Source organism: Macrobrachium rosenbergii, chromosome 30, assembly GCF_040412425.1.
Source record: "Macrobrachium rosenbergii isolate ZJJX-2024 chromosome 30, ASM4041242v1, whole genome shotgun sequence".
NCBI lineage: Eukaryota > Metazoa > Arthropoda > Malacostraca > Decapoda > Palaemonidae > Macrobrachium > Macrobrachium rosenbergii.
In genome coordinates this window covers 3353695-3425783 of record NC_089770.1, presented here as the reverse complement: position 1 = coordinate 3425783, position 72089 = coordinate 3353695, and the positions used below count along the sequence as shown (strand labels likewise).

At 36.3% G+C, this 72089-nt stretch overlaps 1 protein-coding gene across 1 annotated transcript; it reads right to left on the bottom strand.

The window, feature by feature from the left end:
• Nucleotides 1-13861: 13861 nt before the first annotated feature.
• Nucleotides 13862-48718, bottom strand: LOC136854721 (nephrin-like). Its single transcript, XM_067131308.1, is given in 26 exon segments — nucleotides 13862-15852; nucleotides 16057-16184; nucleotides 16594-16748; nucleotides 17027-17042; nucleotides 17467-17611; nucleotides 17881-17994; nucleotides 18138-18302; nucleotides 19099-19286; nucleotides 19764-19909; nucleotides 20069-20198; nucleotides 20830-20993; nucleotides 21251-21353; nucleotides 21904-22016; nucleotides 24223-24409; nucleotides 25691-25827; nucleotides 25829-25867; nucleotides 26591-26702; nucleotides 29103-29288; nucleotides 30476-30595; nucleotides 33641-33752; nucleotides 33755-33948; nucleotides 35295-35474; nucleotides 36453-36605; nucleotides 39655-39834; nucleotides 41012-41152; nucleotides 48506-48718. Coding segments are annotated over 26 exon segments (4920 nt in total). The 5' UTR covers nucleotides 48591-48718; the 3' UTR covers nucleotides 13862-14325.
• Between the last annotated feature and the right edge of the window lie 23371 nt (nucleotides 48719-72089).

The following is a 72089-nucleotide window of genomic DNA, read 5'->3' as shown; positions in this document are numbered from 1 at the left end:
GTCATCTATCGTGAAAAAATGTGCAACGAAGCCAGTTTTTCGTAAAAGAACGAAAATGCTTAAAGAACGGTCTAAAAGAACAATAAACATAAACATTCGCTCTCAGAGGCTCCCACACAAGTACGCCAAACGCGCCTTCCGATAACTCTCCAACCCAGAAACCAAGAGCATAATAATAATCCCAGTATATCCTCGCTTCTCATCAGCCATATAAACAGAGGAGAATAAGATCCCATCTTAGGCCAGAGTTAAGACGCGTCTGATCGTTCCCGAGCCCTGAAAAAATACCCTTCTCAAAATCCCGCCTTGGGGAAAAAGATGAGGTTGCAGAATTCCTTTTGGGTCGTGACGTGATACCCAGAGGTTAATAAGAGTGGGTTTGCTGAGAGGGAAGAACGATTTAGGTTAAGAGTTGCAGAATGGTTTTCCGGAAAAAGATGGGTTATTTGCATATGGTTGAGCAATGGTGATTCTTCACAATATTACGCATAGAGTATTACTATCGTTTTCTTGAATGGGCCTCATTATTTCAGCGTTATTTGTGTCACTGATGTGAGACAAATAACGCCTTGGAAATTGATACGAAGGATGACAAAGGAAGCGTTATTATCCTTCTTAGGAATGCAGCGGCAGAGAATAAAATGATCACAATTAAGTATATCTATGAAAATATAAATAACAAAATTCTAAGACTATTAAGAACAATAAGAACAGTGACAAGAATATAAAATATTTTATAAAGAAAATTTATAAAATTTATTTGTGCAAACAGAAAATGAATAACTATTCATTTAATAATAATCATTAAAATGAAAAATCAAAATAACAGATTACTAAATTTGTTCTTCATTTTGCACAAAGGATTTGGATTTTTTTTTACGAAATATTGAAAAACGGACAACTCAGGTAAAAATTGAGAGAATCTTCGGTTAAGAACGAAAATCTAAATTACTCAAATGATTTTTCGGCAGCTTCGAATTTCGTGGGAGAAACAAAACGTCATTTTGGGGGTTTCGTGTGCAGGAGAATTATAAGGGTTATATTCCCTTTAATGGAGCGTCAGTCTCTCTCTCCTCCTCTCCTTCCCCCAACCCCCTTCTCTGTCTGTCTCGCTCTCTATATCTATCTGTCTCTCTCTCTCTCTCTCCTTCCATCCATCCATCTCTCTCTCTCTCTCTCTGTCTCTCTGTCTGTGTCTGTCGGTTCGTTCCTCCTTTCCCCCATCCCTCTCTCTCTCTCTCTCTCTCTCTCTCTCTCTCTCTCTCTCTCTCTCTCTCTCTCATTCCAAAAGAAAAACTGACAAAGTCGCCGGATTAGAGGGAAACGACCCTCAGGTGAGGGTGCGAAAATATATCTGTTTTGTTCTCATTCAGTTTTCCCAAGTTAATTTTCAATTTTAATTTTTTTACTCTTGGTTATAAAAGTCTTTTTTATTTTTTTTTTTTTTGCCATAAACTTCCCCTAGTGGAATTTCTTCTCGTTAAAGATTGAAGGTGGATGGAATAAAATGCCCATGTCTGTCCTTTGTTGGAATTTTCTGATGTAGATTATCTGGTAACTATGCGGGTGCTTTTTATCTAGCTTTTGAATATTCAGACGTATGCATTTTGTTTTTGGTGTGGGCAGAGGGATTCTAGATGTATGTATATATATATATATATATATATATATATATATATATATATATGTATATATATATATATATATATATATATATATATATATATATATATATATATATATATATATATATATATATATATATATATATATATATATATATATATGTATGTATGTATGTATGTACAGTATGTATGCATATATAAACACACATCCATATATGTATATATATTTTCATAATACATGTACATACATATACATACATACATAAATATATTTATAACCAAACATAGGAATAATAAAAAATAAAGACAAAAATATAAAAAAACATAAAATTTCTAAAAACAAAATTAGGAAAAACAAAATGTATGAAAATTATAAAAATATCTAAAAAATGGCAAAAATGGCAGTCTCAATGTCTCAGATACTGCAAGTTACTCACTGAAGAATCATTCTGAAACTGCAGTAACTTGTGTAGATACTGCATATCTTTCATTTTCCAGATACCATTTTTTCATTTTAGGCCAGTGTACATTACACAAAAGCTTCCTACACCCGTATTCGCTATACTACATTTGACATTTCTTCTCCGCGGAAAGCGTTCGTTATTACAGTCTACGACGCAACATAAAGCCTCCGTGTATAAGAAGATTAGCAAAAACATTATTTTCCGTCTGAATTCAAACATCATTTATTCCCCCAGTTTTAATTGAACTCGGGAATTATGCGGCGGACGCCGAGAGATTATCTCCCAGTTCTCCTGAAACGGACGCCAGGATATTCCTTCTTTTCCTTCGTTCGTAATGAAGGTATTATCCTGAGAGGGTCAGCGAGATATTATCTGGTGTGTGTTGTTTTAATTGTCATGATCGTTTTGGCTTTGTTTTTTTTTTATTGTTGGCGTTGTTTTTTGTGCTGTTAGTTTGTTATGGTGGTGGTGAAGTTGTATTTGTATTTGTTATAGTGGTATATGTATATGTTAAGTATGGAAACACATAAAACACATATACATATATATACTAAATATATATTTTATAATATATATATATAGATATATATATATATATATATATATAAATATATATATATTATATATATATATATATATATATATATATATATATACATTACACACGGGTACTTTCCTATCTTCACTAACATTAAACCACAAATATCCTTTAATATCCAATCCACTATACCTCTGTCATAACTTACAAGAGAGGGAAATTATAAAATTCACTATACCTTCATAACAACTCACAACAAAGGGAAATTACAACCGATAAGTGCTTCGTCCCCGGAAGGATTCGAACCGTTGCCTGGTTTTAGAGGCGCTAGTACTAAACATGGCGGACGCTCCTTGGGACGCCGTGTTCAGTACTAGCCCCTCTGGGATCAAAGTATTATATACACCCATTTCTATATTGTGTGAACTGAACTGAACTCAGTATAGAATTTAGGCAAAGACCAAGCACTGGGACCTATGAGGTCATTCAGCGCTGAAATGGAAACTTACAGTAAAAAGGTTTGAAAGGTGTAACAGGAGGAAAACCTCAAAGCAGTTGCACTATGAATCAATTGTTAGGAGAGGGTTGAGGAAAGTAAGATGGAAGAAAGAGAATATGAAAGGGGGTACAGTAAAAGGAATGAAAGGGGTCGCAGCTAGGGACCGAGGGCACGCTGCAAAGAACCTTAAGTAATGCCTACAGTGCACCGCATGAGGTGCACTAACGGCATTACCCGCCTATATTAATAAACATCTTCGTGTGGCGGTCTACCTAACATCTACCATACGGTGTATAGTACTAGCACCTCGGAGTGGACGACGCGTAGATAACGGCAAGCCAGCACCGTACATTCTCACTATTTAAAAACAAACTTGTCAGTCCTCCTTTACTCACCAGCTGAAGAGCATAAACAGCGTGGTATCGTATTTTCATTCAAAAGAAGACACTGAAAATATCTCACGTCATCTAGAGCTATCACCGTCCACTGACCCGACGCCGGTCTCTTAAGCCCCGGCTTTAATGTAAACAAACCGGGCTCTTCTTCTTCCCTGTCAGATCCTCTTAAACCCCTGGTCATCAGGTGGAACACCTCCGGAGAAATTTTAAGTTTTTTGCCCCTCTCTCACCTGCTGCGAGCCTTCTAGGATGGAAAGTTGGAAACACCGTGAAACTGCGTGTTTCCCTACGGGGAAATGACGAAGAACAAACAGCCTCGTTTCCTGGGAGACGCCTGAGATAACAAGGTCGTTTGGTATCGTCAGATAGTCGGTGAGATGGCTCGCAAGAGACACCTGGCAATAGTGTGACGTTCGTAGCCCCTCGTAAGTTGCGTTTTCAGAAAAGCGTTGTTTTGTCTTTCGTGATTATTTCCAAAAATAGATTGGTGCAGAAATATGTTATAAAATATTCTCTATTCTCTTCTTATAATTTGAAATGAATACCTGTTGTTTTATTGAATGAATTTCCATTAATACCAAAAATCAAATAAACACTTTTGAAGATAAACTTTCCCTTGACGCATCAAAGTGTATAAGAAACCCAAACCTTCATTGCTTCTTGTTCAAAATGATCCCTTGTAATGTATATACCAACGTATATAATCTTTCAAATTCCCTCTTCCAACCTACTTAAAGCAAAAATCAACTCTTACGAGTTTCATAAGTATATAAAAACCCCAAATCTTCATAGCATACTTTTCAAAATAATCCCTTGTAATATATTTGCTAAGATACTTATCATAATCTTGAAAATTCCCTCTTCCAACCTACGTAAAGTAAAAATCAACTCTTATGAGTTTTTTTATATCTAAGTATATATAAGAAAACCAAATCTCCATAGCATACTTTTCAAAATAATCCCACGTAATTTATTTGCCAAGATACTTGTTATTAATCTTTTAAATTCCCTCTTCCAGCCTACTTAAAGTACGGATTGTGGTAGAAGACAGATGCACACTGGTAATTAGCTCCCATGAAAAAAGAGAGACCTTTTTCATCTCTACAGAGAAAAGTTTTTATCTCGGGAAGTAATCTGTTTCCTCCTTGAATGGGAATACAGAGGGATTTAGATGTTTATCTGAACATTAAGCTGGCTCGTTATGTTTTATCGGCAAAGGCTAGGAAAGGCAAGGAGTTTATATATGTGTATGTATATGTTATACGTACATATAGCTATATTTATATATATGTATAATACTTTATATTTATATACAAACATACATACATATACGTATAAAATATTTTATATATACGTATGCAATACTGAATATAAACATAGACATACATATATGTATATATACATATATTTGTGTGTATTCATATAAAAGACCCCATTTCACTTCAAAAGTTTTTTTTCCTTCCCTCGTCGAGGCGCGGCGTGTGACGTAAGAGCATTACTTAAGCCCTTTGGTGTAAAAATATATAGTTGGGTGTTTGCCGGAGCTAAAAGCATTACTTTGACATAATCCTCCTGAGTTTAGTTTTTTTGGGGGGAACTTTTTTTTTCTTCCTCTTCTGAGGTATGTGAGTGACGTTGGGGTGTTTGTCACCTAGGTTTTTTTCTTTCTTATTCTTCCTCTTCTTCTTCTCATTCCTCTGTGTCTTCTTCTCCTCCTGCTTCTTCTTCTTCTTCTTCCTCTTCTTATTCTCCTTCTTCCTCTTCTTATTCTTCTTCCCCCTCCTCCTTCTTCTTCTTCTTTTACCTACCTATCCAAGGAGAGTGTGGTATCAACCTATAGACAGCTACGTTATGCTCTCTCTCTCTCTCTCTCTCTCTCACTCTCTCTCTCTCTCTCACTCTCCACTCACTCCTCAACCAAAGCTATAAAAATTAACAAATACAAACCAAGACTTATAAATAAAACCAACACCCACTCACAATCTCCCTCAGCTTTCTGTCCCAACACCCCTGGGGACCTCATTACGAGAGACAGAGGGCCTCTCCCAAAGAATTCGGTAATGAGCCTACTTTTGGGGATCTACTTTCGCGGTTAATGTTCCTCGTAATTTCGCTTAGGTGGTTAAATGCGGTAAATTAGGCCTAGGCGAGGAGGAGGAGGAGGAGGAGGAGGAGGAGGACGAGGAAGAGAGGAGGAGAGGAGGAGGAGGAGTAGGAGTTGGTGGTAGGAGCAGGAGGAGGAGGAGGAGGGGGAGGAGGAGGAGGGGAAAGAGGAGGGAGTTGGAGGAGGAGACGAGAGGAGAGGAGGAGGAGGAGGGGGAGGGAGGGAGTCAGATGAGGAAGAGGCGGAGGAGATGAGGAGTTGGAGGAGGAGGAGGAGGAGGAGGAGGAGGAGAGAAGAGGAGAGGAGAGGAAGGGAGGTGGAAGAGGAGAAGATGAGGAGGAGTTGGAGGAGGAGGAAGAGGCATTCATGTTACACCAACATAGGGTTTATTTATTTAATTTTGTGAAGGTCCTTTCTTGTGGAAGTGGTCTGGTTAGGCAGCTCGAAGGGAGGGAATGTTTAGAGCGAGGTGAATATTTTAATGAATACATGAAGAGTTTACAAAGAATTATGTATGTATGTATGTATGTATGCAGTTAAACAGCTGGAGAAGGTGAGTACACTTTGATAGGGATAAAAATAAGAAAGAAATAATTAATAAATTAACACGAAGTTACGTTCATATATCTGTCTATCTATCTATCTATCTATCTATCTATCTATATATATATATATATATATATATATATATATATATATATATATATATATATATATATATATATATATATATATACCATATAATATATATATATATGTCACGGGCTCTTGCTCCAAGACAAGTGGTCACAACTTGTTAACAGAATTTTGTTAAAGATGTCCTAATTAATCAGGAAAAAGAGCGATTCTTCTTGTAAAATTTTTAAGAATTTGCGATTATTTAGTCGTGATTCAGTTTAATCATCAACATCTATGAAGGAAGGAATCATATTCTTTATTTGTTGAATTAAATACCTAAATTCATTTCTCTTTCTAAGCTCGGTAAACAAAAATAAAAAAAAGCAAAAAATGCGCCGAAGTTTCTTCGGCGCAATCGAGTTTTCTGTACAGCCACTACAGCGTTAAATCAAGGCCACCAAAAATAGATCTATATTTCGGTGGTCTCTGTATAACGCTGTATGAGACGTGGTCCATGAAACTTTAACCACGGCCCGGTGGTGACCTATCCTATATCATGTCAGAAGCATGATTATGGCTAACTTTAACCTTAAATAAAAATAAAAACTACTGAGGCTAGAGGGCTGCAATTTGGTATGTTTGAAGACTGGAGGGTGGATGACCAACATACCAATTTACAGCCCTCTAGCCTCAGTAGCTTTTAAGAAATGATGGCGGACAGAAAAAAAAGTGCGGACGGACAGACAAAGCCGGCGCAATAGTTTTCTTTCACAGAAAACTAAAACTATTCTTTTTGACCTGTTGCGAAGAAATATTATTCTCTGCTAGACTTTACAGAGAGAGAACTTTTTTTCCCCTTCAGTGACTTCTGCAGGAGACTTTCCGATCCCCTGGTCAAGTCGGGCTGGATTCTCGTCTTCCTCGACGTCACTCTGACTACGGAAGGTTCTTTTCCCTTTACCATTTTCCTCGTCAGGAATTTATTACGTCTGTGCATCGCCAGTGACCGGAACACAGACATTGATTGAAACTGACGGTGATTTAAAAGCAACAAGAATCGAACATTTTTTTAAGGGGTTAGTTTTCGTTAAGCTTTTCAGAAGTTCAAGCGAAAATGCAGTGGATTGGTACCCTAATGATATTCTTCTTGCAGTTTATTACATTTTCATCTGTTTATTAATTTATTTTTTTCTTTTTTGGTAAGTGGGATCTCTTCTTTCTGTATTTCCCTTTACTTCCTCTTACTTCTTCCTAATGAACACCATAATAATCTTTGGAAGCTTGAATTTCAAGTCAGTGGACCCTTGTGCACACGGTTGCACGCAAATCCACACACACACACATGCATAGGTTACACACACAGATGTACACATAAAGACACCATTTTATGAAGCCTCCGAGCTCGGAAGTTTATTGCCTACTTGAAAATGCAGCAAAAAGAGAACAAACAATTATAAAAAAAAAAAAAGAGGGTTTTGTATTGTCGTTTACAGTTTACACTGAAAAAAATATTAAAAAAACTGTAAAATAAATGATTTTGTCGTTGACGTACACTCAAAAGTAGTAAAAAAACTAAAATAAATGATTTTGTCGTTGACAGTTTGCACTGAAAAGAAAAAAAATTATTGAAAAAACTGAAATAAATGATTTTGTCATTGACAGTTTACACTGAGAAGAAAAATAAATAAAATTTAGAAAAAAATTGTAAAATAAATGATTTTGTCGTTGACAGTTCACACTGAAAAGAAAAATATAAGAACTAAAATAAAAAAAATTTGTAGTTTTAATAAAACACTGCACAATATCAACACTGCCTTCTCAACCCCCCCCCCACAACCCCCCAAACCTAAAAAAGAACTGTGGGCCGTTTTTCAAAAGCGCAGGTATAAAAGAATAGTTAATTCTCGCGTATGAGTCAACATTAATAGAAACGGGACTTTTCCCAGAGGCGTATTGTTGACACAAAGTTTCACGAATAATAATCCCGCGGGTAAACCTACCTGTACAGAAAGTGGTCCTCTTGTTTGCTAATTAAGAAACCGGAGTCTTGTTCCTGGGAATTTAAGAATTTGCCTGAGTGAATAGGACATTGTATTTTTTTTTCTTTTCTTTCTTTGGTAAATAAAGCTTGAAGGGTGCCTTCACAAAGATTTTTTTGCTGAATTGAAGTTAGTGGAGGAATGGGGAAGAGTTTGAAAGGCAGTGGTGGTTATATTTAAGAGAAGTTATGATGAATGATAATAATAATAATAATAATAATAATAATAATAATAATAATAATAATAATAATTAAATCAAGTTTAGTGACTCATTATTTTATCTTTATAAATGATTCTTTATAAATAATAATAATAATAATAATAATAATAATAATAATAATAATAATAATGTAAATTTTTTAATACTTTTAGTGACTCATGCCACTAAAATGATTTTTATAAATAATAAAAATAATAAGATCTGACCTTAAAATACTATTATTATCATTACTATTATATTATTATTATTATTATTATCACCATCATATAAGTCAAAGCATCGACGCGAAACACAGGTACGAAAACTCTCATCGGGAACTTTAAGTTTTTTTTTTTTTTCAATATTAATATCCACTCCTTCCCAAAAAAAAAAAAAAAAAAAGCTTTTCAAAGCAGATTCTTCACATTCGAAAGAGTGTGCGAGTTTTGTTACCGAAGTCTCCGGAAGTTATCTGAAGGCAAAGGAATATTTAATATTAATTAATATTCCGAGAGGCGATGCCTATTACTTCCCACGTTGTTCGGAAGTGTTGAAGATTTATTTTTATAAGGTTTTTCTCTTTTTTTTTTTTTAATGTTATTAAGTTGGGGGATATTTTTCTTTTATTGTTGGGGCTTTGGTTACTTCGTTTCTGCTTGGGAGATGAGGTTTAATTATTTTTTGTGATTTGTTTTTTTTTTTAATATGTCATTTGAAATTGTAATTGAAAATGTGTTTATGTGAAATGATATGTAGATAAACATTCCCACACACACGTATACATACAAGCACGTACATTATATATATATATATATATATATATATATATATATATATATATATATATATATATATATATATATATATATATATATATATATATATATATATATTATACGCATGTACTGTATATATACAATATATATATTTATTTACTTATATATTCGTATATATACATATATATGTATATATAACATAAATATATACTGTATATATATGTGTATATATATATATATATATATATATATATAAATATATATATATATATATATATATATATATATACATATATACATACGTACATATAAATATATATAGAAGTAATCAACTCTTTCATTCAGTATCTAGCAAAAGGAATAAAATAAAACCTGTTATTTTCACCATTCGCTGTTGCCACACAACAACAGCTCGCTAAACCGACCGATTCGAACAAGGGGCTTTGTAACGGCTCATCTCTCAAGCGCCAAGATTGATTCCCTCTTCTTTAAAATCATCGCTAATAGATAATTCACCCGCCTCCTCTTGGGTCGGGGTGTCGGCGCCCTCCGGCTTGACATACCTGGAGGGGGGACAGGTACTCGACTCGTCTCCTCCAGGGAATTACAGGTTTTATTTATGTTTGGCGAAGGGTTACAGCCAGAGTATTGGAGGCTTTGATATATAGATATATATATATATATACATTCATACATGCATTATACACACACACACACATATATATAATGTAAAAGCCTTTGACATTTACTACTGGTCACCACACCAAGTACTGACCGCATCCACAATTGCAGAACTTGGCGTCGCGTCTATGTGTGGAACAAAAAATGCACGAGAGAGAGAGAGAGAGAGAGAGAGAGAGAGAGAGAGAGAGAGAGAGGAATGATAAAATCCTTCGCAAAATAAAGAATATTTACCACTTCACGAAACAGGTTACCTCCCACGTGCCTGAGGTTAAAAACGACCTCGCAAAAACCTCATTGTTTTCGACATGACCTTTCTTGACCTCGGTTAATGAGGGTCACGGGTTGGCGGAGCGGAGAGAATTTCCTTCAGTCATTGGCTGATTATTTTTCATACCTCAAGTTATTTCTGGCGTTTTCCTGGAAAATTGAAAGACATTTTAGATTTTGAACTGAATATACGATTGAATATAGAATTTAGGCCAGAGGCCAATCACTGGGACCTACGAGGTCATTCAGCGCTGAAACGGAAATTGAGAGGAAAAGGTTTGAAAGGTGTAACAGGAGGAAAACCTCAAAGCAGTTGCACTATGAATCAATTGTTAGGAGAGGGTTGAGGAAAGTAAGATGGAAGGAAGAGAATATGAAAGGAGGTACAGTAAAAGGAACGAAAGGGGTCTCAGCAGCAGGCTGGAAAGAACCTTAAGTAATGCCTACAGTGCACCGCATGAGGTACACTGTCGGCAATACTTACGGAAGAAATTTTAGATTTTAGTTACTGTAAATGATGTTTTATACTAAAAGAGCGCAAAGTTCGTATCTATGTTTTATAATATACAAGTGATTATTACCGTGATGTCTGATGCGTATAAGTGACAGAAGGACTGACAGACATCACATCGAGACAGAGGACGAAAGCCAAAATGATTCTGTCCATTTTATTTACCAGATAACTGACGGGCTGTCATGTGAGAGTATAACAAGTTTTAAAATTTCAACACAAAGTAGCAAAGTCTTGACACTTTTACCGGAAAAATATTGTAAAACACTTATATTAATTCAGAGACAACTTCACGTCAAAATATAATAAGCTTTAAAAAAAAAAAATATATGCCGAAGTTTCTTCGGTGCAGTCGAGTTTTCTGTACAGCTTATAATCAAGGCCACCGAGAACAGATCTATTTCTAGTTGGTCTCGGTATAATGCTGTAAGAGCCGCGACCCATGAAACTTTAACCACGGCCCAGTGGTGGCGTGTCCTATTTCGTTCCCAGACGCACGATTATGGCAAACTTTAACCTTAAATAAAATAAAAACTACTGAGGCTAGAGGGCTGTAATTTGGTATGTTTGATGATTGGAGGGTGGGTGATCAACATACCAATTTGCAGCCCTCTAGCCTCAGTAGTTTTTCAGATCTGAGGGCGGAAAGAAAAAGTGCGGACGGACAGACAAAGCTTATATTAATTCAGAGACACTTTCCCAAACGGGACTTCAGGTGGGGGAATTAATTCTCGTCTCTGTATTTTTGGTCACATCAAACGAAACTAAAGTTGTTAGTTGAAAGAAAAGTGAATGCAAAGTGTCAGGGCGCGTGTTCAAGTGTTGCTTCAGCCTAATGACCAACTTTATAGCTTGAGAGAGAGAGAGAGAGAGAGAGAGAGAGAGAGAGAGAGAGAGAGAGAGAGAGAGATTAAAAAAGGAAGACTAAGGGAAAAGAAGTATGTGAACTAATTGTTAAAATTCCATAATTTATCCATTAATTAAATGGAGAGAGAGAGAGAGAGAGAGAGAGAGAGAGAGATGAGAAAATGATTAAGAGAAAAGAATTAATCAAAGAAATGGTGAAAATGATTGTAAATATACTGAAATGTATCTTTAATCCAAAAAGAAGAGATTCAAAGAGAGAGAGAGAGAGAGAGAGAGAGAGAGAGAGAGAGAGAGAGAATTTATTAATGGCTGTTCTTAAGCTTCTTTGTCTGTCTGTCTGTGTGTCTGTGCGTCTGCCAGTCCGTTCATCAGCGAGGACATAACCCATAAATTTTTCCTCTGTTTCTCCGACTGGAATTATCGGATCTGTCGACATTCGTTTCCGCCGCCGGACGTGACGTTGGTGCTAAGCTCATCTGGTTTGCTGGGAATGCGTCTAGAAATGGGAATTCTCTCTCTCTCTCTCTCACTGTAGTGGTTCTCTCTTTTCCATTCCCTCTCTCTCACTGACTCTCTTTACATTTTTTCTCTGAAAGTTTTCTCTTTCTCTCTCTAATGTTTTTTCTTTTCCTTTCTCTCTCTCTCTCTCTAATGGTAGTGGTTCTCTCTTTTCCTTTCTCTCTCACCCACTCTTTCTAATAATAGTGGCTTTTTTCCTCTCTCTCTCTATAATGGTAGTGGTTCTCTCTTTTTCTTTCTCTCTTTCTAACAGTAGTGGTTTTCTCGTTCTCTCTTTAATGGTACTGGTTCTATCTTTTCCTTTCTCTCTCTCTCTCACAGTAGTGATTTTCTCTCTGACGGTAGCGGTTCTCTCTCTCTCTTTCTAACAGTAGTAGTTCTCTTCTCTCTCTCTCTCTCTTTCTTTCCCTCTCTCTAACAGGTTCGGTAGTTTTCTCTTCTCTCTTTCTAACAGTAGGTTCTCTCTCTCTCTCTCTCTCACACACACACACAGTGGTAACTTTCTCTCTCTAACTGTAAAGTTTCTCTCTCTCTAACAGTAGTGGCTCTCTTTCTCTCTACCAATAGTGGTTGTCTGTATGTGTAACAGTAGTGGCTTTCACTCATTCTCTCTCTCTCTCTTTTAAATACACTGTTTCCATCTCGCCCTTCTCCCAGCCGCCGCCCGCTGCATAAATGAAAACTTTCCCATTCTTTCGGACCTCGATTCCATTCATAAGTCAGTTTTACACCGACAGAGAATTCCTGGAACGAATATCTCTTCCGTAAGAATGTTTGGGAACTCGAGAATCAGACAGGTGAGAGATATTATTGCGAGGAGAGGAAATGAACGCTTTGGGAAGGGTCCCTTTCTTTTCATTCCAGGTGATTTTTTTTTTTTTTTTTTACCTTCCCTATGTTTTCGTTCTTCTTCTTCTTCTTCCTCAGGGTTATGCAGGAATTCTGACAATGTTCTCTCATTTCGATTGAATGGAATCAATGAATGAGGTGTAGTTATAAATATATATATATGTATATAAATATATATATATATATATATATATATATATATATATATATATATATATATATATATATCTGAATCATCGAAAATATGGAACGTGATGAATATATATATAAAGACTAAATCCATGAAGGAAAGAGAAACAATGGAGTGTTTAAGGCCTTTCGACTGTCGTCCTTTACTTAGCAGTGTATATATATATATATATATATATATATATATATATATATATATATATATATCATTTGAAAGGAGAGTGACATAACTCAAAAATTGCTATTTTTCAGAAGAAGCAATTTAAAGTTTAAAACTCTCTATACTGTAATAGTGGCATGTCATGACCTCTAGCCTGCAGTTAGTATTACATACAAATAAGACATTTTTACCACAATATGGAACAAAGAACGGGCTATCTGTTGGTATTAGTAACTAAAAACACAATTTTTGAGTTGTCACTCTTCAGGCAAATGAGCATATATATATATATATATATATATATATATATATATATATATATATATATATATATATATATATATATATATATATATATATATATATATATATATATATATTATATATATATATATGTATATATATATAACTGATAACTGTATCATGGAATTTTTGTTCTTTATTACGAAATCATATCATCACTCAACTTATATTACTAATATGCCTACTGAACATCTAGGTAATAAATACAATTTTCATTTACTGAATCGGAGGGAATGAAAACAACAACGCTTAAAATAGAATCATATATTTCATCCATACGAACACACACACAGTGTAGTTAAAACTATTATCTTCAGTAAAATCTATGTTGGTACTTTTATGATGCGGTACAAAAATGAGAAAGAAGTCATTAAGCTACTGAGGATTTTTCCTATTTTACAGATTCTTACCATCAACTTGACCCGTGACACATCTGATCAAAAATATGGATAAATCATTATTCAGTTTTAGTGTTTTTTTTAGAACAAATGTGTCAGATTACCTGTACGTATGTGAATGAATTGTTGAAAATTTCATTCACAAAAACTGTCTGATAATTTCAATCGGACAATAAAACACCCCATTTTGTCCCACTCATGGAAAGCTTACTTCAAACCGTATACCCCTTATATCTAATTCACTTTAATGTCTATTTGTGAAAGGTAACCATCAAATCTTTCATGCCCCATCTGTATTTCTTTCTAATTTAACTGATCTCAAGATTCTGACTTACCTTGAGAAGTTTGGTCATGCGCATTTCTCCCTTCTACATTACAGGCGGTTTCTACCGTACAGGATTTAGCATCTAATCCAGCGGGATCACTGCTTGGCTCCTCCCTAATGCACTGCAATTGGTGTTGCTCCGCCGAAGAGTGCTGTGGGTATCCTCCGCGCCAGCCCTCTTCTGTGAAGGGTATTGTGTACTGGTACTCCCTCTGGGTATTGGGAACGGGGCTGTTTCTTGTGTTAGGAAGAGGAGGATCACTTCCAACTTTTGCAGGGTGTTCTAAATGCGGTGACTCCTCTACAGGCTGATGGTAATGATGCTGGCCTGGTAAGCGGTACTCTGGAGATGGGTACCCATACGACGGGTTTGTCAGAGGGGCGTTCTGGACGCCGTTCCGCTGTGGGTAAGATCTCCCTTGGCACCCTTGAAAGTTCATTTGATTCGAAGCTATTTGTTGATTTTGTTGATGGTTTCCGTAGTGCCCCTGGTGGCAGTACGGACCTGCTTCATGAACTTGGTGAAACTCTCTGGGCTCTGACTCACAGTACTGTGTGGTCCCTCTCTCTGTCTCCTGTACTGGCAGACCTTGGTGAAACTCCAAGTGTCCCTGCTGTTCTAGACTTTGGTGATGGTGCTCCTGTTGCGGTTTTTCGAAGCCATGGTGATGATGATGATGTTGATGGTATCCGCGATGGTGTAAGCACCCTGGAACCCCAGGATGCAAATGTCCCTGATGCATAGCGCGCGGGGACGTTTTATTAGGGCAGAATGTCGATGGAGAAGGAACGTGTGGTTCCTGAGAATGGTCAGGAATGGAATTCCTGTGGATATTCGGAGATGAAGGAATGGGAGGCAAAGAAGGAGTTGGGCTGAGGCTGTCTTGCCTACGAAGGCCCATCGGGGTGGGACTCATGCGGTCCTTGTTGCATAAGCCTCTGGGCGTAGGACTCATGCTGCCCTGCCTTCGCAGGCCCACTGGGGTGGGACTGAGACTGCCCTGACGACGTATGCCCACTGGCGTTTGCCTTCCTAGGCCGTGCCCGTGATCAGGAAGATTGACGTAGGAAGTGTTGCTGTGGTGGGACGCCAAGGAAACCCTGTCATCTTCCTGGCAAGGACCTTCTTGGCTCTCCTGGCGAAGGAGAGACCCACCTAAGCCTGAGCTTTTGGGACACACGTCCGGGATGTCCTGGGCATCGGCCTTCATGCGCTTCGATATGTTGTCATCCAAATGGCGTCCTTGGTCCGGGCCAAAGTCATTGTATTTTGCCAGTTCAGTCTTTGGGTTTGAAGGCGCGGGGCTTCGTACGTTCAGACCGCCGTTCATTAAGGCACTTTTGCTCTGGTTGGTGGGGCTGTCGATGGTGACGAACTGAGGAGAAGGCAGGATCGTTGGTAGTAAGCTGTCTTTCGGTTTAGAAGTCTCTACGATGTCTGTGCTGTAGTGGTGGACTATTTGAGTTATCCCTGGACTGCCCAACCTATCTTCTTTTCTTATCGATGACTGCCGAGTTACCTGAGGGTAAGAAAAAGGAGTCGCTGAGAGAAGCATATTTAGATCATCATGTATCTGCTTAAATACTTCTTCCAATGGAGCTGTTTCAAAGCTTCTGATTGAAGCCAAGGGTATCTAAATACAGTACCTGGTATTGGGAAGCGGAGGTGACAATTAATGGAGCAGTTTCAAAGCTTCTGAGTGAAGTCAAGGGTATCTAAATACCTGGTATTGGGAAGTGGAGGTGACAATCTCAGGCCCACCAGTTTTCTCCTCCTCGTCGTCATCTGTGATCATGGCAGGTGTCGACGCAGGTGTGTACGTCTCGGAAATGGCGGTTTTATAAGACGAAGCTGCTGGCAAGGACGTGAGGATAAGAGAAATTTGTTTATATTCTGTTTCATTCAATATTCTCGGTTTATTATCACCATTTTCATTTTAGGAAGGATAAAGGACAGAGAAGAAGTCATTTTATCAAAAGTGAAGGACCCAAAAGCAGTCCCTGGGGTATACATTTTATAAAAGTGAAGGACACAAAAGCAGTACTTGGGGTATACGTTTTATGAAAAGTGGAGGGCCCAAAAGCAGCCCCTGGGGTACACATTTTAAGAAAAGTGGAGGACCCAAAAGCAGTACCTGGGGACATACATTCTATAAAAGGACCCAAAAGCCCTAGGGTATACATTTTAAGAAAACTGAAGGACCCAAAAACAGTACCTGGGGTATACATTGTAAGAAAAGTGAAGGACCCAAAAACAATACCTGGGGTATTCCTGCTCATTGCGAAGCGTCTGATGAAGCAGATAATGATGGAAATGTTCAAGACCAACAGAGCTGCCCCAGTCAAGGACATCAGTAGTAGAGTCAGGCGCGGCACGCGGGTTGACTGCTGCTGCTCGCTACCTCTTCCACCACGCCTGCGCAGGAAAGTGAGCATGTCGTGAGAGGCGTATGTATATATATATATATATATATATATATATATATATATACATATATATATATACATATATATATATATATATATATTACAAAACTTTATTTGTTAATTTACAGAAAATTTTATTTGGTAATTTGCGATTTCTATGATAACCAGGACTCTTGATACATGTAAATGAGAAATGTTTCTGGTTTTTAAATAGGATGGGAGAAGAACTATTTAATTTTTATATAATGTTTCAGCTTCGTTTTTAACATTTTTAACTTCTTACCTGTTGAGTTTAAATTAAAATTAGTGTTTAGTTTCTGGAACCTTTTATCATTTGTGATTCATAATAAATGAGAAATGTTTCTGATTTTAGAAGAACTATATAATTATTTATGATGTTTCAGTTTCATTTTCAAACATACTTGTTGGGTTCAGTTCAAAATTAGTTTTTTGTTCCTGAAACTAATTATTATTATTATTATTATTATTGGTGCTCTTTCCAGACTGTAATCCTCATATTATTATTATTATTAGTGCCCTTTCCAGAATGTAATCCTCATATCTAAAAGCGTTTGCCAAGACCAAAATAACATTAAAATAATTCCCTGCATAATTCACAATCTCTGTTCGAACTCTCGTTCACGGCCTTCGTCTAAGACTGAGCCAACTGAAAAAAAAAAAAAAAAAAAAAAAAAAAAAAGCCTAACCTGGTATGGCGACTTTCGTCGAGGGGGACGTGAAGTCCGAAGTGCCCTGGGAGTTGTAAGTCTGGACTGCGAACTCGTACGTGGCTCCGGGAGACAGTCCTTGGATTTTGGCAGTCGTTGCTCCGCGTCCAGCGGCGTTTTGGCGCTGGGGAAAGAAAGTCCGGCTTGTGGATTAGACATATATATATTTTCACAAAACAAACGTTCAGCTACAAATGTCGTTTAATATCCAAATCCGCCCTACTTCGCCAATAACACCAAAGGGGAACTATAATTCTGTAAGTGATTCGTCACCTTGGAGATTCGAACTCCTGACAGTGAGAACCTCCCACTTCAGTGACTGTACCTTTACCACTGGGCTGTCAAGAGATGTATAAAGATACATATATATAAGTATTTATTGATACAACTTACTAAGTATTCCTCATCATGCAATGGTCGATAACGAATTGTGTATCCTGAAGGTGTGGTCCCATGGCTAGGTGGAATCCAGGTAAGGATGGCTGTGCTGCCTATGACATTGGCTACCTGTTGGAGGGGGTACCAGAATTAAATTTTTAGATTCTTTGTTTAGAGGACCTGAGGCAAGCTTGTGAAAGAGGACTTTATGACATTGGTAAATTAACTTAAATGCTTCTAACACTGAAACTCCTAGACCTAGGATTACTCACGCTGAGGTTATAAGGCTGGTGTGGGGGTATCGGAGGCCCCAGGGTGTGGTTGGAGGTGTAACTTCCCTTGTAATTGGATGCCGTACACGTATAGGTCGTGTAGTCCCTCGACGTGACGCTCCTGATCTCCAGAACTGAGGACCACTCTGCCAGACCGTCCATCAGCTGAGAGAAGGAAGGTAAACAAAAGTGAAATTTCAGGGCTCTGGAAGGAGTTACATAAACAGGACATTACAGGGCTTTGAATGGAGTTAACATTCCAGGACTCTGGAAAGAGTTACATAAATGTGACATTCCAGGATTTTGGAAGGAGTTACACAAATGTGACATTCCAGGACTTTGAAATGAGTTAATATTCCAGGACTCAGGAAGGAGTTATACAAATGTGACATTCCAGGGCTTTGAAAGGAGTTAACATTCCAGGACTCTGGGAGTTAGCTACACAAATGTGGGATTACAGGAATTTGAAAATAGTTAACGTTCCAGGACTCAGGAAGGCTTTACATAAAAATGACATTCCAGGACTCTGGAAGGAGCTACACAAATGTGACATTCCATAACTTCGGAAGGAGTTACATAAAAATGACATTCCAGGACTTTGAAAGGAGTTGACATTCCAGGACTTTGGAAGGAGTTACATAAACGTGACATTCCAGGAATCTGGAAGGAGTTACATATATATATATATATATATATATATATATATATATATATATATATATATATATATATATATATATATATATATATATATATATATATATATATATATATTATAATTTTGACTTAATGTTTTTTGAATTTTCATATTTTTGAATTAATTAAATAAATACTCTTGTGAATTTCATATATGTTGTGGTGGGTTGTAAGACGGCTGAAACTCTTAATTAAAAGATGACAGTACAATAAAACTAAGATATTGTCATTATTATTATTAACAGCTAAGATTTCATTTCCTTACATGCGGTCCCCTGACGAAGTACTTCCGGCTGTTGAACAGGACCCGGTCCTCGTTGATGGTCCACCGAAAATTGGGCGCCGGCGCCGCCTTCACGAAGCACTCCAGGCGTCCCGTCCCGCCCACCTTCGCCCACGGCCTGCTCGGGGCGTCCTCCCTAGAGGCTTCCTCTTCCAGCGGTTCTGGTGCCTCTGGAAGGTAGCTTTGCGTTATATAGACCCTTCTGTGATAGGTCTAGCAAGATATATATATATATATATATATATATATATATATATATATATATATATATATATAAAGTAAAATATATATATATAGGCCTAGCAATCGCAGTGACATTGGAAGCAAGAGCTCACATACACACACGTACACTCTTTTGTTAATATACATATCTACACATACATACACATGTACAATCTTTTGTTAATATGCATATACACACAGACACATATACACTCTTTTGTTGATATGCATACATACACAGACACAGCCACACACATACAGACAAGTAAAATGTATAGCGAAACTTATGACTTAAGACCACTGCAGTTTTCATAGGCCTAGAGGTCTACAGGTCTCGACACACAAATGAACTCTTTTGTTTATAAACACACATACACAGGCACAAACTTACATACATACAAAAACAGAATGTATTTTAAACCTACGAGTGACGACCACAGCTGTCCTGATAGGCCTAGCGGTCTCGACTACGTTCGAGGCCAGGCACTTGTAGAAGCCGGTGTCAGCTCTGGTGACGAAGTCGATCAGGAGTCTGGCCTCGCTTATCCCCCAAGACAGTACCTCGCGGATGCTTCAAAGGAAGATTTAGAGAAGATTATATATTTATATATATATCCTCTCAATCACTCAAACAAAATCTCATTATATAAAATACACTCAAGATAAAATATACTCAAGATAACAGACTGCAAACATGATGCTTCGAAATCGAACGCAGGTGAAATCTTACCTCGAGTCATTATCCTGGGTGAACCAGGTGATGTTCGGGGTGGGGTTCCCAATGGCCGAGCAGGTGATGACGGTCGAACCGTCTTCGTCTACCGTGACCCTCTTCGGCGCCATGATGCTCTCCGGTCCGTCTTGTGGGAGGCAGAAGAAGAAGAAGAAGGAGAAGAATCGTGCTTTTAGGAAATGTAAACATAACGATGTAAACATAATGATGCTTTTAGGAAATTTGAACACAATGGTGCTTTTAGGAAGTGTAAAATATAATGATGCTTTTAGGAAATGTGAACATAATGATGCTTCTAGGAAATGTGAATACAATTATGCTTTAAGGAAATGTGAACATAATGATGTTTTAGGAAATGTAAACATAATGATGCTCTTTAGGAAATGTAAACAAAAATGATGCTTTTAGGAAGTGTGAAGATAATGATGCTTTTAGGAAAGGTAAACACAATGATGCTTTTAGGAATGTAAACACAATGATGCTTTTAGGAAATATGAACATAATCACGCTTTTAAGAAATGTAAACAGTAATATTAAGTATGTCTGGCTTTTTAATCGTAAAGAAATCTTGGCCCATGAACAAGGCACCCCAAAAAATTTTGTCTGTTTACATGACATCTGTTAAGCTTCACAGAGAGAGAGAGAGAGAGAGAGAGAGAGAGAGAGAGAGAGAGAGAGAGAGAGAGAGAGAGACAGAATTTTGTTCAGACTAAGCTGCAAACAAACTCCCCATGAACGCCCCACGACCTCAAACTTACAGAGAACATTGATGACGAAGGAGGCATTGGCGACGCCCCTGGGACTTTCGGCGGTCACGGAGTAACCCCCTGCCTCCTGGCGGTGTACCCTCTTCATCTCCAGCAGTCCCCCCTCCTCCTCCAGGTCCTCCTGAATCAGGACGGGGCCTCTCCACCACTTGTAACTGGGACAGTGCAGGAAGGGGGAAGGTTATTCATTAGAAAGTAGAGAAGGTGAAGGGAAACCCAGAAATAAGTGATCTCGCTTATCAAAAAAGAAACAATATATTAATACATTAATAAATAGATACCAAATCTGGTTACTCTCGGTAGGAGAAGGGGATCAGGGATCAACTGGGAATGTGAAAGATCTCTATTAAAATAAAACTAATGGAAGTCATCGACTATTACAAAACCTCGAATTTTTTCAAAAGGAACTCACGTCACGGGAGGTGGGTTGGCATCGGCTACTGCCCTGAGGAAGAGGTCGTCTTTCTCCCTGACCTCCACTACCCCGCTGGGCACGTCTTTCCATACGGGTTCATCTGGAAAAACACAAGATGTTCCAGTCAGTAGATATTCCAATCAGCAGACATTCCAGTCAGTAGATGTTCCAGTCAGCACATTCCATTCCAGTCCAGTTAGCACATTCCATTCAGCAGACATTATAGTAGGCGTTCCAGTCGGCAGACAGTCCAGTCAGTACATTCCAGTCAGCAGACATTCCAGTCAGAACACATTCCAGTTAGCATACATTCCACTCAGCAGACATTATAGTAGGCGTTCCAGTCAGCAGACAGTCCAGTCAGTAGACATTCCAGTCAGAACACATTCCAGTTAGTAGACGTTCCATTCAACAGATATTCCAGTCAACAGACATTCCAGTCAGTAAACATTCCAGTCAGCAGACATCCCAGTCAGTAGACATTCCAGTCAGTGGACATTCCAGTTAGCATACATTCCAGTCAGCAAACATTCCAGTCAGTAGACAATCAAGTCAGCAGACAATCCAGTCAGCAGAAATTCCACTCAGTCCTCCCAGGCAGATTCGCTTAGAAGGTGAATTTCACAGAACTTCCTCTCAGGAATACTCACGTAACACGTTCAGAGTAACGTTGGTCGTTACGGTGACGCCCAGACCGTTTGTGGCGTCACAGATGTACGTGCGTTGGTTGTCCTCTATAAGGGCCCTGACTTCCAGCTCGGATCTACAGAGAAGAAGAAGAAGAAGGGAAGAAGACACTATACGTGACAAGAATATGTACAGCGTATGAACAGTGCCACCGAAAATAGATCTACCTTTAGGTGGTCTCGGTGTAATGCTGTATGAGCCGCGGCCCGTGAAACTTTAACCACGGGCCGGTGGTGGTCTGGCAAATATCTTTGCCAGAAGCACGATTATGGCTTATTTTAACCTCAAATAAAATGAAAACTACTAAGGCTAGAGGGCTGCAATTTGGTATGTTTGATGATTGGAGGGTGGATGATCAACATAACAATTTGCAGCCCTCTAACTTCAGTAGTTTTCAAGATCTGAGGGCGGACAGAAAAAAGTGAGGACAGAAAAAGTGCGGACGGACAGACAAGTTTCCTTTTACAGAAAACTAAAAATTAAATTAAAATTAAGTGAAGATGTCGAAACACTAATACTTAAAGAATATTTTTTAAAGCAAATAAAACCACATAATTATGTACACTTCCACAAACATTGAAGAATATCCTTTTAGTAATAATGGACCCCCAAACTCTTGATATTAAGATTTTAATAAAAAAATATTCAATTCCCTTTAAAATGTATAAGTCATTCAATCTTATTTGGCAAATAAGTATTATTTATATGCAATAAACATACTCCCCTCATTATCGCCAGAGTCCATGAATGATATAATCAGTTATCTATTATATATAACTAGAATATTCAATCCTCAGTCTTCCAGTCTCGTCTGTGATGAAACAAAGAGGCAAAACAAAAACAGTTCGAAACAAATACATGATAAAGATAACAAAGGAAGTGCGATAATTATGATAATTATTATCCTCGATCATAAAGGAAAAATTAATAAATTATGAAAATCAGCTTCCAGTGACCAGTTCAGAAATCCACTGAGATTAATAATAATAATAATAATAATAATAATAATAATAATAATAATAATAATAATAATAATATAAATGAATGTATTAATATGTTTTATCTTTGCATATTAATACAATTCATTTATATAATTTTAATTTTTATTTACATAACAGCTATCTCGACATTGTGAATTACTTAGCAATAATAATAATAATAATAATAATAATAATAATAATACTAATAATAATAATAATAACAACAATAATAATAATAATATCAGCTCGGGGCCATATGCAGTGGCAGACACGTTCAATAAAAATACAATACATGAATTAAGAAATACGAGACAAAAAAAAAGTTATAATAATAGAGAGTTACACCAGAACAATTCAATAGGATTTAAATTTTCCGTAAATCCCAGTGTAATCCCCTTATTTAAGAACACTGTACCTATAATTGCATCTGCATTTCAAAGCGGAAGTCAATGCAACTTTCTGTATTGTCCCAGCACTTTAAGAAATCCTTGACACTTTAAAACACTCGATACTTTACCACTGAATATTTTATATGCGAGCCCCTCATACGGACTTATAGGGAAGCCTTGGTATTCCTCTGCCCTTTTCCAAATCTATATAGAAAATATTTATACTTTTGTCAGTGGAGAGACGCGGATGTTTCCGTGAAAGGTGGTAATGTTTTTCCTCTGCTGAAACTGAATACAGAAGGCTTACTTTAATGTTTTTTTTTTTTTGTGTGTTGAATAAGTAATGACCACCTTTTTTTTTTAGAGGCCTGTAGTGCGTCTAGGTTGTATATGAATGTTGTATGACACACACACACACACACACATACACATGCTCGCATTCATGTATGTATTATACATAGGTAATGCTATGTATATATATATATATATATATATATATATATATATATATGTAAACACTATGTACACACACAAAATATATATATATATATAATATATATATATATATATATATATATATATATATATATATATATATATATATATATATATATATTCTATATAATCAGTTTTTAAAATCATATTCAAATCTCTCACCTATATATGATCCTTAAAACACTCTATTGGCACTCAGTGGCCTCAATTTTAAAATCCTATTCAAATCTCTCACACCTGGTGACCTGACCTCCTAAAAACACTCTATGGCACTCAGTGGCCCTCTATTTTTAAAACCCTATTCAAATCTCTCACCTGGTGACCTGACCTCCTAAAAACACTCTATGGCACTCAGTGGTCCCCAGTGGCACTCTATGGCACCCTGGCCTTTAAAAAAAAACCTTCTTAGACCTCTCACCTGGTGACCTGACCTCCGTAGAGCCCCGGCCTACTCATCGAAGCGGCTCCGTGGTTGGTGACTGAACCCGACCTCCAGGTGATACCCGAAGCGGGTAGACTCGAGGACGACTCGCAAATCAGCTTGGCCACTTGACCTGCCGAGACGTTGGTCGGGGACACCCACGCCTTCACTTCCCAAGGGGGAACTGTGGGTGGAGGGGGGGTTTGGAGGGTGAGGTTTGAGAGAGAGAGAGAGAGAGAGAGAGAGAGAGAGAGAGAGAGAGAGAGAGAGAGAGTTTTGAAGGATGTCAATTTATTTGTTTAGCTATCTATCTATGTTTGTTTGTTTGTTTGTCTTAGTGTATGTTATTTAGTGTGGAAATAGTTTCGTGTTTCATGAAATAATAATAATAATAATAATAATTAATAATAATACTAAAAGTGTCATTGCTCATGGAAACTATTATAATAATAATAATAATAATAATAATAATCATAAATATTTCTGCTCATTAATAATAATAATAATAATAATAATCTTCTTCTTCTTATTATTATTATTATTATTATTATTATTATTATTATTATTATTATTAATACAACATCTGTTATCATTTCTGATATTATTTCTACCCTTACTACTGCTGAGCCAGTTATTACCATTAATACCAATAAATAATAGTAAAAATACCAATGATAGTACAACTATAAAAATCCCCCTAATATTTACTATTACAAATCCATAATAGTTACTACTGTTACAAATCCACAATAGTTACTACTGTCATAAATCCACAATAGCTACTACTATCATAAACCCACAATGGTTACTACTATCACAAATCCATAATAGTTACTACTGTCACAAATCCATAATAGTTAATACTGTCACAAATCCATAATAGTTAATACTGTCACAAATCCATAATAGTTAATACTGTCACAAATCCATAATACAGTAGTTACTACTATTGCAAATCCATAACAGTTACTATCATAATAAATCCTAACAGCTACTACTATCACAAATCCATAATAGTTTCGGCGCAATCGAGTTTTCCGTACAGCGTATAATCAAGGCCACCGAATATGGATCTATCTCTCGGTGGTCTCGGTACAATGCTGTATGAGCCGCGGCCCATGAAACTTTAACCACGGTCCAGTGGTGGCCTATACTATATCGTTGCCAGAAGCACGATTATGGCTAACTTTAACCTTAAATCAAATAAAAACTACTGAAGAGGCTAGAGGGCTGCAATTTGGTATGTTGATGACTGGAAGGTGGATAATCAACATACCAATTTGCAACCCTCTAGCCTCAGTAGTTTTGAAGATCTGAGGGCGGACAGAAAAAGTGTGGACGGACTGACAAGCCGGCACAATAGTTTTCTTTTACAGAAAATAAAAATAACAAGAACAACAATTACACTAACAACTAAGAAAAACAACCCTACCACAACAACGAAATTAACCGGAAAAAAACTCACAAAACAACTCGATCGCCGTATTAGCCACGAGAGGAACATCAGTGGCCGGGTTCGACACGTGACAGGACACCTTGGCTCCGTTGTCGGAGGCCGAGACCTCTGTAACGGCTCTCGCGATGGTCACCCTCCCGTTCGACGATCACCTCCGTCAGGAGCTTCTCGTGCCCTTTGTAGATCCTGAGGGAGGAGAGGGCTGCTCCCGTCGTTATTTTTTAATGTTATGTTCGATGAATGTGGAAGTGAATTGTGACCACAGAAGGAAATCAAGATTGTCTGCTTTAAAAAATATAGAAATATATGAATATCCAATTTTTTTTTCTGTGAAATAAATCCCTGAAATATTATTCTACTCTACACAAGGTTTAGATAATTTACCCAGCAAGTGAAATGTTATTTCTGACAAGATTTTGACTTTTGCTCAAAAGGTAAAAAGATGTTCTGAGATCAAACTTGGCATTTGACCTAAAGGTCAAAACATATTCCCTGGCAAGATACTAAAATTTGCCCAAAAGAAAAGATGTTTGACTTATTCTCAAAAGGGAAAAACGTGTTCTAAGATAAAAATTTGACATTTGACCTAAAGGTGAAAACATATTCTCTGACAAGATAATAAAATTCGTCTTTTAAATTTGGCCTGAAGGTCAAAACATATTCCCTGACAAGATATTAAAATTTGCCCAAAAAACAAGATTTTGACTTTTTCTCAAAAAGCATAAAGGTGTTCTAAGATAAAAATTTGACATTTGGCCTAGAGGTCAAAACATATTCCCTGACAAGACACTAAAATTTGCTCAAAAGACAAGATTTTTCACTTTTTCTCAAAAGACAAAAAGGTTTCCCCTGACAAGGTTTCGACATCTCCCCAAAATTCAAAAAGGTGTCCTCTGATTAAGTACCCACGTGACGCCCGGATGTGGGTTCCCTCCGGCGCTGCTACATTTGACCACAAGCTGTCCTCCTGCCACCACGTCGCCCACCCCCTCCACCTGCAGGCTGGGACGCCCCGGGGGCTCTGTTGGAAATGGAATGGGAATTTTCAAAGGGAGGGGAGATCTTCTTAAATTTGTGTGTGTAGAGGGAAAAGAAGGTAAATATGAGAGAGTGAGAAAAAGATGAATTTAAAAACGTGGGTACTACTTTCTGTAAACGCGTCCTGTTTCATTTAAGGGATGAAGAGAAGAAAAAGAAAAGAAGAAGAAGAAGAAGAAGAATACAGGCCTAATGAGAACAGGAATAATAACTGATAATAAGAATGATATCAAGAGGAGGGTTTATTTTAGAATAATATTTAAGAACGCGGAAAGAATATCATGCACTGATAATGATTACGCTCTCTCTCTCTCTCTCTCTCTCTCTCTCTCTCTCTCTCTCTCTCTCTCTCTCTCTCTCTCTCTCTCTCTCTCTCTCTCTCTCTCTCTCTCTCTCTCTATATATCTCTATATATATATATATATATATATATATATATATATATATATATATATATATATACACACAATTTGATATGAACGAGAGAGAGAATGACTGATTGGATGGACAGATAGATAGATAGATAGATAGATAGATAGATAGATACACCACTGCAACATCAAGAAAGAAGAAGGAATATCATCCCAGACATAAAAGACCCAGTTATCGTATCATATTTTTCGGGAGCCAAACGGAATCCGGTCGTCACGGAGATCGCGAGAGGTCCTGTCTCCTGTTAGGGAAGTCAAGAAGAAGAAGAAGAAGAAGAAGAAGAAGAAGAGAAAGATTACAGGCTGGAAGAAGTAAAGGAGGAGGAGAAGACGAGGAAGGAGATGGCGTGTGTGAAGAGGGAATAAAGGAAACAGATAAAGTGACTATGAGGGGGAGGAGGAGGAGGATTGAAGAATAATTGGCATTAAGAAAAAGAGAAAGAAGGAGAAGGGTAAAGAAGACGCTGCTGTCACCCGAGGCCTCGGAGGAATGTAGTGAACTGAGTCCTCGGAGGAATCTGTTGAACCAAGGCCTCGGAGGAATCCATTGAATCGAGGCCTCGGAGGAATCCATTGAACCGAGGCCTCGGAGGAATCTATTGAACCAAGGCCTCGGAGGAATCTATTGAACAGAAGCCTCGGAGGAATCCATTGAACCGAAGCTTCGGAGGAATCCATTGAACCGAGGCCTCGGGGGAATCTATTGAACCGAGGCCTCAGAGGAATCTATTGAACAGAAGCCTCGGAGGAATCCATTGAACCGAGGCCTCGGAGGAATCCACTGAACCGAGGCCTCGGAGGAATCTATTGAACTGAGACCTCTGAGGAATTTATTGAACATAAGATTTCAGCCTGTAATCTTTCTTCTTCCTCCTCCTCCTCCTCTTCTTCTTCTTGATTTCCCTGACAGGCGACAGGACCTCTCTCGTTCTCCCTGACGACCGGATTCCTTTTGGCTCCAGAAAAATTATATGATAACCGGGTCTTTCACGTCTGGGATGATTGTCCCCCCATCTTTCTTGAAGTTGCAGTGGTGTATCTATCTATTATCCTAACAGTCATTTTTCTCTCTCTCTCTCGTCTTTCCCGTTTATATAAATTCGTATGTGTATATATATATACATAATATACACATACACTTATATATAGTAATCTAAAATAGAAATAAATCCTTTTGGAAAGCTCATGGTAATACGAGTAATGGTTCGTTGAATTAAATAAATGATATACAAATGATCCCTTTTAGCTATAAATGCCCTTTTCGTATATTTTAATATGTATGAAACTGCAATTATCCCACTTCAGGCGTGGATTACTAAAATTACTAAATTTTCCATTTTTATAAAAATATCAATTTCAAAATAAGCAAAAAAAAAAAAAAAAAAAAAAAAACTAAAGTAATTCATTTTAACAGGAATTGTTGGAAAAACTTTATAGGATGTAATGTTCTATTTTCACATTTTGGGGGTATTTCAGTTTTAAAGTTCCAATAAAAATGTGAGATAAAGTTTAAGGCTCTACATGAAATATTTTTTGTAAAATTTTCAGAATAAATTTAGATGCTATATATTATGTTTCCTAAATTGATTTCAGCAAAAAAAAAAAAAAAAAAAATATATATATGTATATATATATATATATATATATATATATATATATATATATATATATATATATATATATATATATATATACCACCATTCAGTCATTCAGTTAAAACCAAAAGGTTAAAGAACTCAGTCCCAACTTACTTATAACACTGACAAGGCGAATCTGAAATCTTTCCCAATTTGATTTCAGCATGAAACATTCCAGCACCATTCAGCCAAAACCAAAAGGTTTAAAAATTCAGTCCCAAACATTGAAATCTTTTCCCAAATTGATATCAGCATGAAACATTCCAGCACCATTCAGCCAAAACCAAAAGGTTTAAAAATTCGGTCCCAACTTACTTATAACACTGATAAGGCGAGTCTCTCTGGCTACCTCGTCGCTGGCGGAATTGTAGGCTCTGCATTCGACGCTGATCTCAGCCAGACTCATTGACCTCTCCAGGCTGTAATTCAGTTCAGACGAGGTCACCCAGCCTCCCCCTTCTCCCTCGCTCACGAGAGAAGATACAGTTGCCACCTCGACTCCTTAGGGAGGTAGATTAAGGGAGAAAGTTGTGATAAAGTTGGGGGAATGTCAGGTAGGATTTAGTTCAGAGAATCTTGCTATTACCAGATTTTAGGGGAAAATGTTGGATGTTGGCCGCTAGATCTATCAATTTCCCTCTGTTTCATTCTGTTATTATATTTTCATTCTCAGATTGCATTAATATTACTAATGTTCATTTCTGGATCATAGATACCTGAAATTGAAGCGTTGAGAAATTTGACATTTTGACCTCAGAAAAACTGACCTAACGAAACTGCACAAAACAAAGTAACACCTTGGCAAACCTGCAATTTTATCTCACCTGACACAGCAAAATCTGACCTTAACCAATTTTAGGGCTGACAAACTGCTTTTTCTACTATTCTATCTCATTTCTGACTCAGCAAAGTCTGACCTAATCAATTTTAGGACTGAGAAACAAAACTCTGCAAACCAACTACTCTGTCTCATTTCTGACTCAGCAAAGTCTGACCTAATCAATTTTAGGACTGAGAAACTCACTCTGCAAATCAACTTTTGTCTCATCTGACAGCAAAGTCCGACCCTAATCAATTTTGGGACTGAGAAAAATCTCACCTGTAAATCAACTTTCTATTTCTGACTCAGCAAAGTCTGACCCTAATCAATTTTAGGACTGAGAAACTAATTTTCACTCTGTAAATCAACTACTCTATCTCATTTCTGACTCAGCAAAGTCTGACCCTAATCAATTTTAAAGAAACTAATTTCACTCTGCAAATCAACTCTGATTCAGCAAAGTTGACTAATCAATTTTAGGACTGAGAAACTAATTTTCACTCTGCAAATCAACTATTCTATCTCATTTCTGACTCAGCAAAGTCTGACCCTAATCAATTTTAGGACTGAGAAACTAATTTTCAAAATCTTGTTTTCTCATTTCTGCAGCAAAGTCAACTAGGACTGAGAAACTCTGCAAATCAACTCATTTCTGACTCAGCAAAGTCTGACCCTAATCAATTTTAGGACTGAGAAACTAATTTTCACTCTGCAAACCAACTACTCTATCTCATTTCTGACTCAGCAAAGTCTGACCCCAATCAATTTTAAGGCTGAGAAATCAATTTTCACTCACTCTAACTCATTTCTGACTTAGCAAAGTCTGACCCCAATCAATTTTAAGGCTGAGAAATCAATTTTCACTCACCGTGAACCAGCCAGTTGATTGACGCTGAAGGATTGGCCCTGGATGTGATGCAGGTCAGAGTGAAGGTCTGCCCAGCTGCCACGACAGAGGGACCTTTGACCATGACCCGTTTTGGACTGTCTGTTGGGGCAGGGAAAGGGGAAAGGGGAGTGGGGTAGGTTTGTGAGAGAGGGGCATGAGTATGTGTAGCCAAGCAGTTCATACTGAATTATGATTAAGTGCTGTGGATTCCAAGGATTTTTGTATTCAGTTTAAATCTCTCTCTCTCTCTCTGCTTCTCTTTCTCTCTCTCTCTCTCTCAGTCTCTTCCTCTCTGTCTGTCTGTCTCTCTCTGTTCCTATTTCTGTTTCTTTGTCTCTGTCTGTTCCTCTCTATCTGTCTCTCACTTTATCCCACTATTTCTCTCTCTCTCTGTTTCTTTGTCTCTGTCTCTTCCTTTCTATCTGCCTGTCTGCCTCTCTCTCTCTCTCTCTGTTTCTTTGTCTCTGTCTCTTCCTTTCTATCTGCCTGTCTGCCTCTCTCTCTCTCTCTCTCTCTCTCTCTCTCTCTCTCTCTCTTTGTCTCTTCTTCCCTTCTCTCTCTCCCTCTCTCCCCATGAAATCACGACTTCTACACTTCAGTCCCCGTTGCATTCTTGCAAATGCAAGATTGATACTCCCTTTACAAACCCTCTCTGAGTTATCTGACGCCATCTTGCATATCTAAAAGCCCCCCTGTTCACATCACCGTAATGAAAACCCTCGTTATTCATCATTATCATCACAGAGGTGACCATCGTTCAACACACTCATTACCCTTCCATTATCATCAGTGTTGGTGATGGCACCACCAAAGCGAATTAACATGAAGGGATCGTGTCTATTACCCTTAATTGAAAATGGATGGAGGTTCAATTATTATGTCATGTACACACTCACATACACATATACATACATAAACACATACAGGCACAGTAGGTCATCAATTTTAATCACTTATACATACATATATACATACACACACAGACACAGGGCTTCAATTTTAATCACTTATACGAATACATACATACAGTAAGTCATCACTTTTATTCACTTATACATACATACATACACAGACACAGGTCATCACTTTTAATCACTTTTACACATACATACATGCATACGCACACAGACACAGCAGGTTATTACTTTTAACCACTTATACATACATACGTACATACATACTTACACACAGTAGGTCAACACTTTTAATTACTGATACACATACATACATACACACAAAGTAGGTCATCACCTTTAACCACTTATACTCATTATAAAAGTAAATTAGGCACTTAAACACTTATACTCATTATAAAATTAAGTAAGGCACTTTTAATCACCAATGATCATTATACATAAGTATATAAGTAGTTAAATGAGTCTGATTTTAATGATGGAGTCTCAGAGAGGAAACGCCCCCTCTCTCCAAAGTCCTTCATCCCTTTCAGTTGATAAAATTCTAGTGGAATTATTTATCCCCCGTAATTGACAAATTACTTCGGCGCTCAGGGATCGTTCTTAATTGATAAAATCGCGTTTGAGCTCATAGAGTTTGTTTAAATTGACGCGATACTTATGAGTTGAGACTGACCTTTGTAGTTAATGTAACTAGTTTGAGTTAATCATTGACTTCTTAATGAACAATATAGATTTTTAAAATTTAGATGTTACCTGGAATCGATGCGCCACTCCCCTTGTTCTGAGAGAGAGAGAGAGAGAGAGAGAGAGAGAGAGAGAGAGAGAGAGAGAGAGAGAGAGAGAGAGAGAACTATACCTGTCTGAATGAATGAATTACTTCTACATGAACAAAAATAGTTTTTAAAATCAGATGTTTCCTGGAATGGATACATGACTCCCTGGGTTCTGAGAGAGAGAGAGAGAGAGAGAGAGAGAGAGAGAGAGAGAGAGAGAGAGAGAGAGGACTATACCTGTTTGAATGAATTAATTTCTGCTACATGCACGAAATAGTTTTTTTTAAATTAGAAGTTACCTGGAATTGATACATCACTCCCCTTTTTCTGAGAGAGAGAGAGAGAGAGAGAGAGAGAGAGAGAGAGAGAGAGAGAGAGAGAGAGAGAGAGAGAGAGAGAGAGAGAGAGAAACTATCCGTTGCAAGAGGGCACATTGTAAAGTACAACGTTGAAATGAGTTTGCTTGCAAGAGGCGGAAGTTCTTTGTAGGAGAAAATGGACACTGGAACTTACAAAAGGTGAGATATGTGTACTCTCTCCCAACGCCCCCCCTAACTCCCCCTACCGCCCCCCCTTCTCTCTCTAGGCACAACATAATAACAAGGAACTGGAGGAAACTCTTTCTTGGAAAAAATGGACACTGGACTTTCAAAAGGTGAAAAATGTGTACTTTCTCTCTCTCTCTCTCTCTCTCTCTCTCTCTCTCTCAGGAGCTGAAAAGGGCTGGGCGTATTTCATCATACTCTTCTGTACCTCAACTTTCATTCGTGTTCCTCTCGTGAGAGCAGTTTCTTCAGAGTTTTTTTATTTTTTATTTTTTTGTTCTTTTGCTTGACTGCAAATGTTTTCATAAGTATAACTTTTTTCTTTTATGTTTTAGTATATTTCCATACGGGAATATTTCTTTATATATAATTTTTGTATTTGGTCTAAGACTGCTTAATATTTTTTTTATTTTATTTACATCTATTTCATATAAATATGGGAGCTTTGGTTTTTTTTTTTTTTTTTTTACAGAAGTTTCACTTGTAAATCTGAGGTGCATTTCATTATTATAACTCTTCATAATTTTAGAGATATTTTTATATATTTTACTTATTTACGTGAATGTTTTATTGTAAATATATTACTGAACTTTACTTATATATAAGCTTTTGTTTGATTTTTGTATTTGGTACACATTTCTACATCTTTACTTATCTATTTATTTTCGAAACTGCAGTCATTATGGAACCAATTCTATCTTGCACCAATTTCGTTTACTTTTTTATCAATTATTGTCTCGAAGCATTTTCTTAACACTGCCTCAAAACAATAAATCAAGAAACAAATAAATGATGAAATCCAAACTTACAACTACATAATAAATTATTGTCTTGAAGCATCTCCTTAACACTTTCAAAACAATGACGCGCGAAGCAAACGAATTACTACTGACAAGAATCCAAACTTACAATGCACAGTGAAGGTGACGTTGGCGCTCAGAGGCTCGTCGACCATCTCATTGACAGCCTGGCACTCGAAAAAGGCCTTATCGTCTTCTGGCTTCACCCTGAAGACCAGCCTCAGTCTCCATCTTCTTTCTTCCCTTCGTCGTCTCCTGAAGTGAAATTCTGAGGGTCCAGGAGCTGCCCGTCCTTGTACCAGGTGAGTTCTGGGGTAGGATTGCCCCCAGGGGACTCGCAGGTGAGAGTGATGACCTCCCCAGCTCTCAGGACGTCCCCTGTGAAGTACCCGCCGATGACCGGGGGTTTTGGCGGATCTGAGAGAGAAGAAGAAGAGTTCGGTTTGTTTACATCGTTGCGAGGTGGCTTGAGAGAGCTGGGTGGGTGATGGTATGTTTTTGAAATGCCGGCTTAGGAGTGAATATTACTTAGGAGTTTAATAGCAACTGATAAAATGAGTTTTTTTTATCATCCCTGTTTTTGACATAAACTTTTTAATTACATGTCAAAATACGAAAAATCTATCATTATATATTCTTTTACGATACGTATTTGATTCACACAAATAAATATGGACAGACGTACTAGATAATTATCCTCGCATAAGGAATACGATGCCTTAGGCCTTGAGAGAGAGAGAGAGAGAGAGAGAGAGAGAGAGAGAGAGAGAGAGAGAGCCATTTAAGGTGTTTTGATGAAAATCTTTGGAATAACAAGACCCCTTTCCTTTCCTTTCTAAGAAAAAAAAAAGTAGATGATTCTCCTTTCATATTAGGCTTCAGTGATCAAAGTCCTCCAAAACTAATTAAAAAAGGCTTTGGGAGATTCGTCCCTTAATCGGTAAACTCCGAAAGTTTTATAGGTTATTAGTTTTATAGGCTGTTTATAGGTTGTTGCACCATGCCTATTTCGAAATGCTTCACCTTTATTATTATTATTATTATTATTATTATTATTCAGAAGATGAACCCTTTCATATGGAACAAGCCCAATGCTTCCACTCTTTAAATTATCATTATTATTATTATTCAGATGAACCTATTCATATGGAACAAGCCCACCTTTTTTAGCCATTGGCTTGAAATTCAAGATTCCAATTATTATTATTATTATTATTATTATTCAGAAGATGAACCCTATTCATATAGAACAAGCCCACCACAGGGGCCAATGACTTGAAATTCAAGATTCCAATTATTATTATTATTATTCAGAAGACGAACCCTATTCATAGGAACAAGCCCATCACAGGGGCAACTGACTTGAAATTCAAGCTTCCAAAGAATATTACGGTGTTCATTCGAAAGAAATAACAAGGTAATGGGAAATACAGAAAGAAATCAGTTACTAGAAAAACAGATAAATTAACAAATCAACAAATAAATAAATATAAATGTAAGTCAATAAATACTTCAAATACCTGGTTACACGCAGGAATTTCTATATCATCGACAAAATATACCAAGAATCACAAAACTTCATAAAAATTCAGCTAAAATGATTAATAAACACAAAAATACCAACTTCATTTTAGCCCACAAGTGCATTTGAAAGATCACAACCATCTAATTTCCTCAGGAACACTCCCAAGCAACTTTACACACACACACGGACATTCATATACATAAAAGTATACATACACACACGCATCCTCTCAACTTACGCAGGATAGACAGGACGATTGAAGCCACCAAGGACGTCGGGGAATTCATGAGGGACGGGTGTAGCGCCCTGCAGGAGAACTGCTGTCCGTCGTCCTCTGCCTCAGGCGTGATGACCAGGTGACTCACGACGCTCCACCTGCGCCCTTTTGAGGAGGTCTCCAGCCTCTCCGCGTGGAGATCTGCAGGAGAATGTGTGAGGAGGACATTTAGGTAGAATAAACTTTATTCTGTCGGTGACTTGTATTCAACATGTTTGTGACGTGTGTGCGATAAGTTTCCGACGTGTGTGTCATAAGTTGTCGACTTGTGTCTGTGAGTGTGTGTGCTAGAAAAATATTAAAAGATATGTCTTTATTATATAAAGACATATTTTTTAATATTTTTCCAGCACACACTCATATGCACATGTAGGCAACTTCTCGCAAACACGCCAGGGACTTATTGCACACACGTCACAAACATGTTGAATACAAGTCAACAACTTCTTGGTAGTTTTGACCAGCGCTTCAATCGATTATCCCGCATTTGCAAAAGTTGCTTTTTCATTCTGAAATTCAAAGTTTTTCAGGCACTTTTCCTGAGAGATTTTCACGTCATATGGAAACGAATTATAACCTAGATCACTCCTAGACTGAATAATGCAAGAATACTCATATAATATGAATAAAAACCTAATCCTCCAATGTTGCTACTGCGATCCGTGAACTCAAACAGGCCTGCTGTTCACTTGTCGACATCTTTAGCAGTTTGTTTTGAGTGAAAACCTTCACCACTTTGCTTTCAATTTCTCTTCACCTGACTAAATACACATTGGAAACTTATTGCACACATGCCACAAAGACATTGAGAACAAGCAAATAACCATAAGGGGTGAAAAAAATCGTTGGAAAACACCAGATAATCATATGAAGCATTTTTCAGGACTACCAGTAAGTTGTTGACATATATTCAACATGTTTGTCGCATGTTTTCGATAAGTCGCCGACATGTTTGCATTAAGTTGCCAACATGTAGGCGATAAGTCGCCGACATGTTTCCAATAAGTTGCCAACATGTTTGCAACAAGTTGCCGACATGTGTGCCATAATTACCGACATGTTTATGACACAAGTCACCTCGAAACTACTGAACCCACAACACACATCTCATCCTCATACCTTGATCCAGCATAAAACCGTTTCTGTACCAGGCGACAGAAGGGGCTGGCCTTCCGTCCTTGACGACGCACTCCAACTGGAGGGTCTGCCCCGTAATCCCCTCAACCGTCTTCCCTTCATTGTCTCCTGTAACGCTGATGCTCGACGGAGGCACTGGTGGAGAGAGGTAGATTCGTGTTCCATGTTAGTCAGTGGATTCTGGAACTGGGTTGTTCTGTGCTAGGCTAGAGTGTACTGTAATAAAGTATAGTGTAGGGAAGTGTTGTACTGGAATATATAGTGTAGTACAGTGCATGGCGCTAGTAAGAACAATTTAGTATAGTAGATTACTATAGCTTAATATACTATAGTAAAACAATGTTTATTGCAGCACTGGGTAGCATAGAGCAGTACAACATAGCTCTGCATACAGTATTCTTTAGAGGCCATTTCCTATAGTTTAGCATATTCTTGTGAACATTTTCATACAAATAAGCCAGGTTGAGTTTACATTGATATCCCCAAACTTTCCTTTTTAAGAATTCTTCCTCTCGTCAAAATAATAATTGCTGCCACAACAACGTCCAGATAAAAAGGTCGAGTAATTTTGCATCGTAATTAAAAACGGAAAGACAGGGAAAAAAAGTTCACAAATCACGGCGCCTTTAGTCCAGAATCCCCTCGTTTTTAAGAACCAAGTTTTTCCCCGCAACTTTTCACAGTTTTTAAAGTCTCTAGCATTTTACCGCTTTCGTCAGCGACGCCGATCCTGTAAATAAAAGTAGGATTTCAGGCTCGGACCTCCGCAAACAGGAAATAAAAGGCTTAAACAGTTTCCGAGGTGTGTAACAGAGGATTTTTTTTTTATTTTTGGCGTTTTTGTCCCGTCTGAAAGGCGCTAAAACGCTTTGAGGCGAGAATTCATTTTTTGGCGTTTTCTGCAGTTTTTGTGGGTCGGAACCTCATCTGGGATTCGGAAAAGTGGCATTTTTCGATATTTTCTGATTGGAAATGAAGAGAGAAGTTCTACTTTGGATTATGCATTGATACTTGTCCCATTCATTTGCTGTTCTGCTGTTGTACTCTAGCTTGTCTCTGACTGGTTGCGAGAGATGAAAATGAAGAATGAAGTTCCGTTTTTTATTATTCATTAATATTTGTCTCTTTCGTTTGCTGTTTTTTTATGGAACATGTCTTATGTCTTTTTTCTTTTCGCTTATGTCTTTGTCTCATGTCTGTTCTTCTCTTTCATATGGCTTTTTTCTTCTCTTCTTTTCTTGTAGCTTTTGTTTTTATGAACGAATAGCTTTATAATCTAGTCCTCAATTTCTTTTTCTTTCATGTTCTACCCTTTAAAAATTTCTCATTCGGATAAATCTGTTGGTTCAGTCGTTCATACGAAATACAAAAAATATAAAACTACAAAAAGAGATAAAAAAAGCAATTAGTAAGCTTTAGAACACTAATTGCATCCTAAGCATTTAGTAAGCTTTAAAACACTAATTACATCCTAAGAGTTTAAATTAGAATGCTTAACAACAAAAAATATGCAAAATGAAATCGCCTGTTTATCTAAGCAATTTTTGTCGTCGAAATTCTAATTGGAAAGAGATTAGGACTTTAAAATACTTTCTGCGTATTCTGTAACCCGAGAATTTTTTTTTAAACATTAAACTGGAAACTGAAGAGTAGGATAATACTTTTGAAAATGGCGTTTTTCGCCTGATCACCTTTAAAATAATCCCACTTTTTTTCCAGAAAAAGGGGATGGGGTTGAACTATACTTTTTTTATGCATAATATTCTATTCCTGATCGCAAATACTTCAATTCATACAAAATTCAACTTTGTATTTTTGGAAAATAAAGAAATTAGAGCAGGTTGAATGTCCAAAACTTTGATGGCTTATAAAAAAAATTTTTTTGAGCGCCTCAATTCTCCTATAAAGAGTTAATTTTGTATTTTAACAAGGAATTGTTTATACTCGCGAAATGACGTCATTAAAGAAGACAAACAAAAAACCTCGGGAAGCCCAACAAAACCAAACAGAAAAATCATTTTGAAAGCTTAAACGACAACAAACATGCCAAAGTATTCTGACGGGTATGCGAGGAGCCATTCGCTATGCATATAAGTCGTGAGGAAATTTCAATAGAAGATAAACAATATGACTTCACTTGGTTTATACTGAAATATTCGATGCCGAAGCTTCAGAAATGCAACGTTCTTAATATTTTATTTTCCAATAGATTTTCCCAAAAGGGTGATCATGCCTGTTGGTGTATGAATACATTTGAAGAATATCATACGTCATACATGCTTGTTCCAAGTTCTTTCATTCACTGAATCTCATTCATTTGTGGTTTTATACGATATATCGTTATTCACCTTTTATTCATTCCTGGATCTTATTCATCTTGGTGACTCATTCAGTGCTAAGCTGTTCTCCTTTCATTCATTCGTTTTTCATAAATCTTGTTCATTTTTGTTGGCTCATTCCATACCACATGGTTAATTTTTCATTCATTATTTTATTCATTCCCTAAATCTTATTCATTTTCTTAATTCATTCAGTACCTTGCTATTCCCGTGCAATTCAGTCATTCATTCCCAGTCTTTTTATCGTACTGGTTCATTCATTGCTTCACCCTTCCCCATTCATTCATTCACTATAGTATTCATTCATTCATGCTGTTATTCATTCATTCAATCATTCATTATATTATTATTCATTCAATAATTCATTATACTGTTATTCATTCATATCATTAATTCATTCATTCATCCGCAAGACTATCACTCTTCCCCATTCATTCATATTTTCATTCGTTCATTCCCAGCCTTTTTAATTATAGGTTCATTCATTGCTTCACTCTTTCCCAGTTATTCATTCCCAGCCTTTTTACCTGATTGGTTCATTCATTCAATCATTCACTGCATTATTATTCATATCATTCATTCATTATATCATCATTCATTCATATAATTCATCATTGTATTATTATTCATTTATTCATTATTCATTCATTATTCATTCATTTCATCATTGCACTATTATTCATTTATTCATTATATTGTTATTCATTCATTCATTTATATCATAATTCATTCATTCATTCATTATATTGTTATTTATACATTCATTGTATTATTACTCATTCATTCATTATATTATTCATTTATTCATTATATTATTCATTCATTCCTTCACCCACAACACTAACCCATAACGGTGACGTTAGCAGCTGCCCAGAGAGCGCTGGTGGTGGCGGTGGGTCCCACTTGGCACTGGTACTCCCCGTCGTCCTCCAGGGTCGTGCCGTTTATCACCAGGTGGTGCTCGCCCTTCGAAGGATCTCCCGAGTAGGAGTACCGAGGGTATCCTGGGACGTCCCTCTCGAAGCCTGGGGGATGAGGATTCAGAGGAAAGGATTTGTTTGTGGAAGAATTATATATATATATATATATATATATATATATATATATATATATATATATATATATATATATATATATATATATATAAGTGCCGTCAGTGCTTTACTGTACCTCTTTTCATATTCTCTCTCTCCCATCTTACTTTCCTCAACCTTCTCCTAACAATTGATTCATAGTGAAACTGCGAGGCTTCCATCCTGTTACACCTTTCAAACCTTCTTTACTCTCAATTTCCGTTTCAGCGCTGAATGACCTCATAGGTCCCAGTGCCTGGCCTTCTGGCCTAAATCCTACATTCAGTGCAATCATAATTTTACATTGGCTCTCGATTATAACCAAACATTACTAATTGACTATCAGGAAAATTAAATGCGGTGTATTCACCGGGCAAATAACCCTTTTAATTCAATTCTCTTTAATATAATTAGTCTAAATTCTATTCCGCTGGATTCATTTTCATATTGGGTGGTGTGCTTCATTTGGTAAGTGGAAATGAGTTTAGCATTTACATTGGTTCTGCTTCGAAGTGCTTCTGAAATTAGTATCCGAACTTTTTTTTTTTTTTTTTAGGTCGTTAAGAGTGGTTTGTTTCCAGGGGAACTTGGCCCTTCCGAGCGTCCGAAAAATTAGGAAGTTTGAACGGTTATATATGGAACTGAGCGATGGAATTTGTAGCTTTGTTTTTTATATAAACTGACGAAATTTAACTAATAAATATTGGAATTTAGATTATTCATGGAACTGGATTATAGAATTTATTATTATTATTATTATTATTATTATTCAGAAGATGAACCCTATTCATATGGAACAAGCCCACCAAAGGGGCCACTGACTTGAAATTCAAGCTTCTAAAGAAAATGGTGTTCAACAGGAAGTAAGCGAAGGTAAAGGGAAGTGAAGAAAGAGATCTCACTTATTCAAAAGAAAAAAATTAGTAAATTAATAAATAGATATAAATGTACTAAATTGCAAGGGAACAGCAATGAGTTAGTCATGCACTGCACCTTCGCCCGAACTCTTGAAGTTCCAATTTCAAGACATCTTCAAGTGAAAGCTGTTAGTAATGGCTTAAACCACTACACTAAAAAGGACTCTTTCTCCATCTCTCTCTCTCTCTCTCTCTCTCGTCAGTAGACTCACCAAGGGCGAAGCCATCCTTCGTCCACTGCGCCTTCCCCTGCTGGTTCAGAACGACGCACCTGAGGAAGACGTCGTCTCCAGCGTTCACTTCGACGCTCTCGGGAACCACGGCGAACTGCTGGGCCTCATCGTCAGGTTCTCCTGTAGAAGGAGAAGAAGAAGAAGAAGAAGAGAAGAGTTTGTTTTGGGGTTAGGTCTAATTTTTTTTTTTTTTTTTTTTTTTTTGCTCTTGGAGTTTTTGCGAGATTACTTACCGTATAAAAATGGGTCTATTACGGTTTAGGGACCTTTCATTATATTTTAAATGATGATTAGAAATAGTGACGCAGTTTTTTTATTTAAATTTATTTGGGAAAAAAACATTGTTGTTTAAACTAAAAATATACCAGCAGCTGAAATCCTTCATTTGGTTAACATAGAGTTAAAATCTCAACTGGCTTTTGAAACGATTATAATCGTACATACACAATTGCACTAAATAAAAAAAAATCATAAAAATTGTCATGAAAACCTCCTTTGAGAGTTTTTTCCATAACTTATGAAGCAATGGCTTCTACTTTTTTTTTCCTGCTATTGCAATGACCACAGTTTATCTTCTGCCTCTTCATTATTCCCTCCAGCGCGTTGCCGAATTGTCTGGCATAGTTTGTTTGTTTGCTAGTTTGACTTCAAAGACTCCTGTCTGCTGGAGTTGTCTGTCTGCTAGGTTTGAATTCCAAGACTCCTGTCTGCTGGAGTTCTCTGTCTGCTAGATTCACTTCAAAGACTCCTGTCTGCTGGAGTCGTCTGTCTGCTAGTTTCACTTCCAAGACTCCTGTCTGCTGGAGTTGTCTGTCTGCTAGTTTCACTTCCAAGACTCCTGTCTGCTGGAGTCGTCTGCATGCTAGATTCTCTTCCAAGACTCCTGTCTACTGGAGTTCGTTCGCTAGCTTCATCCAGAGGGATTTTACTCGTGGACTTCATATAATGACTTTTCTGGGTACACCAGAAATGAGAGGTATGTTCGTGTAAATGATGTCTGGTACACTGCCCACACATCCCAGACAGATACACACTCCTCTCTCTCTCTCTCTCTCTCTCACTGACACGCACCGACTTATCTCCTCTCTCGAGACAAGACTTGAAATTTATGCAGGGTATTTACATAGCTGAAGTGCCTCGTGGAATATTTATATATCCATCTCTCTCTCTCTCTCTCTCTCTCTCTTAAATAATTCCACAGCACTGCAATCAAAAGTTACTTTAGTTATTAAATTTCTGGATTTTATTAGCGGTTATAACAGCTTCATTTTGGGGGATTTTATAACTTTTCTAAAACCAGATTACAATCTTCATACTCATGCCTTCGATGGTATAAAGATGTTAACTATTTCGGGATTGAAATTTTCTGTCTGCCTCAATTAAAACACCACATACCTATAAAATATGTGCTGATAAAGGCGAATGCCTGTAATTTCATTCTCTGCCAAGCTTAAACTTAAACCAGAGACCCAAGACGAGAATTAAATAGTGTTCAAGAAAGATATATATCAATGGTTAACAGGATTTGCATTTTTTCCGATGTTTGGAGACATAAAATTATTTTTATTTTAAACAGCATCACTGTAGTTCAGTGTCTGTTCATCACATAGTACATAATCTAATTATACTTTAGTGTAAGTAAAGTTTAGTCTAGAGTAAAAACAGAAAATGATTATGATTTTAAACAGCATACCTGTAGTTCAATGTCCTTTCACCAAATTTTACACAATCAAGTACTAATGTCTTGTTGTTTATGTTTAGTTTAAATTAAGAAGAGGATCAATATTTTTGAAAAACTTATAGAGGATAAATATTTTTGAAAAACATACAGAAAAATAAATATTTTTTGGAAAACACAGAGAAGAGTAAATACTTTTGAAAAACATAAAGAGGACCAATATTTTTGGAAAACATAAAGAGTAAATATTTTTGAAAAACATAAAGAATAAATATTTTTGGAAAACATTACTGCATGCAACTTGAACGTCCACAACACCCAAACAAAAGACGATGCAAAAAGCATTGAGAAATATTATATTTGCTGTGAAACAGCAGAAGCCAAGGATATAAAAAGCAACTTCAAGAACTCCCACCCCTCCCCCAGCCTCGAAGATGAGGCCTGGCAGACGAAAAACCAAGACAAAAATAAAAGAATTATCCCAACGAGAGAGAGAGAGAGAGAGAGAGAGAGAGAGAGAGAGAGAGAGAGAGAGAGAGAAGCATCCACTTAGGATTTTAATGATGTTATCTGGTGGCCTGCGGACAATAGCCAGGAACCAGACGCGGGAAACAAAGATCTTTGTGGCCTGACCTATTTGTTCTTAACACGAGAGGGCCTCTCTCTCTCTCTCTCTCTCTCTCTCTCTTTCCTCTTACTCTTTCTCTCACTCTCCCTCTCGTTCTTCCTCATATTCTCTCAAGCTCTCTCGTTCTCTCTCATGCTTTCTCTCTCTCTTTATTTTCTCTTTCATATTCTGTCTCTCATATTTTCTCTCTCTCTCATAAACTTTCTCTCTCGTTCTCTTTCCCTACATACCTTCTCTCTCTCTCACTCTTTCTCTCCCCTCACACCTTCTCTCTTTCTCTCCCCCTCATACCTTCTCTCTCTCTCTCACTCCATACTCTCCCTCACTACCTCATACTCTCTCTCTCTCTCATTTAAACAGCCTGTGTCTTTACACCCTGTATCCACACATCCACACACACATCCACACACACAAACACACACTTCCTCTCCTCTGTGTTGGCTCAAGTGCTGAACACTGCCAAATTACTTCAGGGAAAAAAAAGTCATATTATTTTAATGCTCTGCTTTTTTCTCATTTCGTTGGGGAGAAAAAATAAAATGTTTTACGTTTTGAGATTTGGGGTTGAAGTAATCTCATAATTGAAGCTTTTATTTTTGAGTGCCTGGTATTATTCTTTGTGGAACTTATAATTTGTCCTTTTATTTTTTGTTTCCCTGATATTACTCTGTGTGTAATACCTTAAAAACTACTGAGGCCAGAGGGCTGCAAATTGGTATGTTAATCATCCACCCTCCAATCATCAAACATACCAAATTACAGCCCCCTACCCTCAGTATTTTTTAATTTCATTTAAGGTTAAATGTAGCCATAATTGTCCGCCTGGCCACCGGGCCACGGTTAAAGTTTCATGGGCCGCGGCTCATACAGCATTATACCGAGACCACCGAAAGATAGATCTATTTTCAGTAGCCTTGATTATACGCTGTACAGAAAACTCGATTGCTACAAGGAAACTCCGGCCCATTTCTTATTTATTTGTTGTCGCGTTCTGACTTAAAGTGCTTTTACAAAAATGACAATTTCTTCCGCAAAGCATCCGCCCAGAAACACGTAGAACATCGTTTGAAATTTAAATGGCATTTTCTCTCCCCTAACACTTCCCGTAACTCGTTCTCTCTTTCCTCCCTTTTGAAACGGAGGAGCTGAACAGCTCTTCTTCCCCTGTGGATGGTCATTAAGACCGTGTTTATAATTGAGTGTGCATAAGAGTGTGCGCGTTGTGTATTTATAGCGTTCGGTGGCGGTGATATAGTCAGGGGAATAAGTTTATGTAAATGTGGTGGATTACCTTCTGGTTTTTCTTTTTATTTTCAATTTATTCCTATCTATTTTATCTTTTCCCTCGTGCGTCTTCCTCTCATCTCAAATAAAGACGGAAAATAAGAGAAAACTGAATTAAATGAAAATAAAACGCAAAGAGAAATTCGAATACATTTGTGTATTTTTTTTTCTTCATTTAATTCTCTCTCTCTCTCTCTTTTCCCTGTCTCTATCTGTCTGTCTGTATCTCTCTCTCTCTGTCTGCCTGTCTGCCTCTCTCTCTCTCTCTCTCTTTGTCACTGTCTCAAACTGTCTCTCTGTATATATCTGTCTCTCAATCTGTCTGTCTCTCTCTCTCTTTGGCCTTGTCTCTATCTGTCTGTCTGTATATCTCATCTCTCTCTCTCTCTCTCTATCTGTCTGTCTCTCTCTGTGTCCTTGTCTCTCTCTCTCTCTCTCTCTCCTGAATCTCTCTCTCTCTCTATCTGTCAGTCTGTCTCTCTCTGTCCTTGTCTCTATCTCTGTCTCTGTCTCTCTCTCTGTGTCCCCCTCTCTATCTGTCTGTCTGTCTGTCTGTCTCTCTCTCAATCTATCTCTCTCTCTCTCTCTCTCTCTCTCTCTCTCTCTCTCTCTCTCTCTCAAAAGAAGCGACAGAACCCCAACCAAAATCAAAACACTAAAAAACGAGGGAAAAGACGAAATGTTTATTTTGGTCCTTCGCGTCACGATTCGCCTCTCGAGTGAATCCTGGAGTTGGACTCCTAGGGTCCTTCCGAAGGACTCTCGACTTCATCCTTCATCCCCCTCGTGCCATATTCCTTCGAGAGGGTCCTTCAGGGGGCTACTTTCCAGGGTGTTATGGTCGCCCGTAGGGGAAGGATGAAGGACTCGGGTGGGATTTGTATCATTCCCTGAGGATGTGTTAATTTATTTTGTTTGTGTGTGGAATTCTGTGAATATATATATATATATATATATATATATATATATATATATATATATATATATATATGTATATATATATATATATATATATATACACATATATGTATGTGTATATATATGTATATATATACATATATAAATATATGTATATACATACATACAAAAAAATTCTTCTTTTTTATATTGTTGTCTGTTCATTTAAATTATAGAACTAAGCACACTCTTTCATTTCACGTAACCTCTGTGACAACTGACTGAAGACCTGAAAGAGATCTCTCAAGAAAGTGAATGGAAAGTTAACAGACACAGAGTCACAAACAGAAAAAAACAACCTCTCCAATAGAAAAAAAGAACAACAGAACAGAACCACAAAAAGAAAAAAAGAAAAAAATAAAAAGAAAAAAGCAGAAAGCAGCAGAAATCGAAACACGAAAACTCGACATAAACATCGGCGCAGTACTGGCGTGTTCGAAAAGGCACCCCTCGACTTCCCTCACTCTGAAGTGAGCGATGCTTTCGCGTGTCTGAGCGAAAGTCAAAGGAAAGGGGTGATGTGGCTGGTTGAAGCCGGGCTGAAAACAACGAGTCAGGCATGGTAATAAATTGTCCCCCTTTGGTTTGGTCTCGATGCTTTTTTTTCGTTTTTTTTTTTTTTTTAATTTTCGTGAGAGGCTTTAAGGGCTTTCAGAAGGAGAAGGAAGTCTCATTAGGAGGAGAAGAAGCGGTTTTGGGTAATAATAATAATAATAATAATAATAATAATAATAATAATAATAATAATGGAACAAATCCACAGTTATGTCTGGGTACATATATTTAAAAATAAATCTCTACAGAGATTTATTTTTAAATATATGTACCCATAACAGAACTGTGAATTCGTTTCTCCATTTCAAGACTGAAGCTGTTGTGAGTATTCTTTTAATAATAATAATAATAATAATAATAATAATAATAATAATAATTCACGTTTTAGCCTTTTACTTCCATTTCAGCTTGCTTTCTTCAGCCCTGCTTTCCAACCTCTCTGACTATTACTTCTAAGTGCAACTGTGATGGAGTTTTCTCCCAATTCCACCGTTATCCGTATACTTCATCTCCTTCATTTTCAGGACCTCTTCGCCTCCCTAAGGGCTTGGCTGGACAGCCCTAAACACCCTAAATCCAATCGCCCTTACGACCAAGCACCCGCCGTTAATCCCCTCTTGCACGGAGGCAATCGAGTCATACCTATACCCCACTTAGGTCCTTCTTGCCCTTTCTTTGCAGGCACGAGTTGCATTTTGGGCGTAAATGGAACCAGGCGTTCGGTGATGACATCATTCTCAGACATCCTTTGATGGCGTAGGATGCCATAATGCGGGTCTTTTGGCTCGTGATGGAAGGAGCCATCCTGAAAGGATTCCCACGAAGGGAGGAAGGGAGGGAGGGAGGAGGGAGAGAAGAAGGGAGAGAGGGAGGATGCTGATACTTTCCTACGTTGGTCTGAGATGTGAGAGCAGGATTCCTATACAGTTTTGCAGGAAGAGGAAGGAAGGAAGCTATGGAACGTAGGATTTTGGCCAAAGGTCGAGCGCTGGGACCTTTGAGGTCATTCAGTGCTGAAAAGGAAATTGAGGGTAAAGAAGGTGCCGAAGGGACACTGCAAAGAACCTCAAGTAATGCCTACAGTGTACCATGTAAGATGCACTGAAGGCACTACTCCCCGCCTACGGGAGGAAGATACTAAGGTATGGAAGAGAATTCTTCGAAGTCTTGGTTGCAGAAGTGATCTGTTGATACCAAACAGGGACAATTCAGGGACTGCTGATTTGGCCTGAGTGGTATTATGCATTTTTTTATCAAAGACCCGTGAATAATGATCTGGGGTATTGATCAGAAAAAGCTTCCATCAACTCTGTTTGCACGTGAATAATATTATACATTTTTATCAACAATCTGTGGATGTTGATATGGCTAATAATCATAAATAATTTCCTTTTTCATGTTTGTATAACAAAGATATTCACTCACTTACTCTTCAATTTTCGTTGGATAATAGTGAAGAAAATCTTTCATGATATATATATATATATGTATGTATATATATATATATATATATATATATATATATATATATATATATGTATATATATATATATATATATATATATATATATATATTTACATCATTATTATCCACTCCTTCTACTTTACTCCTTTCATTCATAGAAAATCTAAAAGGTTTCCCTTCACTTTCATCATCCACTGTACTACTTCTTGTTCTTTCATTCATAAAAAAAAAAAAGAACACCACCAAAATATCTTGGATTCTGGAATCGTATTCTCATAAATTCCTGCCAGTCTCATTCCTGAGGGATCTACAAAAAAAAAAAGAAGGCGTAAGAAGAGAATTTCTTTCGCCTCATATTATTCAGATTATTTCACTTATGAAATATTCAAGTTATTTGCTGTCTGGCTTTTACCCTCTGTGGTACGTAGGTCTTATTTTCACATCAGATCTCTGGAGATCTTAGGAGTGGCAGGATATATTCTTTTTCCATTAGAAAATAACTGCTGAGGTCTTCGAGGTTGATTTTGAGAGAGAGAGAGAGAGAGAGAGACCTCTCATATATATGATGCCTCAACATTTAAAAATTACAATAAGCATACCGAGAGAGAGAGAGAGAGAGAGAGAGAGAGAGAGAGAGAGAGAGAGAGTCTTCTGAATTTAAATTACACATCATACTGGTCACTGAGAGAAAGAGAATAGAGAGATAGAGAGAGAGAGAGAGAGAGAGAGAGAGAGAGAAAGGACACCTCATAGAGCTCCTCTGTATTTAAATTACAATATGCATACTGGTCGCTGCGAGAGAGAGAGAGAGAGAAAGCATTCAAATTCAGTGTTATACAGAAGCATTCCCAATAAAAGTACTTAAATCAAAATTATATAAAATAGATCATTATACGAAAATCTTACCTTCGTCATTGGATTCCACAGACGTCAAGAGTAGAAAGCTAACATACAGCTCGAGAAATACCCTCCATTTTAGAAAAACCGCCATCTTGAATGCACGAGAACAAAAAAGTCAATATAATGCGCTTTTCTTAGCCATACTGTTGCATCAGTCTCACAAACCATAAAAATTTCAGAGACTGTCTTTTTCTCATTTTTATACGAGTTTCTTCCACGTTCATCTTAGTGAAACCTCCATTTTGAACCTAGACTCACTTTAGAAATAAAATGACAGCGTCTCTTAATTTTCATGTCCGGCATCAGAGTCCTCATAGAGAATAATCTATAGAGATGTTCTCTCATTTCCTCTGACGTGAATCACGGCAGCCATCTTGGAAAAGTCACAGGCTTGGATCTCCTTGAAATTTTCATAAAGTCATTTTTAAGACGATTATTGACGTGATCAGAAATCTAAGTGATGTTTCTCATATTTATATTTCTTTAATGAGTGTCCTTTATTACTATTGCTAATTTGATCCACCAGGAACTCTATAAGAATAAATAAACATAGAAATAAAAATTGGAAATCTCTTGCTTTCATGACAGGCACAAAACGGAACAAATATCGAGGCGAAATCATTCTTTCTTTCACATAAATCCAACGGGACTCTTATGCGACTTCCTTTTTCCCTTCCCTGCACGAGAGTTTCCATCAAGTAGCATCATCATCATCATCACTGGCGTCGGGATTCATGTGAAAATGTGGCGACACGAAGCTCCTTTCGACGATTTGTGTTTCCTGCATGTGGTCCAATGTGTGGTGTCTGGGGAGGTTCCTAGGGAGATTTCTGGGGCGATTTCTAGGGAGATTTCTGGGGAGATTTCTAGGGAGATTTCGTTCTCATTTCCCCCCAGACTGTTGAAGTCGCTCGTTCCATCTAGGGACGATCTGGAATGGGAGAGGGGAAATAGATTTTAGACAGGAGGGACATTTTTTAGGATGCACCTGATAACCAATTTCCTGGGATATTGATTTCTTTGCCTGGGAAAACAGGACTCACCTCTCTCTCTCTCTCTCTCTTTCACTTAATTATCACAATTCCTTCAGATTCATGTTGGTTTGAGCCATCTTTCAATGAAGCACTGTCCTCATATTGAGAGGCCCTCCTGAATAAGAAAAATTAATAACCCTAATTTTAATCTATTATTGGATCCACTTCATCTACGTCATGAGGTCAATGCCCTGGGTTGATTCTACAGGTAGTACTTTGGACGCTACTCCCAGAATTTTATAGCTTTTCGATCCTATAGACAATTCAAGTTTCAAAATCATTGGGCATGTACTCTGTGCTATTACATTCAGTGGTTTTCTATGGAGAGAGAGAGAGAGAGAGAGAGAGAGAGAGAGAGAGAGAGAGAGAGAGAGAGAGAGAGAGAGAGAGAGAGAGAGTAGCAGTAACAGACTCAAGGAAATACACGAGGTTAGACGGTACCTCAATTCTCAGAAAAAAAAAAAAAAATGAGATGCGTTCATTACGCCAGACAAACAGTCACAGATCATTAGACCGTAAAAATGAGAGAGAGAGAGAGAGAGAGAGAGAGAGAGAGAGAGAGAGAGAGAGAGAGAGAGAGAGAGAGAGTTCGTGAAGACCCTACAGGACTTTTCATGGCTCCCGAGGGCCCTCGATTGAGTTCACTGCATTAAGGTTTCACTCGCATGTGAACATTTAATGAGTTTCCCTTCCCCTACGTGAGGAAGGCTCCTCACTTGAACCTTCTCCCCCCCCCAAAAAAAAAAAGAGAGAGAGGCGTTTCATTACTGAGAGCCCTACAGATAAGTGGGGGGAAAATCGAAGAGTTACTTTCTATCTATTTCTATTTATTTCTACTGGGTGATGACTGGAAGGCTTTTTTCAACATTACTGGGTGAATCTATTTATACATTTCTTCGTGTTTGTGTCGAATGAATGTTCCCAGGAAGAAATAGCATTGCCAGGAATGGTAAAGTTTAAGAGGAAGTATTTTTTCTTTATTTTTTTCTTCGAAAACTGAAACTTTAAAAATACATAGAAAAATGGTCTAGAAGCAATTCAGAATTATCCGTTGCTTTACTGAGAAAGGAATATTATCTAAAAATGCATCCCACTTGAAGAAGGGGTGGTTTGGTATCATAGAATTCTTGAAGAGGAAGTATTTTTTTCTTTATTTTTTTATCTTCGAAGACTGAAACTTTAGAAAAATTGTAAAAATGGTCTAGAAGCAATTTAAAATTTTCCGTTCCTTTACTGAAAAGGAATATTATCTAAAAATGCGTCCCGCTTGAAGAGGGGGTTAGTTTGTATCTTGGAATTCTTAAATGAGAGGAAGTTTTTTTTATTTTTTTAATAAAACCGTGGGAGTTAGTAACGATGAATATAATTTCAGTTATTAACAGAGGAATAAATAATGTATTATACTGGATTTATTAATACCGTAGCCTTTCAGTTTTTATAAACAGGAGAGTAAGTTATGTATAATAATAATAATAATAATAATAATAATAATAATAATAATAATAATAATAATAATAATAATAAAAATAAATGACCACTAAAACCTGAACACCCAAAGTTAGAATAATAAGCACTGCCAACTCTATGACGTAGAAAAAAAAAAAAACTTCACAGGGGAGAGTTCTGTTTGTCCTGCAATTATCAACCGTGTCCTTTCAGAAGAGAAAATTAGCCACACTTCATATATAGAGTCAAAGGGACGGTTGATTACGGGGGTTCTCTTTTTTTTGTATTTATTTTTAATGGAACAAAGAGAGGATCAAAGCCTGGGTTTTGTGTAAAATGAACAACTAGGCTTTTAGTTTTCGGTGAAAGAAAATTATTGTGCCGGCTTTGTCTGTCCGTCAAGAGAATCTGCCATGTATTTCTTACTCTGCTTCAATTAGGTCAAGACTGCTTTAAAATACAAATAATTATGTTGCCACATAGAAGTTATTAACTCTGAATTAAAATCTCATTTCTTGCTTTGATATTAAAATTAACTTTGTGTACCTTACTCTACCTAAAATTGATGCAAAATGCTTAAAAAAAATAATTTTTCTCTCTCTCTCTCTCAGATACTGGAATATTTCGACATCTTAGTCTGTCAATCTTCTAATAAAACGTTGAGTTTCTCCCTCTCAAACACTGGGATATTTCGACATCTCATTCTCTCTTTCTTTTAAATCAAACAACTCAGTCTCTCTCTCTCTCTCTCATACACTGGAATATTTAGACACCTCATTGTCTCTTTCTTTTAAATTAAACTCTCTCTCTCTCTCTCTCTCAAACACTGGAATAGTTCCACACCTCATTTTCTCTCTCTTTTAAATTAAACAACTGAGTCTGTCTCTCTCTCTCTCTCTCTCAAACACTGGAATATTTCTACACCTCATTCTCTCTCTTTTTTAAATTAAACAACTGAGTCTCTCTCTCTCTCTCACCTTAAGGCAACCCTCTTTCATAAGACATTCTCTCTCTCTCTCTCTCTCTCTCTCTCTAGAATATTTTAAACACCTCAGTCCGTCATTCCCCTGAATAAGAAATATTGCTGAAAAATAGAGGCACGGGGAGAAAGAACATCATAGGCCTTCAAATAAAAAATATTACTCTGAATCCTGACGTCGACCTTCCGTTCCATCAGGCGTTGAAAGACACACGCCCTCCGGGAAGGAGGTTTCGCCTTTCCTTTTACATATGGAATAGAAGGGGGGAGAGATTCATAAGTCCCTTCTCTCTGCCTGGGGCACTCGGCCCGCCTCCGATTCCTTCTCTCGGATTTCTTTCCGGCTTCGGCTTCGGTTTCGCTTTGGAGCAACGAGGAAGCGTTCGTTTCTTTCTTTTTTTTTAAGGGTTTTGGTATTGTGTATAATTGTTTTGATGTGCATGTGTAAATTTTGTATGAATTTTTGATTTTGGGAGGTTTACAAAAAAAATGGATAAGTACTGAAAATAGAAATTTAAAAATTTACCTTTTCAGTCTCTCTCTCTCTCTCTCTTTCTCTCTCGCGCTCTCTCTCTCTCTCTCTTACTGGAATATTTCGACACCTCATTACGGCTTTCTTCTAAATAAGAAAATTGAGTTTCTCTCTCTCTCTCTCTCTCTCTCTCGCAGAATCAAAAGCACTTTATCTCTCTCTCTCTCTCTCTCTCTCGAATCAAAAGCACTTTATCTCTTTCTCTCTCTCTTTCTACCTTGTCGTTTGAACCATCTGGCGATCCGGGGGTTTAGGGACGACGCCCCAAAAATCAGCGTGGTTCCTTTACAAGTGGCACGGGGGGAAGGGGTTCCTTTATCCTACGGCATTTTGGCAAGAAGAGGAACAGCGGAGGTAAGAATATTTTCATTCTCAAATGAAGAAGAAGAAGAAGAAGAAGAAGAAGAAGAAGAAGAAGAAGAAGAAGAAGAAGAAGAAGAAGAAGAAGAAGAAGAAGAAGAAGAAGAAGAAGGTTTTTCACTTTGTCGTAGATTTTCTTTATATAAATCAATTACGTTTGGTGTTCATATTCTCCAAGTAGTGTCAAAGTTTACAGAATTCTTTCTCAAAAAAGAAAAAGTTTATTTATTTATGTGGCGCAGATTTTCTTTACAAAAATCTATAATATTTGGTTATCATACCCTCAAAATAATTTAAAATTTGATAGAATCCTACTCTCATAAAAATAAAACTTCTAACGCCGTATTTTTTCTTCTAAAATAAAGATTCTTTATTTTATAATAAGAAATTCAACTTTAAAAGCTAAACAAAATAAATCTTTGAAAGGTAAACTTTAAGAGTTAAAGTTTTTTTCTCGTGCTTCTTACATGATAAGGTTTTAAATGAGGTATCACATCAAACTAAAGTGTTTTTTCCGATTACCGTTGATTTCCAGAAAGTATATGTATATATATACATATATATAAATATATCCATATATACACACATTTATATATACAGATATATACATATCTCCATATATACATACATACATACATATAGATATATATATATATATATATATATATATATATATACATACATATATATATATATATATACAGTATATATATACACACACATACATATATAATATATACATATATACACACACATACTGTATTTACCACTTACTCTTTTAAATCAAGCCTTTACTGCCATTACTCCTTTCTAGACAGAAGCAAAACTTGAAACATTCATTGTGACATTTCTCTCAGGAAAAACAATAGTTCCAGCTTGTCCTGAAACCTCTCTAAAAAAAAAAAAAAAAAAAAAAAAAAACACTTCGATGTGAGATTGCTTCACAAAAATAAGACTTCGTGTTGTGTTGTCTCCCCCAACAGAATAAAAACGGCTGGGTCCACTTCTGTCTTTTACGTCAGGGGGGGGAGAAAAAGATAAGAGACAAGGACAGTCCTGTCGGAGACACGTATGTGTGTATGTATATATGTATGTATGTATGTATACATGTATATATATATATATATATATATATATATATATATATATATATATATATATATATATATATATATATATATTTAACCAACATTAGCAAGCATGCATGCAGTCAAACTTCACAACCGTACAAAATAAAAATATAAAACCAACATTAGCAACCATACATCCAGGCGAACTCCACAACCGAACAAAAATAAAAAAACTAAAACAAAACTCTCACAAAAATCTCCTTGGCGTTTCCAACTTCCCACACACACACAAGCACGAATCAAGCACAAAATTAACCGCCCTCATAATAATGCCAGAAACAGCAAAACCGCAAAACACCTCGGGCACCATAAATCCAAGCCACAAATTCAAGACACACATAAATTCAAGCGCGCCCCAGGTAAACAGCGGCTGAGGGTTATATGAGTGAATTCGCAGTGAATTCAAGACCGTAATTCGCGCGAGAAAATATATATAAATTTCCGGTGGGGAACCTAACCACGGCAGACCGCAGCCAGCCATTTCAGATGATGTGATAAATACGGAGTTTCGTCCAGCCCAGCATAAAATTACAATTAGGGCCGACGATTCATCACGGCGCCCCGTAATTCCTCCTGCTGGGGAAGTCCTGCGGATCGTAAATCTCTCTCTCTCTCTCTCTCTCGAGGTGGTGGAGGGAGGTGGGAGTGGGGGGTCTCTCTCTCTCTCTCTCTGGTGTTGATAAGCGGAAGGATTCGTGAGGGAGTTTTGGTTTCATTTTTTTCTCTCTCTCTCTTTTTTTTTTATAAATAGGTTGAGTCCTTTTGGTGTCGGGTAATGGATAGGTTTAGCGGGTGTTGGGGTCGTGTATAAATATGTAAACACACATATACATACATACATTCATACACATATATGTATATAAATGTACACATTCTCTCATGCACAGACATATATATGTATATATATGTATGTACATAAATATCTGTATATAACATGTAATATATATATATATGCAAACACGCACACATGTATGTATCTTTATGTATGTATGTATGTATATATGCATGTATGCATGTATGCATGTATGTATGTATCTGCCTGCGAATCCTCCACTATATATAAAAATAAAAAAAAAAAATGATAATACCTCTACATCAATCCTGTACCAAAAAACATGGCCCTATACGACCCATCCTTTTCAAACCTGATAAACCTACTTCCCGTTATTTCACGATAAGAACATTCTCCCCTCTCTTATGAACTGCTGTTGGGACCCACCTGTTGAAAACGATCATCCTAGTGTAGCTGAACACGATCTCGGTACTAATGATCATTATGATAATGATAATCACGGGAAAGCCAACGGGATCACCATAAAATATCGTTTTAAAATGGGACGAATTATTGCGGATGGAAGTTGGTGGCATACTCAACGTTGCCATTGGGTGCGGTAGTATGTGACTGAATTGTACGAAGTATTCTGCTTTCTCGTGTTATAATGTTCTTGAGTTATTATGGCTTTCTTGTTTGTGTGTGCATTGTGTATGTGTCTGTGTGTGTAATATGTTTGTTACTGTGCACATGTTTTGATACACATTTTCTCTATATATATATGTGTGTGTGTATTATATACATATTAATATATGTACAGTATATATACATACACACATATATACATGTATATATATATTAATATACGTATATATACATATATATGTATGTATGTATATATATATATATATATATATATATATATATATATATATATATATATATATTACTCACATGTCTGTAAAAAATCTCTAAAAGACATTTCACAAAACTGTCGTTATCTATATCCAATTTAACCCATCAACCTCCTAACCACATCCCCTACACCGAAACGCCAATCTTGAACCAGCGACGTATCGCCTCCCAAAAGTTGGAAAATTCTTGACGAGTTCCCGTGCTTATCGGCACCGATAGCTCTCGGGAGATTTAAGGCCTCTGGAACGGCCCCTCGCGGACGAATTGCGCAGGAGAGTGATGAACAGCCCTCTCTAATTGCAGTTTTCTGCCGCCTTGGGCAAACTGTCTTCGGTATCGGCGAATTTACCACGACGCGCTGTCTGCAGTCTGCTCGCTGCTGTTTCGAGGGGGAGGGAGGGGAGGGAGGGGGAGGGGAGAGAAGGACGGGCGAGGGGAGGGACACACAGACACAGAAAGGCAGCCAAGGAAATTAATGTAGCAGATTATTATTATTATTATTATTATTATTATTATTATTATTATTATTATTCATTATTATTATTATTATTATTCAGAAGGTGAATCCCATTCATATGGAACAAGCCCACCCTGCAGGGGCCACTGACTTGGAATTCAAGCTTACAAAGAATATTATTATTATTATTATTCAGAAGATGAACCCTATTCATATGGAACAAGCCCACCACAGGGGGGCCCATTAACTCGAAACTCAAGCTTCCAAAGAACATTAAGGCCTTCATTTGCAAGAAGTCGCAGAAGGTAAGAGAGAGAGAGAGAGAGAGAGAGAGAGAGAGAGAGAGAGAGAGAGAGAGAGAGAGAGAGAGAGATCTCACATATTAAAAACAAATTAATAAATAAATAGGAAAATATAAGCAAATCATTAAATTGCAAGAAGAATTGTATTAGGGTAGTAATGCATTGCATCTTAGGTTGAACTTTCGAAGTTCCAATAACTGCCATCCTAAAGGAGAGACTTATAATCCTCTTCCTTTGTTTTAGAAAAGTGAGTTGGAGGAATTAGGATAAATTACAAGTTTAATTAGAGGCAATTACTAAATGGACAAATAATTCATGGATGTAATTAAAGCGAGAAATTATTTCTTCGTCATAAACAACTGATGGGAAATTAATTACAGAGGAGAAGAAATCCATTTGATTTGAATTACGAAGAGTTTGGAAAAATACAAAAGAAAAATTATTACTAGAGCCTGAAGATGATAATTTTTATATGAATGAAAAAGAAAACAATTATTAAGAGCCTGAAAAATAAAATGTTACTAAATGCATAACAATTATGATAGTGCCTCCAGTTCAAAAAATAAAATTTAATTAGGCTATTTCACAGAAATTCAAATAAAAAATGGAAACGTTTCACTTTGATAAAAATTAAATACAAGTTACTATAATTAACGACTAAATAATGCCTCTAAGTTTCTTCGGCGCAATCGAGTTTTCTGTACAGCGTATAATAAAGGGCACCGAAAATAGATCTATCTTTCGTGGTCTCGGTGTAATGCTGTACGAACAGCGGCGCATGAAACTTTAACCACAGCCCGGTGGTGGCCTATCCTATATCGTTGCCAGTCGCACGTTTATGGCTAACGTTAACCTTAAATAAAATAAAAACTTCCGAGGATAGAGGGCTGCAATTTAGTATGCTTGATGACTGGAGGGTGGATGATCAACATATCAATTTGCAGCCCTCTAGCCTCAGTATTTTCTAAGATCTGAGGGTGGACAGAAAAAGCCGGCACAATGGTTTTCTTTTCAGAAAACTAAAAATGGAAAATAATGATTAGAGCCTAATAAATAAAATGTTACTAAATGCAAAAGAATTATAATATTTCTCAGTTGAAAAAATATCTAAGTTGCGCCATTTCACAGAAATTTAAATAAAAAACTGGAACTCTTTAATTTACTAAAGATTAAATGTTAAAGTAAAAATTAATTATTAAGCATGTATAGTATTTATATTCATAATACTTAAGTAATATAGAACCAAAAATTTAATATTGAAGAATATTCCTCTCCAACATGAAAAAAAACAAAAACGAGGACCCTGAAAAAAAAAAGTTTTTCTAAAAAAAAAAACATACCCTGTCATTTGCAAGATTACATGCAACCTCTCCTTTACCGAAAAAAAAATAAAAATAAAAAGAATAATTTTTTTTCGGACAGGGCGACAACGCAGGAAAACCCTTTCTGCTCAATTCATTTTTGGGAAAGTGCTCTCATGTCTATGAGGTGTGTCTCAGTTCTGCAAATAAATATTTTTCGATTGCTTTGTGTCGTGGTTTTATTTCTTTAAGTTCCTGGTATTTATAATATATATAAATATATATGTATTATATATATACATATGTATACAAACACATATATATATATATATACACACACACTCATGAACAACATTTATGTGAATAGCTCCAACATACATATATACATACATATATACACATACATGCATACAAAGCCTGGCACACTTGTGAGGAATCTACACCCTAATCAGTTATTTTTGGGGACTGATTTTATTATCACAAAACATTCATAAGCAATAAATAATCTTTTTATATGCCAAAATTATCTTTCTTATGACAGCTGTGGCCCATATACCTAATTCAATACAACCAACACTTTCTTTATGCGTTCTTTGATTATCCTTTGCAAAAATACATTTTAGTTTATTGCCTTTGGAGTTTATATAAAATTTATTGTATTTATTCTTAATTTTCTTGTTACTTCGGTCTTCCATCAATGGATATTTTATTATGCAGAATTTTTTTTCGCGATTTTTGTGATTTTTCAAAACTTTCTCAGACATTTGTGGACCGTAATAATAATAATAATAATAATAATAATAATAATAATAATAATAATAATAATAATAATAATAATAATAGATGGATAATATATTAAGCAGAAAGTCTCATGTGATGTTTGTGATTATCTAAAGCTGTTTCAGAAATTTTATGGACTATAATAATAATAATAATAATAATAATAATAATAATAATAATAATAATAATAATAATAATAATAACAATAAGAGTAAATGGATATTTTATGGTGCAGAATGTTTCTTGTGATGTTTGTGAATTTTTAAAGCCACTCAGAAAATTGTGGACAGTCATAATAATAATAATAATAACAATAACAATAACAATAATAATAATAATAATAATAATAATAATAATCTGTAGTTCTTTATCACGTTTGTATTTGCAATCAGATTATAAATGCAAATGATCTTGTCAAAAGACAATAATTTACGGCTCATGGATAAGTAATTGCAATTATACAGCCTTATTAAAAATTTTACGCTAATTATCATCTCAGTTGCATCCCTGAGCTTGCTACCTGTAAGAATAATAATAATAATAATAATTTAATAATAATAATAATAATAATAATAATAATAATAACTTTTTTCAGTTACTGAATGTTCATCTAGAAACGTTGGGTTTACAAATTTCGATCAGTCACAAATCTAACCTACGAAAGTCTACGGGTTGTACAACCCATATTTCACTTACTCCTAAAATCTTCTTTACCAATAAGAAACTATATCTGTCTAAAAATATCTATTTATTGCCTCGTCATGGTTGACCATAAATTTCTCTTTTAAATTACTGGTACTTGAGATTTCATAACTTTTTTTAATATCCTGTAGTTTAATTATTTAAGTAATGACCGTACATAATTTTTTACGAAGAATTCTTAAGTTATAAGGAAAAGTTAATTCGTCATAAAACTTAAATTATAAACATAACACACCCATTAGCCTTATGCATTTATAAATATATACATAAAAATTCTTATTACTAAGTATTTAAATCTACATAATCACACAGATATATATATACATATATATATTATATACATAAAGTATATATATATATATATATATATATATATATATATATATATATATATATATATATATATATATTATATACATAAAGTATATATATATATGTGTATATTATATAATATATATTTTACACAAGTATATATATGTATATTATATAATATATATTACACAAATATTATTCTATTTACATGATTACAATCGTAACAATTTAAAAAGTTCACTAGAAAATATCGGCATAATTTCTCAAGTATCAAATATCGATGAATCACTGCACTATTACATGAAAAGCTAAAAAATTAAAACTTTTAAAAATATCTAACATCCAAATCTTTAATAAGCAAAGGATGACTCTAAACTCACCGTCAAAACAAACAGAAATCCGTCAAAATCTACATTTGCTAAAGTTTTCCTGCGTAACTCTATCACGAGAAGCGTCTGTCAAGTTCTCTCACTGTTCACAGAGCGCGGCGCATCCACGTCCGACCAGCTCGACGGCTGGTAAAGAACTGAGGCCCATTCAGTGAGACTGCTCACATTGGTTACCTTTATTTTCTCGGTGTGGGCTCTTCAACTTCCCCGCCCCACCGCCTCCCCCATCACTCTCTCACTCACCTGGGTGTAATTAGGGATAAAATGCCCCCTGACAGGTGCGCTAATAATTACCTTCGTTATATGCACGAGTTTTCAAATGGAGAAACTAATCCATAGTTATGTATGGGTACAAAATATATCTGAAAATAATATAATTATTTTTAAATATATATTTAAATGCGTGTTATTTTTTAATATTATTTAAAAATAATTCTAGAATTTTTTTAAAATATAATTTTAAATACATATTACTTTTGAATACATAAGTGTTCAAATATATTTATCGTTGTTTGTGAAGAGATTGTTTGTCAGGTGTCACGTTCGCGAAGAGCTGACCCGAATTGGGTTTTCGAACTTTACTCTCTCTCTGTCTCTCTCTCTCTCTCTCTCTGTCTCTCTCTCTCTCTCTATGAAATAGGAAACATTCGATTTCATTCATTTGACTATTGCTATTTTTATTGGAAGTGATGGTTACAGTGACTGTATATGGTTACACACACAGACATAGACATATATAGAAATATATATATATATATATATATATATATATATATATATATATATATATATATATATATACATACATACATACATACATATATATAAATACAGAAATACACAGACATATATAAATATATATATATACATGTGTGTATTTTAACATAAAATTACATATCTCATTTACATATATATATATCTATATAAGATATTTCTAACTATTCTATATACGATAATTATTACCTACAGGTCTTTAGATTCCTAGCAATGAATATCACTAAACCCATGAAAAGCAGTAATAAACTGTCAGGTAACATGTAAAAAAAAATATAACCCAGCTCTAAGTAAACAGCACACTAACACCTTTCAACCCTCCATTTATCTATTAAAAGACCACAAACCTTAAAAAAAATAAAGTTTTTTATTTGTCAATTCGTCCCACCAGAAAAAGTTAAGAGGCAAATATTTTTCCGCCTTACGAAACCTTAAAAAAAAAAACCTTCCGACCCGGAAGAAATCCCTTATGTAAATTTATTCAGTGGCCATCTATCAATCCCGGACGCCATTACCAAAGAAGGCAGGATAACTTATGCTAAGGAGCCCACGGCTCTCTTCTCTAACAGTAGGCGTTCCCCGCCTTCTCTTGAGCGTTATTGGAGAGTTTGTCGTACCTCCTTTGCCTGAAGTCATCCTATAGCCATTAGAGTAATGCCTTGTGGGGTACTCTAGATCGCGACGATGATGTATGTGTCCCTAGTTGTTAGTGGAATACGCTTGAGAGGTTATTGACTTGATAACTTCGGGCCCCAGGGTAAGGGAGGGAAGTTGACGGAATCTCCGTACTACGCTTACATTGGTATATCTCCTTGAATTCAGTTTCCGCTTACTACTCTACGCGGTAGTTGTTAACAAACATTTATTGAAGGAGTCACTCCTCGGTTGGCCATGGATTTGGAAAGCGTAGGCAGTATATAAGTGTTTTCTGTCTATTTTAAATGAAATATTTGCCCATTTCTTCAAGTTATTGTTAAATAATTGATACGAGGATATTTTCAATGGCCATTTTCCTAAATGACAGTAATAAATTTCAGTTTTTAGTTTTCTGAAAAGAACACTATTGTGCCGGCTTTATCTGTCCGTCCGCACTTTTTCTGTCCGCCCTCAGATCTTAAAAACTATTCAGGCTAGAGGGCTGCAAATTAGTATGTTGATCATCCACCCTCCAATCAGCAAACACACCAAATTGCAGCCTTCTAGCTTCAGTAGTTTTTAATTTATTTAAGATTAAAGTTATCCATAGTTTTGCTTCTGGCAACGATATAGGATAGGTCACCAATGGGCCGTGGTTAAAGTTTCATGGGCCGCGGCTCATACAGCATTATACCGAGACCACCGAAAGATAGATCTATTTTCGGTGGCCTTGATTACACGCTGTAGCGGCTGTACAGAAAAATCGACTGCGCCGAAGACACTTCGGCGCATTTTTTACTTGTTATCACTTGTAATTGTTTAAACTAAATCAATTATTTAATCATTCAAATCAGGATAATATCTCTGGTAGCTAACAACTCGTTCCAGAAGTGCCTGATTTGTTTACAACATGTCCACGAATTCGTCAGCTTTTATGAAAGAACTTTTGGCCTGTGATAGAGAAACAGGTTTTACTTCATTCAGGCTAGAAATGTGCCTACAAAAAGTGTTGTATACATTTTGTTTAATGTTTAACATATCTCTTTTTCATTCCTTTTCTCTTAGTCTCTTTCCCGTAGTAATTGCATTATTCATTCTGTTTTATTTATCTTCCCTTTCCGTGTAGCTTTGTTCTTTATCTTTTCCAATTCTTTCTAATCTCCTTTCCTTTGGCCTGTGACTCATTTTCACCGTTGCCTTTCCCTTTGTCCCTCGCTTTCTATGTCTCTTCATCATTTTTCCTTTTGTCATTCCTCCTCCTCCGTGCTTCTCTCTTTTAGCAAGTGGATGATTTTCCTTGTTCCTTTCTCTGTGTTCTACGCTTTCTTTATTCCTTTCTCTCTGGCGTTCTCTTTCTGAGTTCGTGTTTACCTCTTTCTCCTTCTTCCTTTCTCTGCGTCCAATGCTTTCTTCACTCTCTTCCGTCTGGCATTCTCTCATTGAGCTTCGTGTTTACCTCTTTCCTTCTTCTTCTTGTAAACTTCATCAGGGTGTTTCAAAGATTCCCGCCACTGCGCGGTATCTATCCGCTATGAAAGGTAAAGGCTCTTAAATGTGGTTTTCCAAAGCTACGCGGAGCACTCTATCTTTTAACGTGTTCATTTCAATGACAAGGCCTCGATATTCATATTGGATCTGGCAAAATGCTTTATTTGTTGTCCTGTGTCAGAGATTCCACTGGAATCTTTTAACTGCTTTCCGGGGCAAAAGGTTCGTTAATCTTATCGATATTTTAATACGTTACATGAATCTTTTAATTGCTTTACTGGGCAAAAGGTTCTCTATTTCTTATGAATATTTTAATATATTAGGGAAACTATTTTTACTTTCGTCCTATTTACTTAGATACAGTAAAACTTCCCCTTTGTTAAAATCTTAAATTTCCTATGTATTTTTGCCTTATTCCACATCTTTTATCCTATGATATTTTAATATTTTTCAAAGGTTTATTGCATAAGCGTCTTATACATTTAAGCACGAACTTTACCAATCTTTTTAATGCTGTTTTTAAAAAAACATTCTTTCTCAGAGCGAAAGACATAAGTATTTAGCAAAGTTCGTCCCCAATATTCTGATTTTTAATCTCCAGTTATTTTCCCGCTCAGAGAAAAAGGGGCCACAAAAATATATAATTTTTTCTTTTTTAGGTAATTCGGTAATACTGCCAAAAGTTGAAAGAGCTTTAGACACGCCGAGTATTAAGCCACGCCCAAATCTCGAAGCCCAATTTTATCTTCCTTTTTATTTTAAATTGTTTTAGTTCGATGAATAAATGAACGAATGGAGAGTCACATCGGAATTTCTATGAACTACAATAAAAGAGATTTATTTTATTTTATTTTATTTTTTGTACGTAAGGAAATGTCGATTTGTTGTTTTCGTGACGAGATGATATCAACTTTAATTTGTATTACGTTAAACCAAAACAGTTCTGAAGGAGTTTTTCGCTTGAGACCGGTATGTGCACTTTAATGGAATATGGGTGCTGTTATAGACCGATATAGGCACTGTAATAGACCAATATGTGGACTATAAGAGACAGATATAGACACTGTAATAGACCGATATGGGCATTGTAATAGACCAATATATGGACTATAATAGACTGATATGTGGACTATCATAGACTGATAAGGGAACTGAACTAAACCAACATGGGCACTGTAATAGACCAATATGTGGACTATAACAGACCGATATGTGGACGATCATAGACTAATAATGGGCACTGTACTAGACCAATATGTGCACTGTAATAGACCGATTTGGGGACCGTAATAGACCAATAAGGGCACTGTAACAGACCGATATGTGAACTATCATATAATATCGGCACTGTAATAGACCAATATGGGCATTGTAAGACCGATATGTGCACTGTAATAGACCGATATACGCACTGTAACAGACCAATACGTGCAATGTAATAGAGTGTTATGTGCACTTTAATAGACCAATATGGACACTGTAATAGACCGACATGTGCACTTTAATAGACCAACATGGACATTGTAATAGAACGATATAGGCACTTAATAGACCAATATGTGCACGGTATAAGAACGATATGAGTACTTTAATAGACCGATATGTGCACTGTAATAGACCAATATGTGCACTGTAATTGACTGATATGCGCACTTTAATGGACCAATGTGGACACTGTAATAGACTGCTAAAGGCACTGTAATAGACCGGCAGGACACTGTAAGACCGAAATGAGAGAGAGAGAGAGAGAGAGAGAGAGAGAGAGAGAGAGAGAGAGAGAGAGAGAGAGAGAGACAGGATAAAAAACAAAAGAAAAACCAGGCAAGGAAAACGTAATGACCTGTGGAGATAAAACAGGAATGGCTCCGCGGAAAAAGAAACGAGAGAGAGAGAGAGAGAGAGAGAGAGAGAGAGAGAGAGAGAGAGAGAGTTTTCCTGAATGGATGCAGGAAAACGCTCGCAGGCAACAAAGAGAATCACCGAACGCCCCATGAATAAGGGAGACGGCCTAGAATTCACAAAACACTATTGTCAGAATTCTCGGGGACGCAAAAAATTGCATTCCATGACCGCGGAGAAAAGGAGAGAGAGAGAGAGAGAGAGAGAGAGAGAGAGAGAGAGAGAGAGAGAGAGAGAGAGAGAGAGAGAGAGAGAGAGAGGGAGGGAGAGATTTCCTCTCCTTCTGCTATTCCACAGTAGTCAATTGCTTGCATGAGTGATCCCGCTAAATCTGATTTCATCCGTAAAGTATTCCTTCCGGGATTTCTCAAAGAAAATATGGAAATCTGGATATGTGAAAATACAAGACACTGACCTTCCTCGCCCAAGTTAGGTCACTTTGAATGACATTGCGGATAACAGAGGTCAGGTCAGGATAGCAGGATTTTTTTTTTTTATTATTTTTTGAGCATGTAAGTCAGTGGACGGTGTGATGAATTATCAAGATTTTTTTTCACATAATAATTAACAACTGAAAAACTGAAGTAAAAGTAATGCGGAATTACAAGAACGAATTTAGATTGTTATTTGAGGAAAGAAAACCATAATTAAGAGACTGGAAATATATAAGGAACACATAATATATATAATATATACTTAATATATAATATATGAGAAATATTTTTCAAATATTTATAAAAAAAACTGAGACAAAATTTCACTGAAAACGAAAAATACCAGAAACTGAGAGAGAGAGAGAGAGAGAGAGAGAGAGAGAGAGAGAGAGAGAGAGAGAGAGAGAGAGAGAAATTCAATTATTTTATTGAGACGAGAAACAGACTGAGGTATTGAAATATTCCAGAGAGAGAGAGAGAGAGAGAAATAAGTGATTCCGCATGACATGCTTTGCCCTGAAGATATTACGGCCGAGGATTTACGACCAAAATACGAAAATACGAAACTGCGAGAAAAACACGGGACGAAAATAAAGGCCATTTCGAAATGAATCCAGCGAGGTCAGGTCACATCAGGTCAGCACGGTACGATTTCTTGATTCTCGAAGCGTGAGGCACATTAAGAATTCTGTGAGATGGCAAGCTGTTCGCCTGCATATATCTCTGTCTGTCTATTTAGAGGCTGACAGGTAGATGTATATATATATATATATATATATATATATATATATATATATATATATATATATATATATATATATATATATGTATATATATATGTATATGTATATATATATATATATATATATATATATATATATATATATATATATATATATATATATCTACACCTGTCAGCCTCTAAGCAAATATTATTATTATTATTATTATTATTATTATTATTATTATTATTAAGATTATTATTATTAATATTATTATTATTATCACTGTGGTGAAGATATCCACAGTGGATATATTTACCACAGTAATAATAATAATAATAATAATAATAATAATAATATATATATATATATATATATATATATATATATATATATATATATATATATATATATATATATTTACATTTACACCACTGTGGATATCTTTACCACAATAATAATAATAATAATAATAATAATAATAATAATAATAATAATAATAATAAAACAGCAAAAACAATTAAGAAAAAAGGATTATAAATCACTTCCAAACCCTGATTTGCTAATAAGAGCGGGATGGAATAAGAAATAAGAAAGTTCTCCCCGACGTGGGAACCTCAGCAGGGTATAGAAAACGGACGCAATATCCCAGTGATATCGCCTGGTTGAATACTCCTTGGGAGGATGGATTGCATTCGGATTGCTTTTGGATGAGGAAAACCTTTTTAGATTTCGGTGCGGGTGATCATTTTAAATATATTTTCCTCTGCTTTTTCTTCTCTGGAACCTATTTTTATTTTGGTTAAAGCTTAATGTGGTTTTAGGATCGAGGATTCTTTTTTTTTTTTTTTTTTTTTTTTTTTTTTAGGAATTTGTGGTAGGCTATGTTAGTGATTTTGAGGGATTGTTTTATTGTTTTTTTTTATTGTCAATTTCTGGAAGTATTTTTATTAGGAATGGAAGCAAAATTGATAGATTGTTCTTGTTTGTGAATGGGAATTTATTAATTACACAAACGTGTGTGTGTGTGTGTGTGTGTGTGTGTATGTATGTATGTATGTATGTATGTATGTATGTATGTATGTATGTATGTGTATATATATATATATGTGTGTGTGTGTGTGTATACATATATGTATATATATGTACGTATTTATATATATATATATATACATATATATGTATATATACATATAGTAGCCTATATACATAATGTATGTGTGGGAGCATACACATACATACACACATATATATGTACATTCATATACACTAAAATATCAAGCAACAACTACCCTTTCAATCAAATTCACTTCACCCTGAGAATAACCTACACCCGAAGTGAATCATATATAAATACCAAAGCCTAAAGAAATAATAATAATAATAATAATAATAATAATAATAATAATAATAATAAGTCCTTTGATTTTCCCTCAATATATAAATCCCAAAGCCTACATAATAATAATAATAATAATAATAATAATAATAATAATAATAATAATAATAATAATAATAATAATAATAATTCCTTTGATTTTCCCACAATCAAAAAAACTTTGCAACAACATCTTGCAACGAACAACGAATATCAGAAGCAGCAGCTTCGACCACCTGTGACCCTTTGCAATATCGCGAGGATATGACCCCATGAGGGCGGTCCTGCGTCGCTCGTTTTTGGCAACATTTGCGAGTAAATGAGATGGAATCCACAGCTTCGCCGCGTCCATCGACTCTCGGGTAGGGGAATGATCGCATCATTCCTTTCTACTTTCTTTGTCATTCCTTCCTACTGTCCGTTTTTATTTGCGTTTTGTTGTTGTTTTTATTGATTATTGATGTTTCCTTTTGATTCTTCTTGATTCTTGCTCCTTTTCTTCTATACTTGTTTTGTTTCCTTTCATCCTTCCCTCTTACTTCTTTACTTCCGGTTTTAATTTCTCATGTTCATATCTCCTCCTCTCTCTCTTCTAATCCTTCTCATCCTTTTCATTTTTCCGTTTCTGCTATGATGATTTTCCTATTTCCTTCGTTTATTTTCCCCTTTATTCATATTCTACTCAATTTGCTTATCTTTCTTGTTTCCTTTCCTTCATCCCTCTTACCTCTTTAATTCCGGTTTTAATTTCTCATGTTCATATCTCCTCCTCTCCCTTCTAATCCTTCTCATTTTTCCGTTTCTGCTATGATGATTTTCCTATTTCCTTCGTTTATTTTCCCCTTTATTGAGATTCTACTCAATTTACTTATTTTTTCTTTTTGTGTCGGTTTGTTGGGTTGACTGAATTTTCCTAAGTTTCCTTCTATCAGTCCCTTCTTCTTATTACGTTTTCCCCCTTTTCTTCTTTCCTCCGTTTCTCCTCTTCATCGAATATTTCCCTTTCCTACCTGTCACCCCGTAAGCGCAAAAATACACCAAAAGCAAAAAAATATCCCATAGACAAAGAATAACCCCCAAAAACAAAGAAATACCCCCCCAAAAAAATACCCCAAAAACAAAGAAATACCCCAAAAAACAAAGAATACCTCAAAAACAAAAAACCCAGAAACAAAAAATACCCCAAATTAAAAAAATAAAAAAACATAAAATACCCCCAAAGGTAAAAAATATCCCCCAAACAAAATAAATACCCAAACACATAAAAATAACCCCCAAAAACAAACAAATACCCCAAAAACAAAAAATACCCCCAAACACGAAATAAATACCCAAGAACAAGAAAAAAACCCAAGAAACAAAGAAATACCCCCCAAAAAACAAAAAATACCCACATAAACAAAAAATACCCCCAAAAATAAAAAATACCCCCAAAAACAATGAAATACCCCAAATGAAAAATTCCCTCAAACAAAAAGTACCCCCATAATAAAAAAAAATACCCTAAAAACCAAAAAATACCCCCAAAAACAAAGAAATCACCTAAAAAAAATAAAACACACCCCCATAAAAAATACCACCAAAAATAAAAAATACCCCAAAAAACAAAAAAATACTCCCAAAATATCCCAGACAAAAAAATACCACCAAAACAAAAAATACCCTTGCAAAAAAAATAAATAAATAAATACAACAACCCGGGCACGAATCGTATCTCATGAAAAGACTCTTCCTTCATTGAATAACATGAGGCCGGATCAACATTCACAGTATTCACTGAATACGGAACAAACCCATTACCTTTAGACGTTCAGACATTCAGATAATCAGATATTCAGACAATCAGATATTCAGACATGCAGACAACCAGACATTCAGACAATCAGATATTCAGACAATCGGACGTTCAGACATTCAGATATTCCGACAATCGGACGTTCAGACATTCAGACATTTAGATATTCAGACAATCGGACGTTCAGACATTTAGATACTAAGATAATCAGACATTCAGACAATCAGATATTAAGATAATCAGACAATCAAACATTCATACAATCAGAGAATCAGACATTCAAACAATCATGCATTCAGACAATCAGATATTCAAACAATCACACATTCAGACAATCAGATATTCAGACGGATATCCAGACAATCAGACATTCATACATTCAGATATCCAGACATTCAAAGAGAGAGTCATTGCCGGTCACTGCTCTTGCATCGGATTATCGGAGAACGCGTCCATCATCAGAAGCAAAAATTCCGGCAATAACCGACATCTTCCAATTAATGCACGATAATCCACAACATTCGCTTGCGAGGTTCCGCGTACGATAATTTGCATTATTCAGATTCCCGACTTCATTAGCTGCTATTTCCAGGTTTCAGTGGCAGAGTTTTTCGCTTTTGTTTTTTATCGTCAATTCTTTGTTCCTTTATCTTTTTTTCATTCCTGGTGTTTAAATTTAGAACAGGGCCTAGTGGTCTGATATAGTGCTATTTATCTTGATATCTCAACCGGTGTTGACGTAAAAGCTTAATTATTATTATTATTGTTATTATTATTATTATTATTATTATTATTATTATTATTATTATTAATCAGAAGATGGACCCTATTCATATGGAACAAGCCCATCAAAAGAAGAGAATTATTATTATTATTATTATTATTATTATTATTATTATTATTATTATTATTCTTTTATAAGTGATCTCTTCTTTCTGTATTTCCCATTCCCTTCTGTTACTTCTTTCAAATGAACACCATAATATTCTTTGGAAGCTTGAATGTCAAGTCAGTGGCCCCTTTGGTGGGCTCGTTCCATATGAATAGGGTTCGTCTTTTATAATAATAATAATAATAATAATAATAATAATAATAATAATAATAATAATAATAATAATAATAATAATAATAATAATGACGAACTCAGCCTTTATTAATCATCTGAAAAGTAAAATGTCAAGAGTTCCATAATTGCTACATTCTATAACTCAAAAGTTTCAGAAACGTTTTGACGGAACTTTGGTCTTTTTTTGGGGGGTCAAAAGTTGACCATTTTGAGATAAACTTTCGGCCGTAAACTTTGCTCGTTCAAACAAATGCGCCAAGACAAAGACACAGAGAGAGAGAGAGAGAGAGAGAGAGAGAGAGAGAGAGAGAGAGGCTGAAACTGGAAACACAGAAAGGGAAGATTTACCCCCAAGTGTCAACAGCATCTCATAAATACTCTCCTCCCCAGAATAAACAGGACGGTACGTCAGCTCTGAAGACATACCAGTACAATACGTTCAGACATTCAGACACTCAGGCATTCAGACACCGGGAAACAGTCTTTACAAGGCATTGCATCAATACTGGGTTATTGGGAAGCGTATCCGGGAGACGGCAAAGCAAAAATGTGGTTACAAACGGCATCTTCCAATTAATGCAAGATAATCTACGTGATTTGCGCCGAAGATTTAAGGTACGATAATTCTGAGTATTTAGATTCCCGGTGGAACTATAGGAAGGTTTTCTTAGGTTTCTCTCTCTCTCTCTCTCTCTCTCTCTCTCTCTCTCTCTCTCAGCTCTCTCTTTCCTCTTCTTTCTCAAGTCTTTTTCAACTCTTTCTCATTTTTTCAAATTTTCCGTTCATTAACCTGAAGGACTTCATTCTTGCAGAGGAAAATTTTTCCATTTTTTCCTCTTTTTATTCTTCCTTCTTCCTATCTCTTTCTTTTCCTTGGTCTCCTCCGCTCCTGCTGGACCAAAATGGCCTCCCTTATTATAAGAATTTCTTCTTGCAGAATTCTTATTAGTTTTTTGTAAAAGAAAACTATTGAGACGGCTTTGTCTGTCAGTCCGCACTTTATTCTGTCCGCACTTTTTTCTGCCCGCACTTTTTTCTGTCCGAACTTTTTCTGTCCGCACTTTTTTCTGTCCGCACTATTTCTGTCCGCACTTTTTTCTGTTCTCACTTTTTCTGTCCGCACTTTTTCTGTCACTTTTCTGCCCAGACTTTCCTGTCCACTTTTTTGTCTGAACTTTTGTCCGCACTTTTTTCTGTCAACACTTGTTCTGTCCGCACTTTTTTCTGTCAGCACTTTTTTTCTGTCCGCACTTTTTCTGTCCGAGCTTTTTTCTGTCCGACCTCAGATCTTAAAAACTACCGAGGCTAGAGGGCTGCAAATTGGTATGTTGATCATCCACCCTCCAGTCATCAAACATGCCAAACTGCAGCCCTCTAGCCTCTTCAATAGTTTTTATTTTATTTAAAGTTAAAGTTAGCCATTATCGTGCGTCTGGCAACGCTATAGGACAGGCCATCACTGTACAGAAAACTCGGTTGCGCCGAAGAAACTTCGGGCCATTTTTTATTTATTTATTTATTTATTTATTTATATGAGAACAATCTTATGTTAACTTTACATTTTTTTTTCTTTTATTTTGGAACCACGCCGAGTGGGTTCTTTTTTCGGACCCACGCCGAGTGGGTTCTTTTTTCGGACCCAAGTCGAGCGGGTTCAAGTGGGTTCCATTCTGTGACCCCAGAGGAATCCGTCAGCAGAATGACCAAGTCATCTTTTGCCCCAAACTCCGGGAAATAGTTTCAAGAAGAATATGAAAGTTAACACAAGGGAGAGGAAGAGAGCAAGCGGGAATAAATGAATGAGAGAGAGAGAGAGAGAGAGAGAGAGAATTTCTTGTTCTTCTGAACCCTACGGATTTTAATTATTCATATGACGTTCCTACAAACGCACATACTTGCAATGCCTTTAATTGTGCTTGTGCATGAAATATGCATTTGCAGAAACACACAGAAATCGTAGTTTTTATGAAGAATAAAAATTGAAAAA